The sequence below is a fragment of the Benincasa hispida genome, chromosome 11 (genome assembly GCF_009727055.1).
Source record: "Benincasa hispida cultivar B227 chromosome 11, ASM972705v1, whole genome shotgun sequence".
NCBI lineage: Eukaryota > Viridiplantae > Streptophyta > Magnoliopsida > Cucurbitales > Cucurbitaceae > Benincasa > Benincasa hispida.
In genome coordinates this window covers 35,507,735-35,579,823 of record NC_052359.1, presented here as the reverse complement: position 1 = coordinate 35,579,823, position 72,089 = coordinate 35,507,735, and the positions used below count along the sequence as shown (strand labels likewise).

At 32.6% G+C, this 72,089-nt stretch overlaps 3 protein-coding genes and 1 pseudogene across 5 annotated transcripts; 1 reads left to right on the top strand and 3 right to left on the bottom strand.

Moving 5' to 3' along the window:
* Positions 1–26,140: 26,140 nt before the first annotated feature.
* On the bottom strand, positions 26,141–27,650 carry LOC120090678. Its single transcript, XM_039048396.1, has 2 exons — positions 27,640–27,650; positions 26,141–26,588 (listed from the first exon to the last, which is right to left on the bottom strand). The coding sequence occupies exons 1-2, from the start codon at positions 27,648–27,650 to the stop codon at positions 26,141–26,143; spliced, it is 459 nt and encodes a 152-aa protein (XP_038904324.1).
* A 5,872-nt stretch (positions 27,651–33,522) lies between these two features.
* Positions 33,523–36,948, top strand: LOC120092211 (U1 small nuclear ribonucleoprotein A). The gene is made up of 5 exons (XM_039050450.1): positions 33,523–33,757; positions 33,848–34,020; positions 34,794–34,887; positions 35,434–35,519; positions 36,327–36,948. Exons 1-5 carry the CDS (start codon positions 33,670–33,672, stop codon positions 36,612–36,614), a joined length of 729 nt encoding a protein of 242 aa, XP_038906378.1. The 5' UTR covers positions 33,523–33,669; the 3' UTR covers positions 36,615–36,948.
* A 136-nt stretch (positions 36,949–37,084) lies between these two features.
* Positions 37,085–41,047, bottom strand: LOC120092212 (annotated as a pseudogene).
* Positions 41,048–52,937: 11,890 nt separating this feature from the next.
* LOC120091665 (magnesium/proton exchanger) lies at positions 52,938–61,384 on the bottom strand. 3 transcript variants are annotated; one of them, XM_039049767.1, is made up of 9 exons: positions 61,181–61,384; positions 58,307–58,767; positions 57,771–57,946; positions 57,488–57,606; positions 57,246–57,394; positions 55,464–55,594; positions 54,423–54,639; positions 54,119–54,248; positions 52,938–53,288 (listed from the first exon to the last, which is right to left on the bottom strand). In XM_039049767.1, the coding sequence occupies exons 2-9, from the start codon at positions 58,698–58,700 to the stop codon at positions 52,991–52,993; spliced, it is 1,614 nt and encodes a 537-aa protein (XP_038905695.1). In that variant the 5' UTR covers positions 58,701–58,767; positions 61,181–61,384; the 3' UTR covers positions 52,938–52,990. The 3 variants fall into 3 exon arrangements, with proteins under 3 accessions (XP_038905695.1, XP_038905696.1, XP_038905694.1); XM_039049768.1 differs by having other exon boundaries at positions 55,464–55,582; positions 58,307–58,709; XM_039049766.1 differs by having other exon boundaries at positions 58,307–58,709; positions 61,181–61,382.
* Between the last annotated feature and the right edge of the window lie 10,705 nt (positions 61,385–72,089).

Here is a 72,089-nt window from a genome sequence, read left to right as displayed (position 1 = left end):
GGGATTGATATAGATGAAACTAGTAATGTCAGCTCCCTATTTGAACTGTGGTCTATATTGAATGTCAAGGGATAAATAGAGGAGGCAAAAGTTGCTCACTCTAGCGAACTTTATCAAAGAGGTTTGACCTCGGAGGAAAAACTTGGAGTTCATAATAAGGGTGTTCAAGCTGATCCCACTGTTGTCTAGAATAGGAAGAGATCTAATGACAGTAAATCTGATTTACTTGTCCTAGAGTTGTGTGTAGTAGAGAATAATGATTCTGACTGGATAGTTGATTCAGGGGCTATTAATCGCGTATATTCTTCCTATTAGGGATTTAATTCCTGAAGAGAATTAGAAGTTGGGGAGATGAGTGTTCGAGTTGGTACTGATAAGGCCGTTTCAGCTGTTGTCGTAGGCAGGCGTAAGTTACTTTTGGACAAGAAATGATATATGTTATTAGATAACGTATATATAGTTCCTAATATGAAAAGGAATTTAATCTTTGTTTCTTGTTTTATTAAGAAAAATTATTCTCTCTTCTTCTTTGGAAGTAAAGTGTTTATTTTTAAAAACAAGATGGAGAAAATATTTTCTTCAAAAGAAAGTAACTTATATGTACTAAGGTCGTTAGTTATAAAGGCTGTTCTAAATATTGAAATGTTCAGAACGGCAAAAACTGCTAAGAGATCAAGGATTTCTCCTTAAGAAAATGCCCCCCTTTGGCATCTAAGGTTAAGTCACATTAATCTCAATATGATTGAAAGATTGGTGAAAAATGGACTTTTAAATAGTTTAGAAGAAAATTATTTACCTGTATGTGAGTCATGCCTTGAAGGCAAGATGACAAATCGACCTTTTACTTGGCCCCTAGTACACCTTAGCAAAATGGTGTATCGAAAAGGAGAAATAGAACCTTGCTGGACATAGTTCGATCTGTGATGAGTTATGCTCAACTTCCTGACTCGTTCTGGGGATTTATAGTAGAAACTGTTGTTTACATTTTGAACAACGTTCCATCAAAAAGTTTTTCTGAAATGCCTTTGGAGTTATGGAGAGGCTGTAAAGGTAGTTTATGCCACTTTAGAAGTTGGGGATGTCCAGCCCATGTGCTTATGACAAATCTCAGAAAGTTGGAACCTCATTTGAAAGTATGCCTATTTGTAGGCTACCCCAAGGAAACGAGAGGTGGGTACTTCTTTGATCCAAATGAAAATAAAGTGTTGGTATTGAAAATACTCATTCTTGGAGGAAGACCACATGACCAAAAACCATGAAGCAAAATAGTTTTAAGAAAAAATTCTGAAAATACTACTGAAACTTTAACAAAAGTTATTGAAGAGGCTAGTACATCAACAAGAGTTGTTGATGTCGGATCGTCTAGTCAAACTAATCCCTCTCAAACGTTGAGATTTCTTCGACATAGTGGGAGGATTGTGAACCCACCTGTTTGCTACGTCGGTTTAACAGATGCCTAAGACATCATTAATGATTATGTTAAGGATTCGTTGTCTTACAAGAAGGTAATGGATGATGTTGATAAAGATGAATGGATTAAAGCCATGAATCTAGAAATGGAGTCTATGTACTTCAAGTCTATCTACCAACCCGATAGGATAAAACCTATAGGTTGCAAGTGGATCTACAAGAAGAAAAAAGGTATAGACGAAAAGGTGCAAACCTTTGAGGCTAGATTAGTGGCAAAGGGTTATACCCAAGTTGAATGGGTGGACTATGAAGAAACCTTCTCTCCTATTACTATGATAAAATCTATCCAAGTTCTCTTTTCTATTGTCACATATTATGACTATGAGGTATGACAAATGGAAGTTAAGACTGCTTTTCTGAATGATAATCTTGAAGAGATAGTCTACATGACTCAACCAGAAGGATTCATAGTACAAGGTGAAGAGCAAAAAGTTTGCAAGCTCAATCAATCCATTTATGGATTGAAATTGGCATCTAGATCTTGGAACGTGAGGTTTGACGTTGCAGTCAAAACCTATGGCTTTAATCAAAATGTTCATGAACCTTGTGTTTACAAGAAGATCATTAACTGTTCAGTAGCTTTCTTGGTGTTGTATGTGGATGAGATCCTACTCACTGGGAATAATGTAGTTTTTTTACCAAAATTAAGAAATGTTTAGCTATTCAGTTCCAAATGAAAGGTTGAAGCTCAATATGTTCTAGGGATCCAAATTGTAAGGGATCGTAAGAACAAAATGTTAGCCTTGTCCCAAGTATTGTATATTAACAAAATTCTTGTCAAATATTCGATGTATAATTTCAAGAAAGGTTTACTACCTTTTAGGCATGGCATTATTTTTTTTAAGGAACAATGTCCTAAGACACCTCAAGAGGTGAGGAAATGGGACAATTTCCTTATGCATATACGGTAGGTAGCCTTATGTATGTCATGCTGTGTACTAGGCCCGATATATGCCATGCAGAAGGAGTGGTCAGTAGATATTAGTGGTCAAAGTCATTCTTAAGTATTTTAGGAGAATAAGAAACTATATGCTTGTGTATGGTGCTAAGGATTTGATCTTTATAGGATACACTGACTCTGATTTTCAGACTGATAAGGATTCCAGGAATTCCACATTAGAATTAGTGTTTACTCTTAATGGATGAGCTATAATGTGGCGGAGCATCAAGCAAGGATGCATTGCAGATTTCAGAATAGATGCAGAATATGTAGTTGCTTGTGAAACTATTAAGGAAGCTGTGTGGCTCAGAAATTTTTTGACAGATTTGGAATTTTTTCCAAACATGACTTTGTCCATCACACTTTATTGTGATAGCAGTGATGCAGTGGCAAACTCAAAGGAGCCTCGTAGTCACAAATGTGGAAAGCATATAGAGTGCCAGTATCATCTTATTAAAGAGATTGTGCAATGTGGAGATGTGATTGTAGATTACCTTGGAGCACAACGTTGTTGATCCATTTACAAAGGCTTTCATGCCTAAAGTTTTTTAAGGACACGTGGAGAGCATGTGTCTAGAGATATGAGTCACTTGATCTAGGGTAAGTGGGGGATGTTGTTGGATATATTGTATGCCCTAGTTTGTTGTATTGTGTTTGATATTATACATCCCATTTTTGGTATTTGATACTTTAAACTCCACTTATTCATTGTATTTTATTTGATACGGTACATCTCATTTGTTTTAGGACAAGTGAGATTATGTCGGAATTAATGTCTTAAATCGAGTGTATCTTGTAGTTTGTAAAGACAAATTACATATCTAATAAAATAAGAAGTTTTATTTATGTTTAGACTACATTAATTCAATTCAATAAACTAAGATTTAAGGTTATTTTATGAGATTTAAATATGTATGTAGAGACATATAGGTGGATCATGTTTAAGTAATAACCTAAATGGTTTGTAGTAGATGGATAAGGTTGGGTACCTTATCCTGATGGAATACAGTATGCTTTGTAGATGTTACAATTATTGTAAAGTGCTACAAATGATCTAATGTTGATCGTTCATGTGGAGACATGCAAACGGGGGTATTCTATACAAAGAGTTTGTATATAACTGGACTTCGAAATGAATAGTCTCTCTCTATAACACTATTGCTAGAAGAAACTTACATTTCACTAGGATGACCATAGGTGACTTGACCTTAATCCTGAATGATCTGTGAACTTCTGTTGTGAGGGCAATCCTTTGATTTGTATGGGTGAGAGTGACCTTCTTAGTCGACTCAACAAGTCTACAATTTTGGAGACTTGTCTGAGTAGGGAGCTGAGAACACTACACAAGATGAAATTCACTCTTTTTTTTACCTCGGGGAAAGTAGATAAATTGCTCCCTTAATAGTTGATTTCAGGTCTTGAACATTGAGGTCTCAACCTCTCACTAGACCAAGAGGTGTTAGTTTATAGTTGGACTAACACCTATAGTTATGAGCAATTTGTGAAGACATAGAAATAAATCTACTGCGAAGAGTGTAGCTATTAGTCTTTAGTGGAGTAATCGGTAGTTAATGAAAATTGATTAATTTAATTAAGGAATTTAATTAATTAGTCTTATATCATTGGAGTTTCTAATCTGTAGGTCCATAAGGTCCTCTTATTAGCTCAGTAAAAGATATATAAGAGAAATGGTTTGAATTGTTCAAATCAATTGCATATTAATGAGATTAATATAATATGGTTAATTATAGATGTGATCTATAATTAAGAGCGAAAAATATTTGAATAAGATTCAAATAATAAAGAGATGTATACATATAAATATGTGATAATTATATGTTGATTAATTCTTTATTAAACATGATTTAGTATAGTCGTTGGATAAGACAACTTTCTTGCACTACTATAAAATTGGGCTTTAATGTCGGTTTAAAACTGACATTATAGGGATACAATGTCGGTTGAAAAACAACATTGAAGATCATGTTATAAAAGGTCTTCAATGTCAATTATCTTTAATGTCAAATTTAAATCGACATTATAGATGACTAAGATTTCAATGTCAGTTATCTTTAATGTCGGTTGAATACTATCTTCAATATCGATTTTTAACCGACATTGAACATCATCTTCAATGTTGATTTTTCACCTACTTTTTATTAGTAATTATTCGATAGTAAATGTTTGTCATCGTTTTGTTACTGAAAAAATAAAAGCTATATACATATTTTTTTTGTTATGCATGTGCAAATCAATAATATCTCTTTTAAAAAAAACAATAATATTTCTCTTTTACTTATACGTATACAAAATAAATTTTAATTGCTTTTGTATATACAACTTAACTTTCAACAAACACAAAAATCAACTAATTCACAACAAAGAAAGTGACAAACTATTTAACTAAGTAATGTATCAACAAGTTACATTGATCAATATATACATAGAGTTCTAAAATCTAAAGAATGAGACTTAAACCTAATAAACAATATATCCTATAGACTTATAAACACAAATTAAACAAAGTTATCAAACCAAGCAACTCAACTCAACGATGTAAAGAAATTCAACTCAATGATATGGTTTTTATTAAATCTTGTGGCTCTCATGCCTGGATATGCATATGAATTGGCTTTAAGGGTTGTTGTAGAGAATGCATCAATGTTGAAATCAACCTACTATGAGCAATGTTCTCCCAAGAAATGAACTAACACAGTAGGAGGAACATTCTAGCAAGAAGGAGAAAAATAAAACATGAACAAACTAAGAGGTTTTATGATAAACAACTAGGAAATGAGCAATAAAATACCAATTAGAAACAACAAAACAAGAGGGAAAATGGGCAATAACATACGAATTAGAAACAACAAAGTAAAAGGTTGTGTTCATAAAATACAACCTGTTTATTTGCAAAAACTAAGGAAACTCCATCTCGCAACTCTTCGTACTGAAAAAATACAAAAGAAAAACTATTGAAACTGGCTAACAAACTTTACTCATAAACAACTTAAACGATTATTACCAATATCAATACTTTATTAAAAAAAAGTGTGAAAATGAAATATAAAGTGAGCAAGAAATATTGGTAGTCCTCTTTGACCAATGTTGATTTTTGGCAAACCTGTATAAGGAAGTTCTTTGGTCTCTAACAAGGATTGAAGCATGCCATCTTTACCAATGCCTCCATGCACTATAATGTTCACAATAAAAGTCATAAATGCACAGCAAACTTTTATGCTATGATTTTTTGACTTAACTGCATTGTTATTCAAATTCCAAGGTTCTTTTAAGAACATTTAACAAAATGCATCATAGTCGTGGAAAGTAAAAAGCAAATACTAATAGAGTTATATGTTACTAACTAGGCTATAACCGATCATTACTGGAAATGTCAAGTCAATAAGAGCAGTTTGATTGCTGTCAAATTTTGTGAAAAGTAGGTCACCAGGATGCGACTGCAATGAAAAGAAGAAAAACGTTGCAGCAAACTACGCTTATGTCATGAAACAAATGGAAACAAGCAGAAACAACAAGTTGATTGTGTCAAAGGTAGAGAATGCATCAAGTCAGAGACCAAAGTATGATGAAATAGTAAACATCATAAGGTAATCGTGAGCAATGTAAGTAACTAAACAAATTTGTCAAACATAAACAACTAAACAAAAACAACTAGTAGAACAAATCAACAAAAACAAACTCAAAATAGAGGTTTTGAATGAGCAAGAAGCACCATAAACAATAACTTATCCACCCAGCAATTAAGGTTGTCTAAAGGAAGAGAAGAATAATAACTCCTTAATTGCATTCTAACATAATTTATCAAACACACACAAACAACTAAATCATTTTGTCAAACACAAATAAGAAAACAAAAACAACAAATGATCAACAAAACAAACTCAACTAGTTCATATTTGGAACAAACAAGAAGCACTATAAACAATAACTTGCCGACATATATATATATATATATATATATATAAAAAACAGAGCAGCAGCAACAAAGGCAACATTCAATAGTATGAGACCACATTTTTCTTTTGTAATTCTCTAAGTTGTAGAGAAAGATAAATATTGACAATATATATGAAAAAGGGGAAAGAATGAGACCACATTTTTCAGCAGCAAAAACATACATAAAATTAAGTTTATTTCTACAAGGAAGCTGAGGAAGGACAATAAAAAAAAGAACATTGAAATACTGAACTAAGTTCAATATGAAATCAGAAGACAAAAGCACTAAAACTACTAGAAAAAGAAAATAATGCCCAAAATTTTTTATCAACTGTATAATCTCAAGCCAGTAAAGCATTTAATCGTCTAAGTAAAAGTAACATCTCCAAAACTTCTAAACAATTATACACTAAAGCAACAAAATACAACATTAATACAAAGTTCCACTAGTTTGAACTCCTTTTGTGGGCTAGAGTTCTTTTGAAGAAATAACTATTCTAGTTTACATCTTTCTATTTGAAGAAGTATTCATAATACTTCATGCAACAGCCTTGTTTTGTGACCATGTCTCTTTATGCAGCAACCTTGCCTTAGCTTAATGGAAATATTCGCTAGATTATTCCTACTTGGACAAATCAAAACAACAAACCAATCTCATAATTTCAATATATATTCACTAGCTTTTATATTGTATATGTATGTACCTTTACAAATACTTTGGGGTTGGCTTCGGCTAGATAATACTACTTTTAGTTTATAATATGATGATCATTGAACTTATGATCATAGGCACACATCTGAGACAACACCAATGACTAGAGATTCTAATTGGTGACGAAACGATAGTGATTGGATGTAGGATTGTATCAGCAACAGAAAAAGTACAAGGATCATCTAAGCATTCAAATTCACTAATTTTGACAAAATATTAAGCATGCTCTTGTAGAAAAACAAATGAGTTTCAAGACATGCCTCTTGTAGAACTTCTTCAAATCTCCTTCTTCAGTTGCTATCTTCTCCAAATCTTGTTGTAGACCACCTCAAGATCTTCCCCACTATTCTCTTGGTGCTCTAGATTGAGTTGTGAGACTCAAAACAAGCTTGAATCAAGGGATGAAGGAGAAATGCTCGAAGAACTCTCTCTTCAACCCGAATTTTCACTGAAATTCTCTATAGATTGCATGTCCGATTTTCACTCCAATCTCTTCATTATATTGCAGATCAACATGCAAAAAAGAGACTTGCATGAGTTGCAGCTCATGCTCGGAAAAGACAAGGTAAGATTGAATGCATTTTGTGTGAACTACTTGAAAGATGGATAATGAAAAAACCATTTTTTTCATTTGTGTGTTTTGTTTTTTCCTTTTCAATTTTATCTCAAAAATCAAATTTTGATTTTAAAATTCATTTTGATTTTAAAACTAAAGAATAAAATTAATTTCATAAATTAATTATTAAATAAAACTTAATTAATTTAATATCAAATATTAAATTAATTTTAACACATATCCATCTTTATATATTTAAATCATATTTAAATATATAAATTCTCCTATTCCGTTTAATTCTTAAATTAAACATATAATTATATCTCATATAATTACGAATTCCCTTAATTTTAATTTGAACATTTCAAATTAACTTATCACGCTATTCTAGAGCTAGTCTGTTACGAGCTAATAAGGAGACCTCACGAACCTACAGACCATGGGCTCCAACAATCCAAGATTAATTGGCTAAACTCATTAGACCAGATTAATCTCCATTCGTTAACTAATGGGTCACTCCACTGAAGCCCATAGTTGCACTCCCCTCACTATAGATATATTATGTCCACATGATTGGGTCAAATATCTATTTTACCCCGAGATTACGTCTTATTTCTCAAGTTCCTACTGATCCTCTAATAAACAATTGGTTTGTGATCCAATCACTGAACCAAACTCTCTTAGCCCAGTGAGAGGATGGGACCCCTTATTCAAGACCTGGATTCAGTAATTGAGAGAACAACCTTTCTCCTATCCCTAAATTGGATAGGCGTGAACTCCGTCTTGCACCCTATGTCCCCAGCTATCTATCTGGTCTTACTCCTGAAATAGGAGTCTTATTAAGCCGGCGCTATTGAGCCAACTCTCAACTATGAAAATCTAAGGGCAATCCTGAATAAACAGAAGTTCATAGTTAACTCAGGATTAAGATTGAGTTACCTAGGTCATCTAGGTGAAATAGTCAGTCTTAAACAGTAAACAACGTTATAAAGTAAGAGTGGCTTATTTCTTGATCTTGATCTTATGCAAACTCATTGCATAGGACGCTCCCACTCCTCATGTCATAATATGTACGAATTAGAATCACATCGTATGTAGCACTTTACAACTCTTTGTAACAACCACAGAGTAGGTCGCATCCAATAGTGTTACCAGAATAAGGTACCCAACCTCATTCATATACCATAATTATTTTGACTATTTACTCGAACCCGATCCACTCTTATATCTTCACATAAAGTTCAAGTACTCATACAATAGTCATGAGTCTTAGTTTATTGGATTTAGACTTTCATACAATTTATGAGATAATAACAAGTATATTGATTATGGAAAATGTTTATCATTTTACAAACTACAAGTTTTTAGGACATAAAATCCAACACTGGACGCGCGTGGCTAGGCGGCACACATGTAGGTAGGCAAGAAGCGAGATCGATGAAACCCAACAGCGGCGACCATAGGATCTACTTGCTCTTTGACTGACGAAACTCGATAGCGCTGTTAATAGGAGCGGCCTAACAGCGACCGCGTGTATGACTCCTACAATTGCGTGTGACATGGGTAATCGGAGCGCTGGGCTAAGAGAGAGAGAGATGGTTGTGTGGACTGATGGGGGACGAGGAGAGGCAGGTGATAACTTTTTTTATAACCCCAACTTTAAATACATATAAATATATATACATATAATAACCCTAAAATCAGAGAGATGGTTGTTTTCCTTTCTTTCATAAAAAGCCGAATCTTTACTATCGGTTTTAAATCGACAATATAGGTATGTCCACAATGTATGTTTGAAACGACATTAAAGATTCACTTTTTTTAAGAGATCGACATCGCACATATATTTTTTATTTTTTTTCAACCGACATCAAAGTTCAAAATTTTTTATAGTGTTGGTTTACCCTCAGATTTAACTTCTTCTTATAGGTCTAGAATTATCCATAATAATGTATAATTGCGTTCTTTTGATTTATAAACATTTGATTCGATGAGAAAGATATTCTTCACTAACCTCCAAAGTTAAAAGGGCAATTTATCCAATAATAATGATTTTGAGTTTTGTTGCTTTTCTTGTACTGTTGTATGTGCTTCTCTTCTTTGATTTAGGATTTTGGGCTTTTTTTGTTCTCAATAGAGGATTTGCTTTTTTTTTTTTTAATTTCTTTACTTGGTTTTCACCTATGGGCGAAGACTTTTTGTTCAATCACAATCCTGATTTTCGATCTACATAAGTTAGAATTTAATTTTTATGATTAATTTATAATAATTAAAATGTGACTCTTTATGAGATTTTATCAAACTATATGAATTATATTATAACTTTTAAAATTATAGTGACTAAATTCTAACTTTATACATATTACAGGAACATAAATATGCATGTTAACCAAATTTCAATGATTTTTTTTTTTTAGAAGCCAAATTTCAATGATCTTTAATTTGTAGTTTGGGAGGGAGAAAAGACTCCGTCAAAGTTAAAGAGGAGAATTGCATATCTCAAACTATTGGGCTCATACATACCAGGCAACCTTTAAGAGAGACTTTAACTAGTTAGTACGGTTCATTTAGCACACCAACATAATTTTATTTTCTTTTCTTAAAATATAATCTTTATTGTAGAATAAAATAAATAGGAAGTGACATGGAATAATGAGTGTGAGATTATGGAATAATGAAAGAGCTATTTATATGTAGGAATTAAGAGATGGGAAGTGACATGGAAACTGGAAATAGTCAAACCGGGTCGGATTTTTGAGGACGCTTCATAGAAGAAGCATTGATTGCACGTGTTTGTCTTTTAATTATATGAAGTTCCTTCTAGCTTCTCTTTATTTAATTTTGTAAATTGCCTTCTAGCTTCCTTTTATTTAATTTTGTAAATTTACTCCTCAAAGTTTAGTTTAGTAAATATTTAGGCCCTTTGATAACTATTTATGATATGTTTAGTAACTCATTTTATATTTTTTTTTAGATTCATTGATTTTAGCGAATATGTGTTTAGATAACTGTTTAGATTCTATTTGATTCTGTGATCCGAACAGTATAAATTTTAAAGATAATTTTTTTTTAATGTTTTTAGTGTATTCAGATTTTGAATTCAAAATTTTAAAATGCATAATCATATTACAAAGGATAAAAACAATAATAAAAATAGTATTTTATGTTATAAACTCAATTATTTTTGTTAAATTAAAATATATAATATATTATATGATATTACAAAATAATGATTATACAAAAACTTTTAACATAAAAAAGTTCATAAATTAGTAAGTAAATAGTTTATAGGGGTTTACATTTTATAGCAAAAAGTTCAAAAAATACAAAGCACTTTTAGAACTTTTGCTATAAAATGTAAATATTTTTGGGATTTTTCTATTGATAAGAATTTTTCTAGTTTATATTCAACCTAGTATTTAGTAACTAATTACATATATTTATTTTGAAAATTTGTTTAAATTGAAATTTAATTTTTCTAATTTGCAACTAAATACATATATAAAAACATGAAATACAACACTGTTTTCTTTGAATCCCTTGTTTTTAAAATTATGTTTTCAGATTGTCTACCAAATGGATCTTAGTTTTTAGTTTTGCTTTTGAAAAACAAAATGTTTACGAAACAGACTTTAATTTCTTTTTTCTTCAAATTATCAACAAAAAATAGGACTTTAATTTCATGTCACTTTTAGTTTTTATTCTTTTGAGATGTATAACTTTTTGTTAGGATAACTAATGGTCAATCATTTAGAACTATTTCTTAAAGTGCAACCATGTAGTATTTGGTGAAAGGTTAAAGATCAAATTTCCCTCTTAATATATTTGTTGAACTTAAAAACCAAAAAAAAAAAAAAAGAAACAATAAGTGGGGAATGAAAAATCTAAAAAGTCCTAAATTTGTGCAGATATTTTCTTCTTAAAAAACGCCATCCACGTGTTAAAGAAAGTGGAGAAAGAGTCAAAGGGGTCAAACTTTTCTTTAGGTAATTCGACCATTCAAATGCGAACAGCCACTCATTCCTTCGCTTTCGTCTAGCAGCCTCCTCCAAACTCAAAATCGAAATAGAAAATTGCTTCCACCTATGAATCAGTATCAGACACGTATTGAATACCGATACTTCACATATTTTTTAGATGCGTATTTAACACCCAATTTGACGTATCTATACTTTCAGATACTTTTCAGATACGTATTTGACACGCGATTTGATGTATTTATTTCTATGCGTACTTTAAAAAAAAAAAAACAAGTAACTCATCTAATCTTTCTCAATCTAAAATTAGTCAACCTATTTAAAAAACTCACTACTCGAGTCCAAAACTAAAAAAAAAAATCAAATAACGGACCAAACCCTAGACTAGAATCATCTAATCTCCATATTCACATTTGAATCCCCACAAAATCCACCAAAATATAAATCATTTGGATATCTTCAAATACTTCTCTCTCTAATCTTCTTCTTCTTTGCAATTTGAGTCACTTTTCTATTGCATTCTATTAACTATTGTACTTCAACATCTTAGATTTTTTTTTTTTGTATTGTATTTCAATGTTTGTATTCTATTTTGTACTATTGTTATTAACTTGTATGCTAAATTTATCTATATCCTAGATTTTTTTAAAGAAAAAAATGTACCTTCAACATATCAGTATCCTCGTTTTTTAGAAATATATATATATTGAAAAATATATAAAAAAAAATGATGCATCCTTAGACGTATCCGTATCTTAGTTTTTTAGAAATTGACGAATCGTTGTATTCGATCGTATCCGTATCGTGTAACCGTATCTATGTTTGTGCTTCATAGGCTCCCACAGAATACTTTCTACTCATTTTTTCAAATATCAGGTAATCTACCCAAATCTTATATTAAATTTTATATATTTTCAAATTTAAGTTTCTAAATCTTTAACCTAATTTCTAATTTCTAAATTAATTTACCAATTATCCAAATTAATTTTTTAGATGAATATCATGGAATTGATTTTGATTTTTAAATTTTAGGAAAGATTAAATTTTTTAAAAAAATTAGGTAGGATATGGAAAATATATAAAATCTTGGTCGGGTAGATTAAGTGAATTCTTGGTCGGGCAGATTTGGGTGATGCTCAATATGTTCTAGGAATACAGATCTTTCGAAATCGAAAGGATAGAACATTAGCACTATCTCAGGCATCTTATATTGACAAGATGTTGTCAAGATATAATATGCAAAATTCCAAAAATTTCAAAAAGGTATGTTACCTTTTAGACATGGAATTCATTTTTCGAAGGAACAGTGTCCTAAGACACAAGATGTTGAGGAAATGACAAGAATTCCATACGCATCTGCAGTTGGGATTTTGATGTACGCAATGTTATATACACACCCTGACATATACTTTGCAGTTAGAATTGTCAGCAGGTTCCAATCCAATTTGGGACACAGTCATTGGACTACTGTAAAAAACATCCTCAAGTATCTAAGGAGAACGAGGGACTATATGCTTGTGTATGGACCTAAGGATTTGATCCTTATAGGATACACTGATTCTGATTTCCAGACTGACGTAGATTCCAGGAAATCTACTTCATGATCAGTTTTCACTCTCAATGGAGGAGTTATAGTTTAGAGAAGCATTAAGTAAAGTTGTATCGTTGACTCCACAATGGAAACGGAATATGTGGCTACATGTGAAGCTGCTAAAGAAGCAGTATGGCTATGAAAATTCTTGGTTGATTTAGAAGTAGTTCCAAATATGCACCTGCCTATCACACTATATTGTGACAATAGTGGTGTTGTTGCCAACTCGAAAGAACCAAGGAGTCACAAACGTGGAAAACATATTGAAAGAAAGTACTATCTCATCAGAGAGATAGTACATCGAGGAGATGTGATTGTCACAAAGATTGCCTCTGAAGACAACCTTGCTGATCCATTTACAAAGGTTCTCTCGGCTAAAGTGTTCGAAAGCCACCTAGTTGAACTAGAACTCCGAGTAGTGCAATCTAGGGCAAGTGGGGGAATATCTATAGTATTAGAGATGCCCTAGTTTATTGTATTTTCCTTTTATGTGTCTCAACATTATATTTGTTCTCACTGGAGTTTTAGTTCAAGTAGGAGATTGTTGGGAATGTCCTAAAACTTGCAGTTCATGTTAAACATTTTATTTATCAATAATAATAAGTTATTGATTTTGCATTCTATTATGAAAATCCAATAAACATATCCATGGCTATAGTTTGAATACTTTAACTTTATGTGGTGACATAAACATGATCAAGTTAACAGTATATAGCCTAAATGATCTAATAAGATATGGATGAAATTGGGTATCTCATCTTGGTAACATTATTGGATGCGGCTCACTCTGTAGTTGTAAAGTGCTACAAATGATGTGATCCACATATCATTCATGTTGAGACATGTGAGTGGAGGCATCTTATGCAATGAGTTTGTATATAGACTAGACCACAAAAATAGTCACTTTTCTTTATAACGACTGTTTATTGTTAAAACTGACTATGTCATTTATAAAGTAACCTAGGTTAACTCAATCTTAATTCTGAGCTAGCTATGAACTTCTGTTTGTTTGGGATTATCCTTTTATCTGCATGAGTGAGAGTAGTCCAACAGCACTGCTCAATAAGCCTCCCTTTTTGAGATAAGACTAGATGAATAGCTGGGGATATAGCCCTGCAAGATGGAATTCACTCCTACTCGATTTAGGGTTAGCGGATAGGTTGTTCTCATAAGTATTGATTTCAGGTCTTGAACAATTGGGTCCCGCCTTCTCATGATAGAGAAAGGACTTGATTCATAAGTATTATGATTCAAAAATTTTCATTAGAGTGTCAGTGGGAACTTAAGAATAAGATGTATTCACAGAGGTAAAACGGTTATCTTGACCCACTTGATTACAAACAACCTGTGAAGGATCGACTTACTGATTATGGTTATATCAAGTGGATATAATATATCTACATTGAGAGGAGTTTAACTATGGGCTATAGTGGAGTGACCCATTAGTTAACGAATGAGGATTAACTCAGTATAATGAGTTTAGGCAATTAATCTCGAATCGTTGGAGCCCATGATTTATAGGTTCGCAAGGTCCCCCTACTAGCTCGTAATTGAATAAGCTTTAGAGTAACATGATAAGTTAATTTGAAACGTTCAAACTAGAATTAAACGGAATAGGAGAATTTATATTAAAATATGATTTAAACATATGAAGGTGGATTTTTGTAAAAATTAATTTAATATTTGATATTAAATTAATTAGAATTATTTAAATAATTATTTATTNTATTTAAATGATTATTTATTAATTTTATTAGAAAATTAATTTATGAAATTAATTTAAATAAAATTAATAATATTTTCAGTTTTAAAATCAAATGGATTTATTGAAATCATTTGGTTTTTTGGAAAAATTGAAAAATTACAAAAATATGCACAAAATGGAAAAATAGATTTTTCCATTACCATCTTCAACTAGCTCCCTCAAAGACCATTAACATTCTCTTCAATTACTCCAAGCATGAGTTGCATCTCATGCAGTCATCTTCTTTGCATGTTGATCTGCAATAAATAAAGAAGATTGGAGTGGATTTGAGGGATGCATTTGAAGAGATTTTAGAGAAAATTTCGTGTTGAAGAAAAAGTACTTCAAACAAACTGGTACAATGAGCTTCTCCCTAGTTTTTCGTTGGCTCAAGTTGTTCTTGAGTCTCACAACTCATTCTAAAGCTCCAAGAGAATAGTGGAGAAGATCTTGAGGTAGTTCACGATGAGTTTTGGAGAAGACAACTGGTGAGGATCAAGATCTTGAAGAGTTCTACAAAGGTATGACTACAAACCCTCTTATATTAGATGAGCATGCTTTAGTTTCTGCCAAAATTAATGAATTAGAATGCTTATTGATCCTTGTTCCTTCCACTGCATGTTGATATACTCTTACATCCAGAAGGTGACATGGCGGGAAATATGTAACCATTAGATATAGGGTCCCAACACCGGAATCCCTTATGTTCAATTCTATAACCAATAAAGCAAAACAAACGAGCTCGACGTTCAAGTTTGGAATATTCATGGGAATGAAGTAAAACAAAGCAGCCATAAACAAAAACTTTGAAAAGAGAATAAGAGGGTGGAGTGGCATATAATTGCTCAAAATGAGACACATTGTGGAGAACAGTAGAGGGAAAGTGGTTGATAATAAAGACAATGTGAGTGCAACTTCTCTCCAAAACTTTTCAGGACAAGATGCGGAGAGAAGTTGTGCACGGACAGAGTCGAGAATATGGCGATGCTTTCTTTCAACCTAACCATTTTGTTGAGAGGTATAAGGGCATGAGCATTGGAAAAGAAGGCCCTGTTGAGTTAGGAAGGAAAGCAGGTGAGAGTTCGTATACTCCATGACATTGTTGGTCCGAAGAATTTTGATGGTTTGAGAAAACTGAGTTTGAATCATTTTAGTAAATTCAATGTAAATTTGGGGTAAAGATAAATGATTATTAAGAAAATATATCCAAGTAAAACAAGAATAGTCATCAATGAACAAAAAAAAAATACCGATAACCATTTATTGTAAAGGTGGGAGTAGGGCCTCAAACATCGGAATGAACAAGGCCAAATGGTTTATCACAGAGAGATGCTGAAGTAGGAAATGACAAAGCAGGCTATTTTGCCCGTTTTCAATGTAAATAATCAAATGAACGAAATTTAGAGGCATTACTGAAGGTACCGAAATTAGGCTATAAAGTTTTTTAGATGACACATGACCAAAACGAAGGTGTCACTAATACGTATCGGTATCTGTGACAGCTGCAGACACAGACGGCAGAGCAAGAGGCTGAAGGGATGTGAGCTTAAATAATCTTCCCACCTTGCAACCCGTGCCAACCATCTGACCCGTCCGCAGATCTTGCACCTAACAACCATGAGAGGAAAAGAGAACAATTAGTCCCAAGTCACACAGTTGTCCAACAGAAAAGATTGAAAGTCAAGCGCAGGACATGATAAATAGTGGATAGACTAATACTCAGTATACTGACAGTCTCAACATGTGAAATAAGCATGTGGTTACCATCAGTAGAATATACCGGAGACAGGGATTGTACAGGGGTGGAGGAAGACAATAAAGCCATATTCGAGGTCATGTGATTGCAACAAGCTGAATCAAGAAGCCAAGATGTATCTGAAGTGACGGCAAGGGCAGGAGAGTTGGGAGAGAGTACCTGTTTCAACAAATCCTGAAGATCATTGATCTGAATAATTAGAGGATTGGGGGTACCACATCCAAGGCAGTGCCAGTTGTCATGACAAATAGAGAACCATGCTTAGGGGAATTCTTGGATTTATTGATGTATCCTGGAGGCTGAGGTGGTTTAGTAGGGCAGTTGTCCAGGATGTAACCCCTTCTGTGGCAGTATCTGCATTCAATGGTGAGGCAATTGGAAAACCTGTTACCATGTTGTTTGCAGTTCCTGCAAAAAATTGACTCAATTGGAAATCATGAATGGTTAGTTACGAAAGCATCGTCCAGGGAAGGAGAGGAGACAAATCCACGTCTTTCCTCAAAGAGAATTTTTTGAATCGCTTCATCAAGAGATGGTAGTGGACTACAGTGTAACAAGGTAGCACGAACAGACTCATACTCAGGACGAAGCCCCATAAGGACCTTGATAAGTCGTAGATGATTTGGACTGATCTTAGCCAGGTCTAGTCCAAATAGGTTAAAGAATAGTGAGATACTCATTCACGGATTGCCCGATTTGTTGACTTGTGCCAACTAGAGTAGTATGAAGTTGATAGTAGTGGGCAAGACCCACGGTTTGGAATCGTCTGGACAGAAAATCCCAAAATTCTTTAGTTATGTTGAACGCATCAAACTGAGTGTGAATGGCTGGGATGGAGGTATTACCCAACCAGGTGATTATCTAATAGTTCTTGTTGTCCCAGTCTTCTATTCTATCCACAAATCTACTGTCTTCTTCAGTGACTCCTTTGACAGGTTTAACGACATCACCTGTTACCACTCGCCACAATTTATGACCAATCAAGAAGCTCTTCATTTAATAGGCCCAAGTAATATAGTTGGTGCCATCAAGGATTGTGCTGATAGAACAAAATATGTCATTTTTCTCCATTTAAAATAAGGAGAGAAAAATAGCAGTATGAGTTTAAAAAAAAAAAAAAAACAAAATCAACTGGAAACAAGATCGACTCAAAATAAAATAAAAGGATCGGCTTGGATTCGGCTCAATACAATAGGATCGGCTCGAATTCAGCTCAAAACAATAGGATGGCTCAGATTTGTTTCAGCTCCCTCCTTGGCTCGACGGTTCGACCTGATCATGGCTCGACGTGCTGTTCTTTATGGGCTCGGGTGCGGGTCAAGACTCGGGTCGTGTTCTTCATGTGCTTCAGATGTAAAGCACGAACTCAGATGGAGGGGGCCTATTTCACTGACACAGGTTGATTCTTCTCCACGCCGGACAAGGGATCTAGGTTGTGGATCGGGGGGGCTTGTTTTCACGGGTCAATTCTTCTTCACGCTGGACAAGTGATCTAGGTGGACGACACTGGTGTGATCACCAGAAGGCACAAGAAGGAAGCAGCGACTAACAGGGATCTGGGTACTGGTCTTTTCTTTGGCAGCAATGAACGGACGAACGACGCAATGAGGAGATCTGGGTTGACAGCAGCAAGGACAGAGAACAACAAGAAGAAGAAACCAGCTAGTAAGGCTCTGATACCATGTAGAAAACAAGATCTAAATGAATGATTTTCTGTGTGTCTCTATTGATCAATTGTATAAGTATAAATAGCTTGGTATAATACTAAAATTAACTGACAAGAATTCCCTAACAAAGTTCAACTATCTAACAGAAGGAGACTTGACTTTGCAACATAAAAATCTTAACAAAAGAAGTTTAAAATTTAACATATATAACAGAGCAGCAACAAAGGCAGCATTCAATAGTATGAGACCACATTTTTCTTTTGCAATTCTCTAAGTTGTAGAGGAAGATAAGTATTGACAATATATACATAAAAGGGGAACGAATGAGACCACATTTTTCAGAAACAAAAGCATATATAAAATTAAGTTTATTTCTACGAGGAAGATGAGGAAGGACAATAACAAAGAAAATTGATATACTGAACTAAATTCAATATGAAACAGAAGACAAAAGCACTAAAAATACTAGAAAAAGAAAATGATGCCCAAAATTTTTTGTCAACTGAATAATCTCAAGCCAGTAGAACATTTAATCGTCCAAGTAAAGGTAACATCTCCAAAACTTCTAAGCAATTATACACCAAAGCAACAAAATACAACATTAATACAACGTTCCACTAGTTTGAACTCCTTTTGTGGGCTAGAGTTCTTTTGAAGAAATAACTATTCTAATTTACTTCATTCTATTTGAAGAAGTATTCATAACACTTCATGCAACAGCTTTGCCTTGTGACCATCTCTCTTTATGTAGCAGCCTTGCCTTAGCTTAATGGAAATACTCGTTAGGTTATTCCTACTTGGACCAATCAAAACAACAAACCAATCTCATAATTTCAATATATATTCACTTAGCTTTTATATTGTATATGTACGTACCTTTACAAATACTTTGGGGTTGGCTTAGGCTAGAGAATACTAATATTAATTTATAATACGATGATCATTTAGCTTCATATCATAGGCCCACATTTGAGACAACACCAACAGCTGGAGACTCTAACCGGCAGCAAAATGCTAGTGGCTGGACGCGCGTGGCTAGGCGGCACACGTGTAGGTAGGCAAGAAGCGAGATCGATGAAACCCAACAGCGGCGACCATAGGATCTACTTGCTCTTTGACTGACGAAACCCGACAACACTGTTAATAGGAGTGGCCTAACGGCGACCGCGTGTATGACTCCTACAATTGCGTGTGACATGGGTAATCGGAGCGCTGGGCTAAGAGACGAGAGAGATGGTTGTGTGGACTGATGGGGGACGAGGAGAGGCAGGTGAGAACTTTTTTTATAACCCCAACTTTAAACACATATAAATATATACATATAATAACCCTAAAATCAGAGAGATGGTTGTTTTCTTTTCTTTCATAAAAAGCCAAATCTTTACTATCGGTTTTAAATCGACATTATAGGTATGTCCACAATGTATGTTTGAAACGACATTAAAGATTCACTTTTTTTAAGAGATCGACATCGCACATATATTTTTATTTTTTTTCAACCGACATCAAAGCTCAAATTTTTTATAGTGTTGGTTTACCCTCAAATTTAACTTCTTCTTATAGGTCTAGAATTATCCATAATAATGTATAATTGCATTTTTTTAATTTATAAACATTTGGTTTGATGAGAGAGATATTCTTCACTAACCTCCAAAGTTAAAAGGGCAATTTATCCAACAATAATGATTTTGAGTTTTGTTGCTTTTCTTGTACTGTTGTATGTGCTTCTCTTCTTTGATTTAGGATTTTGGGCTTTTGTTTGTTCTCAATAGAGGATTTGCTCTATTTTTTTATTTTTTTTTTATTTCTTTACTTGGTTGTCACTTCTGGGCAAAGATCTTTTGTTCAATCATAATCTTGATTTCCTTTCCCTTCCCAAAATATAGATAGAAAGTTAGAATTTAATTTTTATGATTAATTTATAATAATTAAAATGAGAACTATATGAATTATATTCTAACTACAGATTATAGGAACATAAATATGCAACTTAACCAAATTTCAATGATTTTTTTTTCTTTTTTTTTGAGAAACCAAATCTCAATGATATTTAATTTGTAGTTTGGGAGAGAGAAAAGACTTCGTCAAAGTTAAAGAGGAGAATTGCATATCCCAAACTATTGGGTTCATACATACTGGGCAACTCTTGAGAGAGACTTTAACTAGCTAGTACGGTTCATTTAGCACACCAACATATATTTTCTTTTCTTAAAATATAATCTTTATTGAATAAAATAAATAATAATAATAATAATAACAGCCCTATAGGCATGGCAAAAAATACGTAAATCCTCTCATGCAAAAGCTCTATTGAACATCACTCTTAATAGCTTTACATTTGATGACGGGATTAAATTACTTTGTTGTTGAGTTCAGTAGCATTGCTCGGAGGTCGGCAGCGTCGATCTCAGCGGCACAATTCTCCGGTCGATAATAACCGGTGACAGGGTCTGGAACCCACGACACCTTTTCTATACTTCTTATGGATTCTTCCTGCTTCATTATACCGCTAATTCTGGCTACAACTCCTTTAGGCATCATCGCATATCCACGTCTGTCCGATCACACGACACATTGATTAAATTAAAATTTTAGAGCAAATTTTAAGAAATGAATATAATTCAATTAGAAGAGAGTGAAAGAAAAAGAGAGAAATTTAAAAAAAACCTGAAGAAAGTGGACACGATCTGAATGCTGGAGAAAGCTGGAGCCATAATACGTGTGTATATAATAAATGAATCGAATGTTTTCCGTTTGTTTCTCGGGAAAATTTTCGATTTTGAGGAAAGAAAAAGGGGTGTGGCGTTTGTTTCTCTGAGCTTGTGGATGTTGAAGAATTTGGTGTGAGATTATGGAATAATGAAAGAGCTATTTATATGTAGGAATTAAGAGATGGGAAGTGACATGGAAACTGGAAATAGTCAAACCGGGTCGGATTTTTGAGGACGCTTCATAGAAGAAGCATTGATTGCACGTGTTTGTCTTTTAATTATATGAAGTTCCTTCTAGCTTCTCTTTATTTAATTTTGTAAATTGCCTTCTAGCTTCCTTTTATTTAATTTTGTAAATTTACTCCTCAAAGTTTAGTTTAGTAAATACTTAGACTCCTTTAGTAACTATTTATGCCATTTGGCAGGTAACTTAGATTCTATTTTATATTTTTTATATTTATTGATTTTAGTGAATATGTGTTTAAATGATCGTTTGGATTTTATTTGATTCTGTGATCTAAACCATCAAATTCTAAAAATAATTCTTTTTTAATGTTTTCAGTGTATTTAGATTTTGAATTCAAAATTCTGAAATGCATAATCATATTACAAAAGATAAAAACAATAACAAAAATAGTATTTCATATTATAAACTCAATTATTTTTGTTAAATTAAAATATATATTATATTATATGATATTACAAAATAATAATTATACAAAAACTTTTAACATAAAAAAGTTCATAAATTAGTTAGTAAATAGTTTATATTCAACTTAGTCTTCTACATATATTTAACTTAAAAAATTATTTAAATTGGATTTTTTTTAATCTGCAACTAAACACATAGATGACAACATGAAATACAATTCTGTTTTCTTTGAATTCCTTGTTTTTAAAATTATGTTTTCAGATTATCTACTAAACGGGATCTTAGTTTTTTGTTTTTGTTTTTAAAAAAATGAAATGTTTATTAAACAAGATTTTAATTTCTTTTTTCTTCGAATTATCAACAAAAAAAAAAATAGGACTTTAATTTCATGTCACTTTTTGTTTTTGTTCTTTTGAGATATATAACTTTATGTTAGGATAACTAATGGTCAATCATTCAGAACTATTTCTTAAACTGCAACTCTGTAGTATTTGGTGAAAGGTTAAAAGATCAAATTTTCCTCTTTATATAAATGAAAAAAAAAAAAACAATAAGTGGGGAATGAAAAATCTAAAAAGTCCTAAATTTATGCAGATATTTTCTTCTTAAAAAACGCCGTCCACGTGTTAAAGAAAGTGGAGAAAGAGTCAAAGGGGTCAAACTTTTCTTTATGTAATTCGACAATTCAAATGCGAACAGCCACTCATTCCTTCGCTTTCGTCTAGCAGCCTCCTCCAAACTCAAAATCGAAATGGAAAATCGCTCCCGTGAAGTACTTTCTTATAGAAATATATGTATATATATATGTATGTATTTATATACTCTCCTCCAATTTAATCGATTTAATCTTTGTATTTTTTATTTTTTAACCATTTATTTTTTTTTTATCATCAGTACATACCAATTCAGCCTCTATATTTTAAAATCCATAGAAATCTTGAAATTGTTTAATCTAAAAAATTACGAAGTATGTGTTGCGAATATGATATGAAAAATTATCATTAATAGTATGTCGAAGTTTTTATCTTATAGAACTAGTATTATTTTTTAAAATTCATTTAAATAGTTTTTTTCGGTGACGAAATCGCCATTGAGATTAATTAAACAATTAACTTTTTCTTACCTATCGATTATTTGGACTTTTTTGGATCTTTTTCGGTACATCTCAGAACATTAAACACGGAGAATCTACTCATTTTTCTAAATATGATGTGATTCTAATTATTTTTTTCCAAATATTATGTAATCTATCTAAATCTTATATATTCTCAAATTTTCTCCAAAACTTATTTTCTAAATCTTTAGACCAATTTCTAATTTCCAAATTAATTTTTAGATGGATATCATGTGATTGATTTTGATTTTAATTAAATTTGGGAAAGATTAAACTTTTTGAAAAAATTAGGTAAGATATGGAAAATATATAAAATCTCGGTCATGCAAATTAATACCATATTTTATATATTTTCCTATCTTACCTAAGTTTTTTTTTAACAAAATTTAATCTTTCCCAAAAGTTTAAAATCAAAATGCATTCATCCATTTAAAAAAAAAATCTAATTGGTAAATTTATTTGGAAATTTGAAAATTTTTATACCGTGGAAATAGAAATTGGCCTAAAATTTTGAAAACTTACATAATAATTAGAAATTGGCCTAAAATTTTGAAAACTTACATAATAATTGAATATAATATTTGGTAAAAAAAAAAAAAGAATTGGGAGAAATTTTAAAAATATATAAGATTTGGTATACAATTTGGGTAGATTATATAATATTTGGAAAAAGTAGTAGAATCTTGCTATTTAATCTAATAGGCCCAAAAAAGACAAAACAATTGAAAACAGAATTTTTTAACTCGGTGGTCGATCTTGCTCAAGATGGACGAAGAAAAACTATTTGAACGAGTTTTTGAAAAATGTGCTACTTTACTATATAAATCTTCAACGTGCTATAAAAAGGGTGCTAGTTTAATCGGATAAAAACTTCAACGTGCTATTTTTGACAATTTTCCAGTGTAGTTATTAAAAATTTCTTTCTATCCATTTTAAAATCTAAAATTTACTAAAGTTATAATATTTTTCAACATAATTTAAGATTTTAATTTTTCTAACTAAATTATGTAAAATTGGATTGATTGTAAAATAGAATATATTCTCTTCTGAGGTTTTAAAATATCAACAACTAAGATTAAGTTTTTTTTTTTTAAAACAATATATTTATGCCATTTTATTATGATTAAGTTCAAAATGAATTTTGAAATCATATGGACCGGTGGAATCAGTTGGGGTAGCAACCTTACTTCATGGAGTCACTCTGTCAGCTCCAAGATTAAGTTAGAATTTTGATATTAAATAAATCGTCCAAGTGTACATAATCATTTAATCAGAAAGTAATTTTATGAATATGTCTTCGGTAATAATAATATTATATTATTATAATATCATTGTTTGAAAAGCCTAATTATTGGTTTGCTCTACAAGTTTGGTTCTAAAAAAAATTTCACAAGTGGTTAGAAGTCTAGAAACTCTCACAGCCCATTTCTTTGCAAAAAAAAATCAAGAAAAATAAGGTATATATATTTATATTGGCTTTTATAAATGTGTTTGAATTGTTATTTACATGTTATTGAACTCAATAGTTTCTATTTGCGTAGTTATTTACGTAACCTCAATGAAAATTCATTCATTTCGGCCAGATTTATATATTTGCCTCGAGTTTTTTATTAGGGTTTGAACTCTCGAGTGAGATATTGATATTTTTTCATCGAGATTACGTATTCTCCCCAAGATTTTGTATGATTTTAGTAATTTTTTTTGTACATCTGTATGAATTTTTTTCAAGATGCCTCGTATAGTTGTTTGTTTCAGGAGCGAATGGGAGGAGAATGAGAAAGAATATGTAGGGCAGTTGAAAGGTTTGATTGTAGACGTTAGAATAAAGTATGGGGAATTTGTACGGGAAGTATATAAAATTAGTGGGATAAGTTCAATTGAGTTTGATTTGGTAATAAAATATTTGTTCAATGTTAGACAAAATGTATCTGCCTTTGTGATCAATAATCAAGAAGATCTTCATTTTTCTTACTCGATGACGATTTGTCTCAAATGGCTCTTTTGGTGTCGAAGTTACCCGTAGCAGTCCATAAATCTAAGTATGATACTGTCATTTCTAGTTCAAATGGCCCAAAATGTTCCCTCATTTCCATCTCACCGATTTTATTTTGGAATATAATATGAGTTCGAATGAGGTGCGATCATTAAGTCCATTGAAAATAATTTGGTGATGATACAGATGAATTGTTGAATAGGGAATATGTGGGTATATCTGAGACGACTATTAATGTGAATTTGTATACGATATGAACATGTCAATGGATTCTGATGCGAATATTAGTGTGGAGGATGTGGATATATCTAAGGTAGCTGTTAATGCTAATCATGTGGATCATGTGGACAATGATCAGAATCCAATGACCACAGAGGTAGATTTGATGTTAAATGTAGAATCACAGGTTGACAGAGGATCGTTGGGTGATAGTAACTTGATAACTAATGGTGGTGTACGAATTTAGTAGCAAATGATGAACTGGGTGTTAGCCGTAACAAGAGTGAGTGCTGAAAAATTAGTGACAAACACCATCGTCATTTCATCCGAGTCAACTATTGAAGATGTCCAAGTTGTTAATGGATCGTCACTCATCACGGATCCATCAACTTGTTCTTGACCCTCATCCTCAACTAGACCACAAACTACATTCTCTGGTAGAGGAGGAAAAGGCTTTACATATCCATCTACAGTCGGGAGTTCCACGATATGACTCAAGTAGGCTTATTCCTCATCGTTTAGAATAATATTATTTATACGAGCCTGGATGTAAACGAGAAAAAAAAATAGAACCTTAAACCCTAAATCCTAAATCTTAAACCCAAAACCCAAAACCCAAAACCCTATCCATAAACCCTAAACCCTAAACCCCATACCATAATATAAAATTTAATGAAGAACGATTTACCACTTAAGACCCAAAAATCTGTGTCTAAATCATCTTTAATCTAGGTGAGTATATGCAACTCCATCATATGATGTGTGGGATTGCATCAGCAAAAACCCTATTCGCCACTCATCTACTAAGGAAGGAAACTAATGTGTGGGATTGCATCAGCAAAAACCTTATTTGACACCCGTCTACTAAGGGAGGAAACTATCTCGTATGCCCAAACCTACCAACTTAAAAAATAAACAAGTAATCGTCAGTGCATGATAAAGTCAAATAACCAATACCAATTATGATAAAATGAAATTAATGAACTTGGAAAGCGAATGGAAATCTATATAAGCTGTATGACTCGAGGGACTTACTATTCACAGGCTTTTTATTGTAGAATGCAACTTTTCCTTTAAATGCACCCTATAAGCTACTCAATGTTTTTGTAAATATCATGTTGCCCTGATCATAGCTACAAAAATCCTCCCATACATCAATCATCCCCAACATGGTCAAGTCCATATGTTGGCTCCTTTTCATTCTCATCATCTCCAACTCGATGAAATAGGATACGACCAGCTTCACTACATCCTCATCACTCTTGAACTCAAAGTCCGAAAAATCCTTGTCCAATTCAACCCCATTCATGTTAATCCTATTGCCAAAGTATAACTTCCCAAGCTTAAGAGCAATATCCTCATCAAACTCAACCACATGTCTGGGCCTATATCTCAAGTTTGTCACTATATCAAACTCTTCCCGCCCGAAAGACACCTTCTTTCCCAATAACTTAAAGCTAATGACATCTTCCTTATCCTCCTCTACCTCCTTCAAAAGAATATAATGACACAGGAGCCCATTAAAAACCAACCTAAGATCCAAAAAATGACAAAAAAAAAAAAAAAAGAGAATAGTTTGCCTAAACATATATAATTGCCTATGTGTTAACTTGTTCTTAATATTCTAGACAATTTTCGCCAGATGAGAACGACAAGTTAAATTTTTCTGAAAATAATCAGAAGTGCGGATTTTAGGTACCAACGCAATATGTCAAACAAAACACAGACCAGAAATTGAACTCAACAATCAATTAGACAAAACAACAACTAAACATAAGCATTATCTTTGGAATTTGCTAAAATTTCGGGGTAAGTGTCTACTTATGAAAATCTTAAGCTATTTACACTGGCGTGCCACAATATTAGAGTTTAACGGCATTTTGTATACAATCTTGGGGCGTATATCGGACTACATATATCCCGAGATTGTATGTAGAAGGACATTAAAAACTCAACAGTCATCTAAATCTTGGGACACATTCAATGATTCTCGGGCACACTTCATCAAATTTCAGTCGAGATTCAAATGAATTTATCATTAAATACAGATGAGATACACAAAAAAGGCATAGATATTGAAAGAATAAAAATATACAACCTAGATTTCTCAGATATCTCAAATACACTAAACCTTAACAAATGCTAATTTAAGATGAAACCACAAACTAAAGGAAAGAAATAGTTGAATAGCTCTATAATAACGAAGTTTAAGGAGTCAAATAGTTGTGGAGATGAGCGAAATTTCAAAGCAATGAGGGAGGTGAAGAAGTGAGGAGCCGGAATGCTTTTGTGTATAGATAAAGATTTTTCAATTTGGGATATTTTTGTCCTTTCACAAGATTGGATCATTTGAATTCTTAACATTTCAAATTCAATCTTAGGGCTGATCTCACTGGAGAAGGCCCGAGATAAATTCTTTTGATGAGTCTTCAAAAAATGTGTTATATTTGTAATGTGAAAACTATAAAAAAAAATTATTTTGGACAAGTTTCTTTCCAAGAGCTTCTAATATGGTTGCCCATATTCCTGCCTATCATACACGACATTTTGTTGGAAACAAAATTTGGCTAGAAGGTTAGCTACCATGGGTCCATGGGGTCACTGGTAGGGTGCACGATTTTTTTTTAATCTATTGATTAGCTTTGTCTTCTAATTCCTTTCTACTAATAATAATTTCAAAAGAAAAAAAAAACTTGAATGCAATTGGAAAACATCTATCCTCTGTGCATCTCAAGCTGCACCAAATGAGATATTATATATATATATATATATTATTAGGGTGCCATTTCATTAACCCACTCTTTGCCCTAAATTACAACTCCAAGTTCTTTTTTTTCCTATTATTTTTTAAAGAAAAAGTTACTACAAGCTAACTTTTTGGGCAAAGTTTAATTTTTATTGTAAAATCCATGGTTAAGATTTAATAAAATTATTGCAACAGGATTATAGTTCAACCAACATTAGGTATTTACCTTTAGTCAAAAGGTTAGAGGTTTGAATTTCCCACTCTACATTAAGCATTTATCCTATGTCCAATTTCATGCTTTTTGTTAATATATGTAGGTTGATTCTCGAAAGAGACTAAATTGCTAAGATCTTGGTTGATAATTATTTCATTTATTGTTTTCTATTTTTAAAAATTATCCTTGATTTCATTTTTTTTTTTTTTTTAACCTTTCCAACTTCATTAAAATACATTCAACTATATGGAAAATTTTAAAATGAGATCAAGTTTTCTTAAAGCTATTTTTTTTTTAATTTTAAAAAATTGACTTGATTTTTGAAACATGTTAAAAAAGTATGTAATAAAAAAAAGTTTAGATAAAAGTAGTGATTATATATTTAATTTTTAAAAACACAAAATCCAAATTAAAACAAGCTAGTCATCAAATAAAACCTCCATAGTTTAAAGTACAAGATTTATAGTGTCACATATACTAAATTTTAAAGATCAATTGTTACCAATTACAAATTAAAGTGTTCACACTAAATTATTACAATCTAACATTGCAACTAGTTATTCTAGATGTCACAATATCGTTATTTTTCTTTAAACATTTGAATACACATAATTAATAGTGTGTTTGAAATATATTTTTAAGGGTTTTATTTAAAAAAGAAATAATTTTTGAAGAAATTGGAATATTTGACAACAACTTAAAATAGTGTATTTTAATCTATTTTTATTAAAAAAAATTAATTAATTAATAAAAAAATAAATTTTTTGAAAAACATTTTTTTTTCGAAATCAATTGAAACGGATCCTAAATTATAAATTTTAGTTTCTCCCTTTTACCTCCAAAATATAAGACTATCAACTAAAATGTTTATAGCTTCTTTCAATAATTTCTAAAAAATGTTAACTAAGCAACAAGAATTAAATACTTCCTTTTGACGAAGTTTGAGTAAATTTTAAAAAATCAATCATAAGTTTCAAATGATGCATGAGTTTTCTTTAAATTGTAATGAACGTTTATAATAAAACTTTTCCATTATAGGAATTGTTAATATCCGCCACACATATTGGAATTTTACGTCAGCATTAGTGAATTACATGATTTACATCTTCAAAATTTTAAATTTAATATATAAAAGAGAAATTGCAATAGTAGGCTAAAATTACAGCACGTTTCGAAAAATGTCTAATTTTATATACTGAAAAATAGGTAACGATAAAGGAAATGGGACAAAAAATTAGTGTCTATTTTCCAGGTTCACCCTGCACATGGCAATTTGCATATCAACCCCTATATTTTTTAGATTTGGAACCAATATGTACTTGAATATTCAATTGAAGATATTTTTTTTTGAATATATTTAAAAATTAAAGATCATATCATATTAATGGATTAAAATAAGATTATTAAGTTGTATTTATAAGGAAAAATTGTACAAACTACCCTTGAATTATGGGGTTTGTTCCAATCACACTCATAAACTTTTAAATTAATCAATTAATCTCATGTAGTTTATTAAATGTTGCAAGCATGTTGTTGTGTTAGTTGATCTTCAATTAGAAAAAAGCAGACATGACCATTAACTCAATCTTCCTTTCTCTCCTAAAAAAACCTTCTCACCTATTTCGTATAGGAGGATAACCGATGACCAAAAGTGTGGAAGATTGAGTGAATGGACAATGGTGAGGAATGGATTTTGACCAAGCAGAATAATATCAAGAATCAAGATAATAGAAGATAATAGAAGATAATATAAAATAATATGAGATTTGATCCTAGCCCGATTACTCATATCCTAACCCTAGTATGGTTAAGATAAAACCCTAGATCAAATCTCCTATAAATAGACCATCATGGATTCATTTAAGGTAACTAAAAACTTACTATTGGTGTCACGTGAGAGTCGAGTGCGCTTTTTTTGTCCTAAATTTTTCATCAATCGATATGTTTGCCCTTTTTTAAATTAAGATTAACTAACAAAAGAACATGATTGTAATACTTAATAAATTAGAGGAAGTAAATTGATCAATTTAAAAGTATATAGATGTGATGGTAACAAATCCCGAGGTGATTTGTGCAATTTATCTAATTTACCATTATATTTAGATTACTTAAGTTTTTTTATTGATTCTGTGGGAGGACGAATAGAGTAGAGAGGAGAGAATAAATTTTTCCATATTATTATCTTCTTGACACCAACAAAATCCAAATTGGAGTTTGACTATAGTGGTTTTCGATTTCCTAATAGCCAATTTTATAGCATTTTCTTGCCTTCCATTTGAATATATCGGTTTAAGTCACTTTTGTGACTAAACGACAACATATGGTGAGCGAGTGACCGAGAAACTCACGAGCAGCAAACTAATTTGGGCTGCAACAACTTGTGGATGACTACAGGTGCCGAGTGCGCGTGAGATCGAAAATTGGACGCGGTTTTGGATGGTGCAGGATCTAAGCAGTGGGAGGCAACAAGATGAACCCAATCTAGGTAGTCATGACAGCAGGTCTGACAGTGGCGATCAAATCTAGACATATGACTGATTGACGGGGGCTAGACAACAACAAAATAAGATGTACTTAGACAAGCCAGGAAGTCACACTGATGTTGGGGTTATGCTATAAATCTCGTAGGGTCTTATAATTTGTAAACCTTGTATTATGAATAAACTTGTATGTGATTGATATTTTATTCACTTTGTCTATGAAATATGTGATATTTTAGTTGCATTAACACAAACTAATAAACTAACATCCCATGTATGTGGAGACATACATGTGGATCATGTTTAAGTGATAACCTAAATGGTCTATAGTATATGGATAAGGCTGGATAGTTTATCCTGATAACACTACGAGTATGACCCGCTTTGTAGATCTTATAAATGTTGTAAAGTTAGATCCTGATCATTCATATATTAAACATGCGAGTGGGGATATTCTATACAAAGGAGTTTGTATAAGATCGGACCACGAAATGCTTAGTCTCATTATATAACGTCGTTCATAATAGAGACTTTCATTTCACTAGGATGACCATAAGTAACATGACCTTAATCGTGAGTGAGTTGTGAACTCCTGCCTATGAGGACAGTCCTTTGATTTGTATGGATGAAGTGACCAGATCGCCGATTCGTCTGATTGGAGGGTTGGGAACTCAACTACACAAGATGGAATTCACTCCTTCATCGAAGTATGGGTAAGTAGATAAATTGCTCCCTTAAGGGCTAATTCCGAGTCTTGAATAATGTGGTGCCACATCCTCTCTTGGCCTGAGAGGAGTTTAGTCAGGGTAGGATTAAGATTTATTGTTCATTAGAGGGATCAGTGGTACCTATGAAAGTCGTATGTACGGCTTGGAGGGAGATCTTTCATATCTTTCGAGATCCACCCTACAATATGGGGTCAAAAAACCAAAAAACCAAAATAAATGATTTTAGCCCTTATAAAAAGAAAACTTATTTTTGAACCCCTTTCACGCTCATGTCACGTCAAGGTACTGCAGAGGTAAAATGATAATTTGGCCCAACTGTACTTACGAGTGATTTGTGAAGGGTCATTGTACGGTTGATTGGTTATATCCAATAAATACTGAAATATATCTGTAGCGCGAAGAGTGTAGCTGTCGGACTTTAGTAAAATGTCGGACAGTTAACGGATAGTGGATAATGTAACTAAAGGGTTTAATTAATTATTCACGTACCGTTGGAGCTTCAAGCTACATGTCTATAACGTCTCTTTAGTAGCTCAAAAGGATTTAGTTGAGAATTAATTTTTGGGTTCACTTGAATTGTTCAAATGAATAAGAGGGAATTTAATTATATTTGATATAATTAAATTGATTCAATTATATATTATATAATTGTTATAATGTATTTGATACATTATAGTTTAATTGGAGGAAATAAATATTTGAATGAGATTCAAATAGTTGTTAATTTTAATATAAATATGAGGGACGAGACTTTCTATCGCTTGCGCTTGCTTTTCACTCGAAAATGCCATAATAATATGGAAAAAGAACTATAATTTATATTGTATATGGTGCAATATTAAAACTATAGGTTATAAATATAATATGATAAGTTGGTTATCATATTTATTTATATTATTTATTATTTTGAATAATAATCCATTTTTTCTCTCCAACCACCTTAATGGGTGGTTAAGTGGTTTTCGTGGCAAATAAAATAAATAAAATAAGATTTTATTTTTCCAAAACAAGAATATAGATGACAAGTTATAGAGCCTATACGATAGGAGCTTCTAACTACACGATTGGAAGACTTTGCTATACGATACAGAGTTTCTTCAATCATTTTCCTCCTCCAAACTCTAAATCCTTCCTAACCAAAATAGTCAGAGCTCACAACTCTTGGGTTCTCACTCGGAGTATACCAAAGGTTTCAAGTGGTGGTGTTTTCCTTTTTGGTTTGTGAGATTCTTGAAGAAAGTCTTCAAAGTTGCTGTGTTCGAGTTCGTGATAGTTTGAGGGGTTTACGAGAAGTGTTCTTCAAAGATATAATCTCTCAAACCCTATTTCTTTTTTAAAAAGCATGATGTAATTTTACTTAGAATGCATAAATTGTATGTTTGCTGTAAATTTGTGTTTTCAATCTAAATGAAATTTGGACGATTTGCTTCCACTTAAAGATTTCTTTAAAATCAAGTTCCTTCAGGTCGGATCTGAATGGTGGTGGGGACTTTAAGAAGAAGACAATTTACAAATTACAAGTTGTTGAATTTGGCAATGTCTCAAAGATAATGTCCACACATGGTAACGAACAAAATTGATGCACCTATAAAATACACTGTCAACACTGGGTAACAACACACAAGCAATGCATACCAATAAGATAAAAAGAAATATGTACTGCATTTGTAGGGGAAGATGAATGAGTTTGAGGTTATTATGTGGGATATAGTTTAATTAAGTGGGGGTTGGGAACTCGTTGGATGATCGAGTTTAATATCTAGCTTATTTTCTAGAGGCTAGATATTACCATTTGAATGTAATAATGTACCGAGCTTGTATTAGTGTGGATTTTAATTATTGATATAGTTTATATTACCATTTGAATGTGGGATATAGTTTAATTAAGTGGGGGTTGGGAACTTGTGGGATGATCGAGTTTAATGTCTAGTTTATTTTCTAGAGGCTAGATATTACCATTTAAATGTGATAATGTACCGACCTTGTATTAGTGTGGATTTTAATTATTGATATTTCTATATTTTTACAAATAAATTATGATTTTTCCTTGATTTCATTTTAATTTATTTTAGTTTTTAGGTTAACGTACACAGTTACATACTTTATATTTGTATCTACAGTCTGAATTTTAGTTTTTTGTATTTTTCTATTTTTGAAAATAAACATATTTTTAATTTAGATATTTGTCCATGTATTTGGTGTAGGCCCAAAAAAGAAGCCCAATAAGGGAAATTCGGAACAGTTCAAGCCCACAATCACCAGCAGGCTACTGCTTCTTCATCTTCATCCGAAGTTAGGGCTTTCATTTTCAGTCACTGCCGGACCGGCCAGACCTCTTCGAGCGGAGTGGCATTGCATGTATCAGACAGAGACGTCGTTGCTTCATTTCAACGTTATTCGCTTTTCCATTTGAGCATTTCTAGTTGGCGGACGGAGGCGAAAGAAATGGCGGAGGTCAACAGCACTGGCAACGAAGTTCCTCCGAACATGACCATATACATTAACAATCTCAACGAGAAAATCAAGCTGGAAGGTATTCTTGAGGGAGGGGGGATGGAGAAACTTCTTTAATGCTCTGAATTATGTTATGATTATTTTTATTGTTTACTCCTTGGTGGAGCAGAACTGAAGAAGTCGCTGAACGCGGTGTTCTCGCAGTTCGGGAAGATTCTGGAAGTGTTAGCTTTCAAGACCTTGAAGCACAAGGGACAAGCTTGGGTTGTGTTCGAAGAAGTATCTTCTGCAACTAATGCGCTTAGACAGATGCAGGGTTTTCCTTTCTATGATAAGCCTATGGTAATGCGCTTGCTTCCGTTTCCAATTTCGAGAGTTTTAATGTTCTTTTGTTAAATTCGAGGTGAAGATGAAGGCTGGACTTAAATCTTGTTGTGAAAAGATGGTTATTATTCGTATGAGCACTTAAACTAAATAAAGCCACAGTGGCGAATAAGAAAGTGCTGATATATTCTTCTGAGCAACGAAATAAGAATTGTGTTTGAATTATACTGCATCGACAGTTGAGATTTACTTACACATGGCTGTTAAATAATCTGGTTTAGCTGATTATTGCCTAACTGATAGTCTGGTCTACATCTACAATGAATTTTCGTAGCTGATATCATTCCAGAGAGGTTAAAGAACCACTATTGTTTGAATGATCACGCATGGAATAGAATATGCCTTGAACAGTTGATCTTGAAATGTTTACTTCTTAAATATATCACCTTGCAGGCGTTTGAATTTACTTCACCTATTCTTTATAACATTAGTTCTTACTATTTTAACGCACATCAAATGGTTGTCAAACATGTCTTTTGTAAATCTTTTGAAAGTTCTATATCTGTTAAGCATTTCTTGTTTGTAGATCTGGTGGCTAATATCCATATTTTCTTTGCATGTATGAAAATGTTCCGTAGGCTATATCTATTTTGCCATGGTATAAAGTGCAGGCAACTTTATATATCATTTATTGCTCTGTTCTATTATTCTTCTATTGTTAACTGGACAAAGTTTTTTGTGGGAGTATGGTGTAATATGAAGCTAAGGAATGTTGCTTTGCAATCATGTAGAGAATACAATATGCAAAGACAAAATCAGATATAATTGCAAAGTCTGACGGTACATTTGTTCCTCGGGAGAAACGAAAGAGGCATGAGGAAAAGGGTATAATTTGTCTTCATTTTCTATTTGACAGTTTAAATTTGAATATGTTTGAACAGTTTGGTAAATGAAGATTTGCTTCAGCATTTGATCCAATATTTGAGTGTTCTAGATTTTTACTTTATTTTGTTTTATGTATTGTCAATGTGAAACGATTCTTTACAAGCTTTTAAGTCTTACTTTATTTCTTTTACTTACTGCAGAAGTGTAATGTTCAATTACTGCAAAAGAAATTATTAAAAACCAGCGTTCTTGTGGAAGAAATTGATAGAAATGCTATTAGACTATTATAATGGTGTACTAATCATTAAATAGGAGAGTATCTTATGGAATTTGGTTATAAATAGAGGTTAGGAAAATGAGGAAGGCAAGTAATATTATAGTGAGTGATTTAGGATAGAATTATCAAGAGAGAGTGGGTCCAAGTACCTCGAAGACTTGGTTTATGTTTATCTTGTAATTCCTTTCTCTCGATATGGAGGAAAATTTTGTCTCATTGTTTATGTAGCAGTATTTGATCAAAATCTATCCATGCTCTTGATGTGGCAGGGAGGAAGAAGAAAGAGCAGCATGATGCTAATCAAGCTGGGATGGGTCTGAATCCTGCTTTCGCTGGAGCATATGGTGCAACAGTGGTAAGTATCTCTATTTAATTCCTAAACGTTAGTCTTTGGCATATTCTATAAATTTGCATTCCTTTGCATGGTGGTTTTCCAAAGTAGTTCCATCTCTAACTTCAGATTTGAGCCTTAGATACCATAGTTTGATTCTCCAACGAAGTCAGTTAAGATGTTATATGTTCATCTGTTAGAAAATGTATTCCAAGTGTTTTATTGACATGATTGTAAATGTAAACTATAAGATCATAAAGAACAAGAATAGTACAATGTAATAAGTGACAGAACTTCACTTCTTGAGACTAATTTTGCTTATTAAAAATGATGCTCTCTCGTCCTGTCTGATTTCTCAGTTTTTTCACTAATCTGTATGGTACTCTATGAAATAGGAAGCACTTCGTTCTCTAACTCCCTCTCAGGTAGTGAGTCCATAGTCAATTTTAGTTATTCATTTGGATTTTATCTGCCCTTTTAATTTCTTGCTCAGAGAGAGAAACGTACATATAGAAAACAAAAAAAGAAAAAACATATATTGGGGTTTATTTGCATTCATCACTTTGGTCATTTCATATATCATGCTTGTTAAAGAACCCTTTGCCATGATGCAAATTTGCACCGCTCTAATTTCTGGGATTTGGTGAGTGGTGTCTGCATGAGTGGATGTACTCTAGTATGTCTTTTATCCATTGATAGAGCGTTTTAAGTCGGCACATCTTTGTTGACTTTCATCATCTGAATATTTTGGTACTGAATTATTTTTATTTATTGGAAAGTATATATTGCTAACGGACACTCATTCTTTTCCCTCTTCTGAAAATGGTGCAGCACTCTCAAGTACCTTATTCAGGCGGTGTTATGGTACCAGAAGCACCTGCCCCGCCCAATAGCATTTTGTTTGTACAAAATCTTCCCCACGAGACGACTCCAATGATGCTACAGATGCTTTTCTGTCAATATCCTGGTTTCAAGGAGGTTCGTATGGTTGAAGCAAAGCCAGGTATTGCATTTGTAGAATATGGTGATGAGGTACAATCAACAGTTGCCATGCAAGCACTACAAGGTTTCAAGATGAACCCACAAAATTCGATGTTGATAACCTATGCAAAGAAATAGGATAGTGAATCTTGGTCTTCACTATATGGAAAGCCACCTGCTATTATTCGATGCTTAGTACAGGAGATTGTTTGTAGAATACTGCCATCTCGTGCTTGCTGGAAATTCTACTCCACCGTGACCTAATTGATACAATCAGATCTATCTTAAGCAGAAATGGAAGAGATCTCAGATCCCGGTTGCCATGTTTATCCTTGAACTCATAGTAAAGTTTGATTTTCATCATCACATTTTGTTCTCATTTTCATAGTAGTATTTCCTTCTACTTGTGCTGTAAAATAGACTAAAGCTTTTATAACTACGAGATTGAAGAGCTGATGATGTTGAGACCTAATTTGCTAGACTTTATTTTACCGAACAGCAAGTTCTACAGGATACAACACAGTGCAATGCAAGCAAAATGAGATACTGCTGAAGTGTTGAGGGAGATATTCCAGTAAGTACAGCTTAATTCTTGAACTGAATTTTGGCTATTATGTCAGATTACTTATACGGCAAAGCAAATTCGAGTCTGATTGATATATTCATTATATCTGACCAAGAGCTAGCTGGGAGAAAAATGTTTGTATGAACAAATTAGTTAGTTTTGGATGTCATGGTGAACAAAAGTTGAAAACATGTACAGGAGGTTGCTGTTGGGGATTCCTTTGGTATATTTTGTTATAAATTAAGTCTGAATAAAAACAAATGCGATGATAAATTCGGTATATTGCTATAAAGAAATTCCTATTATTAGTATTCAAAAGAAAAGTGCCGAAAGGCATTGCTTGTAACAATGAAACTGTTCAACTATGAACCATACTCGAAGGATTTTGCTTTCCCTTACCTTTATTATTCAAAGTCTCTGAAAAAAGAAAGGACAAGTTGGATACAACTCAAACTACGAGAAATTCAAAGTCCCAATAAACAGAAAGTAACAGCAATGGAGAGTGGGATTGAAGTTCAGAATTTCTTGATAAAGTCGTGGATGTGAGTATTGATTTCATGTGGCCTTTCTTGGTTGATGAAGTGGGCAGTATCTTCCATTACTACTACCTCCACAAACGGCACGTCTGTCTTGAATCTGCCATTGTGGATATATTCCTTGGCTCCTAGGAAATTGGTAAACTAGATCCAAATCCCCGACGATGAACTTCACCGGCACTCGGACCTGTACTTCCGTCCACAATGCAGTTAGCTCCCAAGTTCTGCAACAGACATCAAAGTTCCACACCTTTTGATGCATACATCCAAACAACCATTTATGAAAAGTATGGAACAATTATATTGAAGTTGTAATAGAAAATATGAATGGCTACATTAGATGTAACTACGACATACAAGTCGAGAGCTCGATAGTAGTTCAATCCTCAAGTGAAGCCTGTGTGCTTAAATTTGGCAAAATAGTTGATATCTTCCTGTGTCAGCCAAGAAGGAAGGTTTTGTGGAGATGGGATAGAACGAATTCCAAACTCTTTAGGCAATATTGGAGGATTTGGACTTCTACAACAGAGAAGTCTCTTTAATAAGTCAGTTGTGTCAATGGAGGCAAATTCCTCTTCAGCCTCTCCTGGTGCCGGTTACAAATAATTAATCTATGCCTTTAGTTTTGTTTTAGATACCATGAGTAGGGGTGAACATGTAATCTATATTTAGATTGTGCAAATATATGAGTTATATAAATGTAGGTTTGTAAATATATATTTGGTCTATGAGTATAAAAATATATATAGTATATATATAACAGTATATAATATACGGTTTGATTATTAACAGCTAGAATTCAAGTTATTTAACATTAATTAATAGTTAATTATTTATCCCCTATCTATTGTAGTAAAAAAGCAAACGTTAATTAGTAGTTAAATTATTTAACGAATAAGAATCTCAAATTGATGATTGTTCATCTTCCACCATTGAAATATGTCAAAATCACCTTCATTCTTAACATTGGCTTCCAACTTAAATGACAATTCGTCAACAATTACCATTTTAACCAACGTTTCTCGATAACTCTCTAAATTATATGACTCACATACAAGTTGAACTTGAATGACAATTCGTCAACAATTACCATTTCAACCAACGCTTCCCGACAACTCTCTAAATTATATGACTCACATACAAGTTGAAGTATTATCCCCAACATTGTCTTTGTCTTTAGTTTTGAAAGCTAATGTTATTTGGGTTGGATCTCTCTTTTCTGGTAAGGGTATTTTTTACAATTTTCCAAATGATTCTTCATAGTCCTATTATGTTTAGAATGATATGCATAGACACTCCATAGTATTTACATGAGGGCCTTTAGGATCACCTTTTAGCCACTGAAAATGATCCAAAACCATGGATTTTTTCACAACATTCCTTCTTTTTGGTAGATTTGGAACATCTGATGTCTCATTTGCTGAATCAACATCAACGATATTTGTATTGGCATCCGTTTCTACAGCTCGTTCATTTTCTGAAGTATCAGTTGCAATTTCATCAAACTCCATATCCATTGAATCTATGTAGCTGAACCACACCATGTCAGTATCACATAATTCATAATTTTTACATAATAATTTTAGACCCAACGGAAAATTGATTTATTCTTTAGTCTTACAAAAACTCAAAGTAATAAAATTAATTTACTATTTAGTATTTCAGTCTTACAAAAACTCAAGTCTCAAAGTAACAAAAACTCAAATTATATCAGCCTTACCGAGGGTAGGCTGACTGTTGACAGCTGAAGAGTGAACAGGGGATGGTGAATGATGAATGATGAACGATGGGACGGTGAATGATGAGATGGTGAACGATGGAGCCGGGCTGCACCTGCAACGCTGGCTGGGTTGCACCTGCAATGTCGGACAGACGATTGAAGATCGATGGATGGACGATGGACGAACGACTGTCGATGGGCTGGGCTGCAACAATCGATGGACGTCGAACGGACACGGACGACTGAACTCTGAAGAGTGAAGAGAAGGACGGACACGTACAGCTGCAACGAAATCACGATGAAGATGAACCCTAGCACTCGTAAACAATTTATACCATGCCTCATTAGTTTTTTTTTAATACTAAATCGGTCGGGTCGGGTCGAGACTCGACCGAACACCTGAACCGACCAACTTTCACGTCGGTTCAAAAAAACATAAACCGACATTGACCGAAGTTCATTGATTTCCGACTGTCTAACTTGATTTCGGCCGATTTGAGTCAGTCGGGTCAATTTTTTCGGTCTATCATGCTCACCCCTAACCATGATTGCATGAATTGCAACCAATTCATTTGAGTTTCTGCTGTTTACATGAAAGTCAAATTTTCTAGTTCAATGAAAGACTTTGAGAATCAATCAAATGAGACCATCTAAATAATTAAGTGATGCAGCAGGAAATGTATATGTTCTATTTTAAAATGATGATAAAAAAGTTTCCCGATTACAATTTAATACTGGCTATTTGTAACCTTATAAGAAAATCAAACAATTAATTAATTAATTCTAGAATACTAATTAAATACTAATTAATTTAAATTAATAACTAAATTATTATAAATATGATAATTATGTAGATGTCCATGCATAACCCCCATAGGTAAAAATTCATCAATTAATCTCTCCAATTAATTCTCATAATTATCTTATCCCCTTTATGTTTCATTCTTATAACCAACATTCTCACAACCCTATAAATAGAGGTTGTCGAGATTATTTGAAAACATACCTCAATTGAGCATAATATATATGTTCTCTACTTTCTTCTCTCCATTTCTCTCTTATGTTCTTATGTTTGTTTTTATCTCCTTTCTATTTTAGAACATAAATTAAATACTAATTCGAATATTCTAATTATTCTATAATTCTCCTCATCAATAAGTTAACGAATTAAAGAGAGAAATCTCACAAGGAGGACAAATGGGCTTTATTAGTCTTAAGTTTGTATAGATTAAGGAATGTTTGAAGCATAATCCATTGCAAATTAGGGAGAAATTAACCATCAAATACTTAATTTTTTTTATTTAAAAAAATGGATTTCAAATGTTTCTCTTTCAAATCAACTTATTTCATAACCGCTATTTTAAGTAGTTGTCTAACATACAAGTTTTTTTTCCTAACATGACCTTTTTTTCCCCAAAAATTAAATACAAACACACCCTTAGAGTTGAAGTTGTAATAGAATCAATAGATATAAAGACAAAAAGAAGAGAGAGTGTGAAGAAACAGAAGTTTGAAATCAAAGGAGACAAAAAGAAGAGAGATTGGGAAGAAACAGAAGTTTGAAATCAAAGGGTTGAAATAGATAACCTAAAACCTGCAAATGTAGAAATCATCACCTAATACAATTTTAAAACCTTGAACAAAAGAAATGGCAGGATTTCTAGGGAGGAAATGAACGTTGAGATTCACCAATGCCTTGATTCTATTAGGCCTGAACATTTAAGGAAGACAAAATAAGGATATGGTTGAAGAGAAGAATTGCTCACGAAATTCTATGATATTATACCTTTAACCAAGCTTAATTTATACAAGAGTGAGCCCTAGATTAAGGAGGGCAAGGAATAAAGAATAAAAGAATATTGAGGATTATAGATGGCACAAAGGTAGAGGTGGTCCTTTATCAATCAGAATCTTTTCCTAACCAATTTTGTTAGGCAATTACTTTACCCATTCAGCAGCTGATTGTACCTACCTTTGATGACACGATGGCTTTGTTGTTGCTGATATGAACTCGGCCAATTGCTGATATAAATTACATTGGCCAATTACTGGAGTAGTAGTACTCCGCAAAGAACTCGACCTCTGAGGTATAGACGATGGGCTGCTCTGATGTGCTCTCCAGTTTCTGCATGACCTTGTTTAGCTGGGCAACATGGGTGATCAATGCTTGCAGCCGAACTTGAAAATCTTGCTGAAAATTCTTTGTATCCTGCTGAAACCGAGAAGTACTATTGGCAAGTTTAGAAACTAAAAACTCCAAAGTCATACCTGGGCATGAATTTCCAGGAAGTGGTTCCTGCTCCTCTACCGTGTCGACATGGACTACCTCATGCCTCTGGGTCTCAGGAAAATCAAGGAATTAGTCTGGCAACGGCTCGTCCGGCCTTCCAGCTGAAGTTTAAATCGAGCAACAAGGTCACTCAGACTTTGCAAGTAAGTCCTAGCCTCTGCCTTGGGGCAAAGATTCTCCTACTGGATGCGCTTGAACTCTTGTTGCCTACAGAGGTTGTCTTGTTCAGACTTAAAAGATCTATCAGCAAGCTCCATAACCAAAGCCTTTAAAGCATACCTGGCCTTGAAGACTGAGCACGAGTCAACTGGTATGGTACTTTGAAATCTTGGCCGCCAAACCTTTGTTGCCATTCTGAGTATCCATGGTCAAAATACTCCCTCGCCAAGAATGGTGAGGCTCGTAGTCCCAAGGACCATAATACCTTTCCTCGGCGAATCCACATGGTGCTGGCATCCACTGCAACCTTGGGCATGCTTGCGTGGAATACCCTTCGAGTAGGCAACTCCCACACACCTGTACTTGCTGTGATCTCCTTCTCACCAAATGGCCAACAAAGGAAGTCAACTCGGCAAGCTCGTGGCGAAGGCCACTTACCTCGTCATCAAAATTTCCTACTTGACTTTTGGACGTCAAAGGCTGATTCAAAAATCCTATCATGCTCAATCGACAAAAACAGAAAATAAATCAAAGCAAAAGAAACTTTAATTAAAAACTAACTAAGAAGAACTAACTGGCTTCCCCGGCAACGGCGCCAATTTGACGGATGCGTCTTTATGGTGTCGCTTCCAAAAGACTGCCACACAAATAATATTTGTAAATCACCGAACTAACTACTTATACTAACTAGTAGTACAAGCGGCAAGTCCGAGGTCGAACATCAGGGAAGCGCGTAAGATTAGTTCCTCGAAGCATTAGGTGGATGTGTAAAAACTATTCTGTCTTTTCCGTCACTTTGACAGTCTGAATCTAAGGTTTTAATTGATTCATAGGGTCTTAACTTCGTCTTAGGTCGATGGATCTTCTCCATTGAAAGATCCCCTATATGGATAATACACATTCCGTTTTCAGTTAAAGAGATAAATTTGGGGGGGTGGGATTGGTAGGTTGGATAAAGGAAAGTGTATAAAAGAAATAAAGTACAAGAAAATAAAAGATAGCAATGCAATTAAAGAAACGATCTAGCTTAAGAAAATCGGAATTGGCCAATGTAATTTTTGTTCATCGAGTTCTTTAAATGCAATTTAGTTTCTTGAATATGCCTAGCCCAATTTATTGGAATCCAATCATTGATCCTAATTACCTAATTAATCAACATGCATAGAAAATGAATCCGCTCCATACAAATTAACTAATCCCATTAAGTTCTAGGGATAATGCTAGGATGCGGCGACTTCCAACGTCTAGTCAAATATTCAATATGGTTTTTCTCTAGGTTGATAGGAGCAGTCCTTTTTGCCTAACTAACCTATTGCTTCCAATGAGATTAACTTATAAATATTTGTCAGATATTACAAGGCAATCACAAAGCATTAGAATCACACGAAAAATTATTGGGCGTCAATCAATAATTAAAATCAAATTAAAACCCATAAACAAGAACAAAAAAGATTGCATTCCAACAAAACTCCCCAAAAACTATATTGTTCCAAATTTCCCTAAACTATAAAATAGTTAGAACTTACCTTCCCATTGAGATGAAGAAGACAAATCCCGACATTGTTCCATTAGTTACATGAGATGAGAAGAAAAAGGGAGAAAAATACAAGTGGAAAGGTAAGAAAAGGGTAAAAATCGGCTAGAGGCCGATTGGAGGTTGTTCCCTTGCCCTAAAACGCGAAAGACATATTTATAGAAAATACTGTAGCATTGTGACGCTATATATAGCATTGCGATGCTGCTTTGCTCCGCAACACATGTCTGCTTCAATTCGTAGCGTTGCAACGCCACTTGTAGTGTCGCGACGTGATAACTGGCAGAAATGCCAATTATTATAAGCCTTTTATTTAGAATTATGAGGGTTAACAAGTAGAAAACGCGATAATAATACTTAGAATTTGTGAAAATTTGAGTTTTGCGTCGATTAGCACCTAAATCCTCACTGACCCCAATATTACGTGTTACTCTGTGCCAAAGTGTCTATTTTTGTAGCTATCGCAGGAATCAAATGCATGCGTTGGAAATAAGCAATCGCAAAGACAAACGCACGTTGAAGCCAGGCGACTGCAAAGACAAACGCATGCGCTGAACGTCGAGCTATCGCATAGACGGATGCATGCAGTGATCGAATGTGTCCATCGCATGGAAGTTGCGGTGATCAAGTAAATGTGATAATCACTTGGAGATTGCGACCACGGAGTGACAACCATAATAGAAGAGCGATCGCAAGATGGGTAGAACGCGTTGATACTTCAGCTGAATCAAGCTCAGACGCATACCTTGGGAGTATCAACAAGATAAGACGATGTGACAATGCCCATACCGCAACAAAAGCAGTAGTGAGCCATAATGCAATCATGATAGCTGTCGGCATTTAAACTCTATAAATAGCCCCTTGAACCTTCATTTTAAGACATCCGAACTTCTGCCTCAAGGCAGAGGTTTGCGATCACAGATGAGAACTTAAGCAAGATTTTCAGTGGGAATTCTTCACCTCCACAAACCAGACCGAGTGACGACCGGAGCTTTCGCTAGAGCTAGAGCTCGAGAGAGACATCTCCACCATTCATCCATGGCACCACCGACAGCCTTAACGCAGAGTCCTTCATTTTTCTTCTAATCTCTATATTGTATTACATTTTAGCTTAAGATATTAAGACATTTTGTAATCAATGCATATCTTGATTCCTTCATTGCCGTCTTCTTTATCATCTTTATCTCTATCATTGTTTATCTTCAACGTTTATTTATCAAAGGCGATCACATACTTAATCGTGAAGCCTAGAGATAGAACACATGTAGCAACCCACCGAGAGGTGTGCGTTGTGTGAGTATAGTGAGTTGATCCTCTTTGCTTGGTGAAAGGCTGTAGCAACGCTTGTCTATGGGTTGTTGCAATGCTTGTCTATAAGTTAAATAGCCGCGTCTAACTGCCTGAGAAGGTAAAAGATGGAACGCACTAAAGCAAAGTATGCATTTTTCCTAGAGATAGGCACAATCTTATGCTCGACGCAACCATGCACTATTAGAGATATAGTCATGCGACTGACCACCGAGAGGGTGCGATATGTTAGTGTGACGAGCTGGGATTACTCGAGTGATTTAAGATAATAAAAATTACTATGCGTTAATGGTTGTTATGTATCTACCTATTCTCATCGCAAGTCTTCTATTGCTCAATCTGTTCAGTTAGGCGTAGGAGTAGAGTATAAATCCATTAAACTTCTTCTTTTTATTTTTATTCATCGCCTCAAACACATTGTTTCACAAGCATTATTGAGTGACAAGTCCCTGTGTTCGACCTCGGATTACCCGAGAAACTTGTGTTTACGTTATACTTGGTGCAAGCGTAAGAAAACTTGTGATAGGAACGCTTGGTTATTGCATACTAGATTAACGCATTTTCATTCCAACGCATGACCTCTAACGCATGGGCATAGCTTAAGCCATGTCTAATGCATGATTGCGTGCGTAACCCCATCTCGCATTTTCCTCCAACACGACGCTACCCTATTCTTCACCGAATGGGTAGCTATTTCCTTATAGTGTCGCGCAACGCTCGTTTGAGCGTTGACACTCCGTCTAGGGGTGTTTTCATTCATTCACGTCCCTTTGAAGTCCGGTTGCTCAAATTAGCTCCTAATTGTTCCAAATTAACCCCAAATAGCTTGTAACGACGAATTCTACCTCCAAGATGCTCAATGTCTACAAAATCATCAAATAAACACATTAAATATAGTAACGACCTAGAATTAAGAAGAGAAAAATAGCACAATTTTGGTGCTAACAATGAATAAGATTCATAGTTATTAATTTTAATATAAATATGATTTATATTAAGTGCCATAAAATAGAGAAAAATAATTATGGTTTACATATTGTATGTGATGCAATATTAAAACTATAGGTTATAAATATAAATATAATAGTGTATGTCATATAGTTTTAAAACCCACCATAGGTTATGCATTTCTTCATGCATCATTTTATATTATAAATGTTATAATATATTAATATGCATGATTAAATTACATTAAGCATGTTCATGCATCATATAATATAAGAGTTATAATATATGCATACATTAAAACATATCCATGCATCATTTATATTATAAATGTTATAATATAAGGTTGTATGTTAGCATGGAATATATACTTAGTTCATTACTTTATTATATAAAAATTATATATACTAGTAATGAATAAACATTGCATGAAGTATGACACCTTAGGTTTATTTATAAAAGTTATAAATACCTTATGTATGTCTAGCTAGCAATGTGGAAAGGTTTTAATTGTTTCATTTTTTGTAAAAGTTATAATTAATTTAAGTTGCTTTTACTCTCAAACTAAGTTCTCAATGTTTTTATTAGTATTTCTATTCATATTAGATTAAATAGATGACATTTTTTTTATGTTTTACGAACATTTGTAAAAGATATCAAAGATATTCGTAGATATTTAATATTGATATCAAGCCCTTCAGTTTACGAATATATTGATATATCGATGGATATTTCATCCTTGGTAAAGTTATAGAGGCATAAAATGTGGATCTCTGTTGGAGGTTTACGAGATCTAAAGTGGAAATGGCTCTAAAAGGGATGCACCGATCAAAAGTTTCTTGCCCTGGTGGTATGCACTCTTTTCTATTAGAAGTATCGATGGAGCTATGCTTGCATATTCTCAATTATGAAGGGAGGGTTCTTGAGAAGATCAATGCCACCTATATTTCTCTTAGACCTAAATGTAAAGACCCCAAATATATGTCAAAATTTAGATCCATCAGCCTGTGGAATGTGATCTGTTAAAGTTTTGTTATTGGCTATATATTTTAAGGCATATGGTTTTTCTTGGGAAGTGTTGGTGTTATCTCAAATGGTGTCACACAATTGTTACACAGGATGTTAACTCTATGGAATATTTCTTTCCTTATTTGAATTATTTTACATTGTTTGTTCTCTGGGTGACTTTCATTTTATGATAATTTGTCGAGTTTGTTTGGGGATATTTTCCATCTTTCCTTTGTGCTATTTAAGTCCAGGAAGTATCCTTGCTAGGGTTGCCACATGTGTTATTATGAGTTTACTTAGTAGAGATAGACATCCTTCTATATTGGTTGTGTTTAAAGAAGAAAGAACTAATCTTTGCTTGTGATGGCTTTTCTTTAGATGTTTTTGCTGTGAAAGTTTCGATTTTACAGAGCGTTATTTGATCTTAGGGGGAGCCTAAGGAAAAGCTGATCGATGAGGGATTCTCAACCTTGGAAGAATTCTAAGACATCATTCATTGGGAAGGAATTCTCTAACTTAGGGGGAGCCTAAGTTCTTCGTGTGAATGAGAGTTTACAAGAAGGAGAAAAGATATCTTCATAGTGAGAGGAAGTCTCACATATTTAGGAGGAGCCTAAGTGTATGCATCACTAATATTCATTTACTTAGATGGAGCCTAAGTTTTGTTGAGAAGGAATCTCACATCTAGAGGAAGCCTAGATGATCAAGTAAGTTGAGTTCTACATGTGTCATTGAAAATGTCTTTATTTTACAGATAAGTTTGTAAATGTTTGACTATTACATATTAATGACTTATCTAGGACACTCTGTGATAGAATAAACTAATATGCAGCGGAAGTAATCAGAATCAATAAGCACTTTAATTACACTTAATTTGAGTTCAAAAGCATGCTAAAAATAAATTTTACAGAGAAAAGGTTTCATGAGATACAACCTTTGATGAAACTCTTTGATTCTAGCTTCTCTCCAAGAAATTGATCTCCAAATCTCCAGTAGACCAACACAATGATCTTCTCTACTATTCTCTAACTCAGATTGGAGGTGGAGTCTCTAAACTGAAGCGAATTGGATTGAGGAGGAAAAGGGTTTAGAGGGAAAAAAAAAACAAGAAAATCAGTTTTCAAACTTGCATAAATCCTCTTCACTTCGAAAATCTGAAGCTTTTAACCATGAAAATCATGCAACTAGTTGAGCTTCAGATCAATGACACCTTAAAGACCATATTCAAAGTGGGCTAGGTGTTTAATTAAGATTAAACCACTTGAATTGAAGATAAAAAATTGGAAAATTCCACTCAAAGTGGCTTTTCTAATTTTGTTTTTCAATTTACTTAATTTTAATTTAATTTTCTTCAAAATTAAATTCAAATATAAAATCAAATTTGAATTTGATTTTTTTTTAAAACTGAAAACTGATTTAAATAATTAATTAAATAATTTAACATCAAATATTAAATTAATCAAACATCTAATTTTAGATATGAATCTTATTCATGTAATTGAATATTTAAATCAATATTTAAATATTTTTAAATCTCCAATTATGTTTAATTTCGATAAATTAAATGTTTAATTATATCGAATATATTTAAACAAACCATAAATTGAATTTGAACGATTCAAATTCAAAACCCTAATTTTGAATTTGAACATTTCAAATTCGCTCAATTCACTAATCTAAGATATAATTTTACGAGTTAGTAGAGGGACTTTATGGACCTACAGATCATGAGCTCCAATAATTTGAGATTGATTGGCGAAACTCTTTAAACTGAATTGATCAATATTCGTTAACTACCTAGATATACCACTATAGCTCGATAGTTGCACTCTTCTCACTATAGATATATTTTTGTCCATTTTAACCATAATCAGTAAGTCGATCCTTCACAGGTTGTTCGTATTTACAACTAGGACAAAACTACCGTTTTACCTTTGTAAATACATCTTGCTCTTTAAGCTCCCACCGATCCTCTATTGAACAATTTGGTTTATAGTCCAACTAATAAACCAAGACCTTCTCGATCATGAGAGGGTGGGGCACTATTGTTCAAGACTAGGAAGATAACAACTTATCTGCTAATCCTAAGTCGAGTAGGAATGAATTCCATCTTGCTAAATTATGTTCCCAGCTATCTATCCGGTCTTATCCCAAAATGGAAGACTTATTGAGCAGTGTTGTTGGACTACTCTCACCAATGCAGATCAAAGGATAATCCCGAATAAATAGGAGCTCAAAGTTAGCCCATGATTAAGATCGAGATACCCTAGGTCATTGAATTTGAAATAGTCAGTTTTAACAGTAAACGGTCGTTATAAAGAAAAGTGACTATTTCGAGGTCTGGTCTTATGCAAACTTATTGCATAGAATGACCCCACTCGCTGTCTCCACATGAATGATTTTGGGATCACATCGTTTGTATCAGTATACAAAGTGGGCCACATTCAATAGTGTCACCCGGATGAGGTACCCAATCTCACCCAATACTTATAGACCATTTTGGCTATATACTTAAACTTTATCTACTTTTATGTCTTCACATAAAGTTAAAGTATTCAAATTATAGCCAATGATTCCTTTATTGGATTTTTGTAACATAATGCAATATCGATAACAATTTATTCAATAAAATACTCAATAATAATTTTATTGATAAATAGAATATGTTAACATTTACGAACTGTGAGTTTTAGAACATTCTCAACACTCTGCTCCCTAGGCGTAGAGAATTATCACTAAACTGGGTTATCAATCTCTATGCATCCATTCTTGATTTACTTTTTGTTATTCTGTTGATGTCTCTAATTTCATCATGACATCTTGTGTGACATCCGTGATCTGTGTGACAGATCATCCTTAATTTTCCATGATCTATAAAATTACTGCAAATATACTTGCAAATCATCTTAAACTGTTGCTTTATTTAATCAACTTCCCTTCTCATTCAACTTTTGTTTCTAGAAGGCACATTACAGACAATGTGTTAATTGGTTTCAAATATTTTCATGATATTAGCTTCAAAAGGAAAGGAAAGCATAATTGAATTGCTCTTAAATCAAACATTAGTTAAGCTTATGATTAGGTTGAGTGGAGGTATCTCAAGGAGGTTATGTCTAGGCTAAGTTGGGGCTCAACCAAAGCCGAACTTTCTGGTCATGAAGTGTGTGGAGTCAGCAAGCTTTGAAGTTCTCCTTAATGGTATCCCTAGAAAGAAATTCCAAACGTCCAAAGATCTCAAGCAAGGAGATCCTCTCTCCCTTTACTTATTTCTTATGTGTGTACAAGGACTCTCGACGCACCTAGATAGGAAAATCTTAAACTAAAAAATCTATGGATTTCAATTAACACTAGTATAAAATTGGGCTATAATGTTAGTCGAAAACTGACATTATAGAGGTATGATGTTAGACGGGCGACCAACATCAAAGAAGATATTAATAAAAGTGTTAAATATCGGTCACCTTTAATGTTGGTTTTCAACCAACATTATAGATGACCAACATCAAGCGCCTTTAATTTACACCTCCATCTAATTTTAAATAAATAAATAGAGACTTTTTTAACAAAGAAATTGTTATCATAATTTTTTTTAAAAAAATAGAAAAATATTTTAGTTTAAATTAAAGTTTAAAATTAAGTGGATAACCAAATCATCCAAATCAAATATATATTCTTTTTAACTAAGAGATCATGTCATTAAAATAAATAATAATAATAATATTTGATTTAAATTGAAGTATGAAATTAAAAAGATAATCAAAATCATCCAAATTCAAATTAAAAAAAAAAACTAAAAGATGAATAACATGAAATTTTAAAAAGAATAGACATTTTAATTCAAAATTAAGAGATAATCAAATCATCCAAATCAATATATATATATATACAAACTAAGAGCAAACTATTATAATTCAAATATATATATTTGTTTGGTCTAAATTAAAAATTGAAATCAAAAGGAAATCAAATCATCTAGATAAAAATAAAAAATAATTCTTTTCTAAAATAAATGAGGTTATTATTTATTTATCATGAAATTTTAAAAGATTTAAATGAGGTTATTATTTATATTCATAGATTTAAATAGTTCTAAAATAAATCCTCCTCAAGTCACTCATAATTGAACTTAGTTTCAAATAATCCTAAAATTTAATTCATTAATAGATCTTTTCAACATTAAAAACAATAAATTTAAAATCCAATCGTACATAAGTTTCAATGATTCTAAAAACTCTAAAGTCAGAGTAATCGACATAATTAAGATAAAAATTACAATTTTATTTTTAAAAAAAACAGTAAATCAACCAATAGATCTCCTCAATGCAGTAAAAAAATTACATATTTCTTAAATTATTCAAATATTTAATTTATTTCACCTTTAATAATCTATACTAACTAAAAAGCTATGAGGAGAAACCTTTCGATTTCCCTATTTGCCCTTTTAGTAGATGGTCATAAAGATCTTTCGATTTTCTGCTCCTTTAGTAGATGATTGTAGGGATATCTTAAGTAATTCATATTTAAAATTATTCAGTAAATTTTTTTCTCTATTTTTGAGTATCGCAATTCATAACAAAAGAAACTTCACTTTTTCCGAATTTAAATGCACACATAATTGGTTGGTTTAAAAAACAAATCTCAATTTAAACAAAATTGTATCTTAGATTCTTTTTGAAAAAAAAAAAAATCAATTTTGATTTATTTTTTAGATTTGAATTTAGATCAAATCAAATTTCTTTTATAAATTCATTCCAAGTTTTTATTGATTCTCTCTTTCTTACTAGTTTTTCTCTTTTTCTATTTCCTTATGTGTAAGTCTTAACTCTAACTATTCTTGCATAATTGGTTAATGTGTTTTTTCTCTTTTATAATCTATTTATTTTTATATGCTAAAACAATTGAATATTAAATACTTTTAGCTTTGTCATTGAAAAGAAATCTTAATCCTCCACTCATGCTTGATCGTGAAGTTAAATTTGATTAATTGTATAATTGAATTTCTTTGAAGGTGTATATTTTGGTTATCCATTATTCATTCCTCATTTTTATATTTGATAGTTGTTCTTCCTTGTGAAATGTATTTAAACTTCAAATAGTTTGTGTGTTAAATTTATTGGAAAACAAAATAAAATAATGTGTCATACATGTCTCTCCATACTCCAATTTAATTTGTAAAATAGTGAAGAAAATTATTCAATATTAGTTATAACCATTAAATATGGATTTAATAATTTGTGTGCTATAAATTTAAGTTTTTTTCTTAATTATATTTTAAGTTGTGCAGCAATTTATTGATTTTAAATTTAGACTAAACTGAATAACAAATATAGTTATATATGATTTAGAAGTAGCTTAAATTTTGTTCCTATTATTCTAGAAATTTAAAGAATAGTTATAATCAATAATATGAATCTTCCAAACCAAAAGAATTAAAGTGTTAACTAAATCATCCAGTTAAAAAAACAATATTTATTTGAAATAAAGCTTAAAATCAGGAAGCATTGCAAATCTAAAAGAGAATAAGTTTTTAGGGTTTATATATACCTAAAAAATAAACAATCTTTTGGTTTACATTAGAATTTGAAAACTTTGAAATTAGAGCATAATCAAATCTTGTTTCAATCGAGAAATGATTAATATGGAATTTTTTTTAAAAAAAAAAACAATATTTTCATTTAAATAAAAATTTAAAATTAAAAGATAATCACGTCATCTAAATCAAATTTAAGATTTTTTTTTACTATGAGAAGATTATCACAAAATAAAAACATTAATAATACTTTGGTTAAAATTAAAATTTAAAATAATTGAAGTAAAAAGTAAGTACTTAATGAAATCATCCCAATAAAAAAATTGTATTTTTGTAATCCAGGAAAGATTATCATAAAATTTAAAAAGTAAATAATGATATTTTAATTTATATCAAAGTTTGAAATTAAAAAGATCAATAGATCAAACCAATCAAAATAAATTTCTAAAAATCATCTGAGATAAAAATAAAATTAAAAAAATTAAGTTTAAAATTGAGAAGATGATCAAATCATCTAAAACAAAAAAAAAATGCTTTAAAAATGTTTATCACAAAATTTTAAAATATATATTTTTAGATTTAAATTAAAATTTGAAATTAAGAGATAATCAAAATCATTCAAATAAAAAAAAAATCTTTGTAACTAAGAGAATTATTACGAAATTTTAAAAGAAAAAAATTAACCAATAAATCTTGGACGGAGTAAACAATTACATATTTTTGTTAAATTATCCAAATATTTATTTTTGTTATATATATATATATAAATCATCCAACGTAGTATTCAGCTAGTATAGATAATTAACATAAAAATTGCAATGCACATAGCATTCAACTAGTTAAAATAAAAACGAGCAAAATCCAAATATCAAATAATATATTTCTATAGACCAAAATGGGGGAAGTACTAAGATCAGAATCAGATGATATCTGAGACCTTGAGAGAAGACATGACCACAAAGATGAGCCAAAGCAACATGAAAAAGATGCAAGTAATCCATGCCCAAAACCTTGGCCCTCCAAGTTCTGCGCCTAATGTTAGACGCCTAAACACAAGCACAGCAATGCAAGCCACAGAAGTAGAAAAAAACACCAACAAACTGAAGCTCAGACCTGCCGCATCCTTTATCTTCAGTGGTTCTCTATACGCTATGAAATTGTATGTAGTGCTCATCAGCCATGGAACTCCGATTCCCACGTATATGTTCACTGAATTGCTGCAAAATTTTTCGAACAATACATTTAATTAAAAGACAGTTTCAAATATAATAATTAGGTCCAAAGTATTTGCAAATATAGCATAATACAAAAGAATAGCTCTCAGAGTCCTAACAGTGATAACCATATCCTAATAATAGGAGCCTATCACAGATCTTTCTATATTTACAATTCTTTTACGGTATTGTTATACACTTAATTATTATCCTTAAAAGGTACTGCCCATTGCAATTACCCCTTAATTTTTAACTTTTTATCCATCACATATTGCTTTCAATGTTTGTTCATTGTTTCTTCCATAGGTTGGCCTTTTTCCATTCTCAAGATACAAGAGTTTTCACCAACATAACATATTATGAGTAATGATGAGAAGAAGAAACCACTGGCATTCATTCAAGATAGAGATTTAAGAAAAAAAGGAAATGGAAAAGTTTCGGTCAGGTTACTCTACTTTTAAGGGCTATTTCTTTTATATCTATATTCTTTAAAACGATCCGGAATAAGCCTTCAGATTTTTTGTTTTTGTTTAATTAAGCTCTCTATCGTTAGCTACATCACTTATCGCTTACATCCCAACGGCCTGAAATAACCCCATCACATAATATTTAAAAAACATAGAGTGGCACCTGGACATTAAACTGCCGAAATTAGCAGCCAAGACTTATTAAAAACATTTTAAAGGGAATGATCCAAATAGACATCAGCAAGACATTTAAAATTCAGCCCTAGAAATTTTTAAGGTATCGAGACTAAATAATCCCTAGATTTGTAAAACATTTACATATGTGAAAGAATATGGGTAAAGTAATGTAGTTCAGAGAGAGCTTACCTGCAAGTAATGTTTGCAATGGCAGAGTCTGCCGTTGTCTGGCGCTCAGCAGCAATCTTACTAGCCACTAAATCTGGCCAAGAAGTTCCACTCGCCAATGCTGTAAATGCTATGACATAAGGATTTATTCCTGCGTAACACAAGGAAAATAAAAATTTTAAAGGAAAAGAAAATCAGAGAACACCTGCGAGAAAAATAAAATGACATAAAGGAGAGGTCATTCTTTCCTAAGCTACTGAGGCATAATAGCCTTCACCGAAAATAGAGGAAAATTGATATTTTCAAATTGGGAAGTAAGGAGAACCTGAGACACAGCTTATTAGATCTGTGAGCTTGGTGACGATATAAGCTATCCCACTGATGAAAACAAGGGAGCAAATAAAGGCAAGCCATCCATGAGCAATGTAATAAGGAGGTACAAAAGCAAACAAAAGTCTCCATGGAGCAAGAAGCAACTGCCAGCATAATCTTGCAAGTCGTAAATAGACGTTATTTCGCCTCTTTGATTCCAAAGTTTCCAACTGCCAAAAGGAATCAACAAATAAAAACTAAAATTGGTTAAACTTTTCCAGCAAATGTAGGGAGAAGAACAATTGCCTGTTGGCATTAACATAGGCAGGTAACAATTAGTGTTTTGTTAGATGAAATAATATAAAATTTTCTTTCATTCTAAAATTTAAGCTTTTTGGTCAATCAATGATTTTATATGGTATCAAAGCAGGTGATCCAGGAGATTTACAATCTTATTTCCTTCCCAATTAATATTAATTTTCACTTGTTGGTCTCCTACATATTTCAAGCCCACAAGTGTGAGAGAGTGTCAAATGACATATAACATTAAATTTTCCTTCACCAATAAGCTCAAGTTTTTGGATCAATCAGTGATTTAACATATTTGGTTTGATTATTTTGATTTATGTCACACGATAATTACCATCCTACAAAATTTGGCATAAGAAAACTCATAGAATAGATGCTAACTACAATTTAAACTTGCCACTTTAAAGACGGATACTTTTCTTCTTTGACTAGACTACAAGGTTAACCATATTGGTTTTCTGGTAATCAGTTATGAAACGTACCTACTTCACTTTAGTTTAGCTTATAAGAACCAAAATGATGTCATACATCTGGGATTAAAAGTCGTTTTATTAAATGTCATTTTGATATCTACTAACTATTACATTAAAGCTTCTCATGTTGTTGACTTGAGAGCAGAATAAAAGTAAGGGATTCCCAGCACGTCACAATTTGAAAGAGAAAATGATATTGAACAACTAAGCTTCATAATTCCTCGGTAGGAACGGAAAATGATCGATTCCCATAAAAGCATAAAAGACATTACCGAAAGTGCATCCACAAACTGTTGTTTCCAAATCTTAAGCACATGACGGTGGTCTGCCTTTCCATCCATCTCCTCCGGAATATTACTACAGGAGGATTCAGCAACATCATGCCCAGGAACTTCATGATACACTAAAATTTAGAGACATCAATATGTAGATAAAATGATTCTTTTCAATATGTATGTGTGTGTGTGTATATATATATATATGCAGGGAAAATAAAAGGTTGCAATAAACTTGAACAGTGCACTTTATCCACGTGAAACTATAAATTCATAAAAGAAAGAGAGGTTCACCATCAAATAAAGGGTAAAAAATGGAATGGTACACTCAAGATGCTTATGAACATCTATAAAAAAGATTGCCATAAACTATCAAAACTTGAAACCTTAATGTTCGATACCACCTATCAAGAAAACTTAAAAGAAACACAAAGAACACAAATATAGTAATATATTGCAATATTAGTAGCCTTTCAAGAGGGCTCTCCCTCTTCCAAGGTCCCACGATGGAAACTCTCACAAAAATGATCCACACCCCAAGGTGCCCAATCCCTCTTATCTATAACCAAGACACCTCTGGTTAGTTATCCATAATACTCCTTACTAATATCCTAATAATCTTATGATTCTTACCCATATACCCTAACTATTACTCTCATATTACCCCACCCAACACTGGACAATAAAAAAAGTCCCCTTTTAAGGTCTCTAACACCCTCTATTTATAACCAAGGCACCCTTGACTAGTTACCATTATGCTGTATCATACTAATCTTATCATTATGCTCCTAATTAGTACTCTTACATTAACTTTACGTAACAAAAGAGTGACAAAAATTCCAATATGCAAATGAGAAAACTGAGAAACATTCCTTGAATTGAAAGTTTTATCATCTTCCTGGTTCCTAATATGAATAAATTAATCTCCCATCGATTCCTTTTTTTTTTTTTTTTTGGGATGAAAAACACTGCTTTTATTGCGAAAAAATGAAAGAATACACTGACATATAAAAAACCAAGCCCACAAAAAGGAAGGTTGCACTATAAGAAGGGACTCCAAATATACAAATTAGTGCCTATCGAATAGTTACAAAAGGTCTTCGAAGTCAAAGCCCACAAAGAGATGTGAAAACAAAATAAGGACCAAATTTTCCTTAGGATCCCTCTCCACTCCCCCAAACACCCTACTATTCCGCTCACCCCACAAAACCCACAGGATCGTGCACACCCCCGCCATCCATAGAAAACAGTCTTGCTCTCCAAAAGGCGGATTGAGGAGGAACTCCTTGATCATAACACTAGCATCTCTATGATGAGCATACATCATACCAAAAGATTCCATTCGTGAGCATTTTGCATATGGTAGAACAAGGAAAATCATCCGCATAACCATAGAGCACTAACATACAGATTCATCTCTGTAATGTCATCTTCACATTAGTTCTTGATGGAGGCTTTCTTGCAACATCCATGGCTTCCATCCTTCAATTTTCTACTGTAATAATGAAACAATCAATTATAATTTAGGGTTTAGTGTATTTTCACTTTTCACTCACGTTTAGGTTATTCTATCAATCCGCACCAGCAAAACTTCAATAAGCCTCGTGTCCACATTCAATCAAAATCTCAGTTATTGAGTCACAAATTTCAGGCCACTGGAACCTAGTGACAATCGCATCCTTAGCATCATAAAATTTTTCTAGGACAGGATTCTAAAGTGCATCACTTCAGCCTACTTTCGAAGCAACATATTAAAAAATAAATCAATTTTACCATTACCTCTCTCATCTTTATCATGGATAGAGAAAATGTCAACAATGCTTCTCTGCTCATTCTCATGGGCTTGAAATTCCTCTCTACAGGGATTATCCTGTCTGCATATAGCAATCTCAGGTGGCACCCATTCCTCTGGCCTCTCAGTTCTTGCCCTGGCAAGTCAGAATGGAAATTAGAAGCATATTTCCAAAAGAACCTGCCTTGTTTCCACCATAACAAGAAAAGATAAAAGAAAGAGAGCATACAGAGGAAGGGACAAATAGGGCCATCGCTTATCTTGAGCATAAGCATGTGTAAGCAGTAATCCATACTGTAGCACAGTCAACAAAGCTTCCCAAAGAGTTATTACATTTGGTGTCCACACCTAAGAGTTCAATATATATCAGCTATGATACTTTGGCATAACGCAGTTAGAGTTTTTTGAACAGAAAAAATTGAGATTAGAGAGAATGAAATGCATGTGATGACTTATAAAAGGACAAGAAAGGAATTAGAACATCCTACCAAAGAGAAAATGCCAAGTGTTACCTCCAAAATAATGTATAGCCAAATATAAGCCCAGAAAGACCAAGCAAGCTCAACTAGCCAAACTCCTATATCAGATATTTTTTTCAACTCCCCTGCCTTAGGCACTACAACACAAACAGCATGAATGGGAAAAAGGTCGAAAGCAGCAGAACCAACCAGTGTTCCAGGTCCCAGACCTAAATTTCATTTCGTCAAACAATAAACACAAAATCAGACTTCTAGGAAGGGAGCAAAAGTGAATACTTTCTAATTTAGTCATAATCCAAAGCCTTTTAACCTTCCCGGCAACAATAAAAATAACAATAACAATAATTAATAAAACTCATCAATTGTACTACAAAGTTAATTACATGTGTCAGGCAGAAGACATGCATTAGCTTATGGGTCTGAACTGGCTAACCAGATAACATTGATGAATGAAGCAAAATTTAAGTAAACTTCTAATTTCAAACTAAAAAAAGAAAAGTTCACCAGGTTCATTCATTTGAAAGACCTAGTTCAGAACTTATGCAAGGAAAGGAAGTAAGTGAATAAACCTCCAGCATACAGGTTGCCAATATTTCGAATGGCATCAATAGTAGCTAATGATATTTGAGGAAAGCTAGTGCCAAACGCCAGTAAGCTGATATCTGCAATTGTAAAATTCCAGACCTTCTCATATCGAATAATCTCAGTATTGGTGTGTGGATCTATCTCTACCACCTTTCTTGAGTGCTTCACAACATTCTCCATGGACCGGAAAAATCGAGCAGTAATAGCAGACAATCCAATGAAACAATATGCAAGGCCCATAAAATATAGGAATATCCGAAATGCATCCCCAAGGGAAGTTTCATTACGAAAAATGAAGTAGCTTTCACATTTTCCGGTCCCACTAATATTAGAAATTGCTTGGCCGCTTTCTACATTTTCTCTAGGAAATGATGCCATTTTAATCAACTGCCAGTCACATGTCCAATAAAGGGGGATCAATTTTTCTTGGAAAACATCAATGAGTCTGATTAAATTATTAAAACAAAAAAAAAAAAAAAAATGAACAACACCACCCATTAATGTAAAATGACAACAAATTGTACCATTAGAATAAAATCTGCAAGTAAAGAGTCTGATCAACAAATTAGTTTTCTTGCAAGACATCAAATAGGACAGGAATTACTATAACATAAAGAACTTTTCATGGACAGTGACCATCATTTCATACATTACATTACACAAGAATACAAAATCCTTTTTTAAATTAGAAACCGAGAGAATACAACATTATTAATCAAAAACCATTTACTAAGTCTAGGCCTACCTCATGATTGTTTGTTTTAATTAAATCAGGTGTTAGTATCATGGCATCCAAACCTTTAAAACCCATTCTGTCTTAAACTTTGTATTCACAATCTTTCAAATTTTATTTGTTTACTTGAAGAAACATCTCAAGCTTAAACTACTACAAATTAGTGCCAAACGACCATCAGAAATCCAAACCCTACATTGAAAGGTGCACTGGGCTGCCAGCCCACTCAAGCTCTCTTGTAACGCTGTGCCCTATGTCAGGCAAGCTCATCTTGAAACACAGCTCTAACTTCTACTGCAGTAGACGATTCATCTAGAAATACTGTTCCATTTTAGAAAAAAAAAAAAAAAACTCTATCCTCCTAGATCTGTCTCGTCAAATGCTGGTAATTTAACCCTCTGATGATAGCTTTGCTCATCTTCGCCCCCTCCGAATCATTTCACTCATTTCCACGATATCACTCTCCTAGATCAGAGCAGCCAGCTGATTACCTTTCATTGAATTACCTTGATTCGGAGGTCCCCCCATGTAAGCACAGCCTCTTGTTTCTATAATAGTAGCTTAACTCCCTCCATTAACATTGTAAAATCCTTTCAATCACTGGTATCTTCTAAACTTCCACTGCCATAGGCCCCAATCTACTCTACTGATTCCATAAGGTTGTCCATCTTTTTCTCTCTTCACATGCTCTAAAAGGTGCTGAGATACCAATTGATAAGAACATTCATAGCATGCCTACAGTATATAAGTAGAAAGATGACTTCAAGAGGCTGTAATCTCTCCCTAGAATACACAACTTCATTGCCTTTCATTAATGTGCCTACGTACTTTAATACTGACGGTAATACAGATGTCCATTGTATCATGCTTAAGCCCCAAAAGAAACCTAGACCTGTGATTTATAGACTCCTTAATTAACTCATGCCATTCATCAACCAATTCACATAACTTAGCTCAGGCAACTTTCACCTAGCATATACGAATGGGATTCAGGACTTATCCTTCCCAGTTCCTATAATATCCACATGCCTGGAAAAATAATTTGAACACCTGGTTGCAAAAGTGTTGGATGCTAAAAAACCATTCCCAAGTAATTGCCCATTTTCCAATTAATGCATAAAGTAGGCATTGAGCCTTTTTAAGCAGATTCACAAGCTTCCATTTTTGACAAGTGTCACATATCAGCCAGGGATGAATTACACAATGAGCTTTGTGGGTCAACCATGTTTTTGAAGTAATCTCTCAAGTCTTAAATATAAGATACGTGTGAAAATAAATTCGTCAGGCTCAAGCATGCACTAGTTACATTCTAACTAGTTACATTCTAATTACTGTTTTTTTCCCCTTTTTATAACCTGGGAGACATTCTAATTACAGTTGAACCACAAATTGCACTATCTTAACCAGTTTTTCCTAGTTCCGTACGACGATGACATTGTAATCAATAGGCAGAAACAGGAGAGCTAGCGAAGGCATCATCTTTGTCTACAAGTAGAGAGAAATTTACAGGTCAGTAGAAACGTTGTCTCTTTAAAAATATATATATAACTTTACTGATGTTCCTTGTAGGAGGAAAATTGATCAGAAGACAACGCGAGTTATTTTCCCCTTAAATAGAATGTGCTCCTCATCTTTCTTATCTTTTCTTTTTTAAGTCCAAATAATCTATGTCGTACAGATAATTCAAAATTTATACATGGGCGTTCTTATGCATAGAACCCCAGTATTTAAAATTGGAAAGTAGTACTTTTAATCATAGATGGAACCAACGAGTAGTGAGATGTTCTGTCTGCATCTGGAGCAACATAACTTGTAGTCAAGCCCATCAAAATTCAGAACTGAATCAATTGTCTTTGGCAACTAAATGAAAGGTCAAGAAGACGAAATATCCAAAACTAACATATATCAAAGAATCAAACACGTTACTGAAGATTAAAATAATAATAAATAAATAAATACTGCAGAAACTCAGCACCAAAACCCATCACAGTATGATCATTCAATAGAATAGGAACGTAATGCAAACGTACAATGAGAAAACAAGAACAACAATCGAAACGTCCGATAACACGATCTAACTACAAAAGGGAAATTAAAAAAAATAAAAAATAAGAAGCTAAGCTACCTCCGGAAGATGTTGATAGCAGGTGAGAGTTGAAGAGTCTCTAGACTAATGTGACCGCCACAGCACTCGCCGAAACATCACCGTCCCGGTGATTTTTCCGGCACCGGAGTATGGCCGTCCACCGTCCGTAGAGATGGAAAATTTATGAAGTCCGAAGGCAGTCCAAGGTGCGGAAGCGGTAGGAAACTGGAGAGGACTGGGAGTATTTATACCGTCCAGGCGATTGGAAGATTTCTCAAATAAATTTTGTTTTTTTCTTTAGTACAAAATAAATTTCGCTTTTATTGCTTCTTACCTTTCTCCTCAACTGAAAAGTGAAATCAACTTTTACTATAAAAGGTATTATATATTATTGTGTATATAAAGTACATGCCATTTGAAGACCTACATTACACAATTATCTTATCAATTAAAAATATGACTATTAATTGTATAAATTTAAGGGGAAAATATCATTTTCGACACTACGTTTTTATCTAGTTTTCTGGTCGGTTTAAAATGCTTGAATTTGATTTTTAATGTCTTAATTTTATCCTTAAAATTTGAATTTTTTTCCAATTTTTCAAAATTTACATTTTTAACTTTATTTTTCTTTAAATATACTTATTTTTTTAAAAAAAGGTATTGTAATTAAAGTGTGAGGTGGGAAAATCAAACCTCAAACCTTGAGGTCGATAGTATGAACACTATACCAGTTGAACTACGCTGTTATTGGCAATATACTTACTTTTAGTTACTTGTCAATATCTATTTATTAATTTAAAATAATTATGACCTAAAATTTTTAATTTAATCTTAGTAGTAACGAACATTAATGAAACTGAATAAATACAAATATTTGATATTAAGATTTAAAGAAGAAAAGTGAGTATTTAATGAAAAATTGAGATTGAAATTGTAAATAATAAATTTAGCACCTGATTGAAACAAAACTCAAATCTCAATGATAAAATTATAACATTTTGAATCCTAGGAACTAAATTAAAATTAAAGTGTAAGAACTAAAATGTATAACATTTTGAAACCAATGAACTAAATAGAAACTAAATACAAAATCTAGGGACCAAAAATGTATTTTTTACTCATAAATTTAAACTCCCAACTTTCGTCTACATCTAGAAAACAACTTGTAATTGTTTCAATTAAACTTCAAACTTGTTATATATGAATCGATTTAAATTTTTATTAAGATTATTGTTCAAAATCTTCAATGCATCAATTCTTAATTGTGTGTAGAATTCTTCAAATATTAAATAGATAATTAAAATTTATGCATGAAAGATTGTCAAATGAAATCCTAACTAAGAGCCTAAATTAATTCACTTATGAAAATGTAGGAGTTTAATCAATAAAGTTGTAAGTCTTACACCATGTTTTTTATCCTAAGCAAACGTCAATGATACAAATTGATACACGTGTAAAAGTTGAACGTCTAAAGTGATTCAACTATTAGTTCAAGGTTTTAATTGATGCAACAAATAAGCGCAATATAGATGTGATTTTACAATTTTACTCCCTAGGTTATTCTTTTAAACAATAAGAAAAAATAAAAAGTAAATAAGACTACGGAAATATTTTTCCACTATTTGGATACCCACACTTAGGGGTGTTCAAAAAATGACTCAAAAAACTCGATCAATCGAACTTAATCCGTGTTTGGATTGGTTGTTTGTACATTTGGGTTAGGTTGTGTTCAAATAAATGAAAACTTTATGTGTTGGGTTGGTTCATAGATTCACCAAACAAAATAACTCGAGCCAATCCGAACTAATCCAAACTTATTATTAATCTTAAATGTTTTTTTTTTTTTTTACTTTCCAATACATATATACATATATTTATTTCAACTTTACTTAATTTCATGATTTTCTATAGATTATTTATTATCCACCAATTCTTTAAAATAATTTTTAACGTTATGGAAACAAATCATAATATAATTAAAACTGTTTGCTAATCTCATTTTAATATGGGGAAATAATTAAACAAATTCTTTTACATGTTAACATATTACCTATTTTTAGAACAAAAATTTAAATAAGATCCGAATAACACATATCAGCCCAATATAAATATTTCATGAGTGGATTGAGTTAGGTTCATTATTTAATAAGAGCTATTTGAGTTGAAGAAATTTACAACGCTTGGATTTAGTCTAAAAAGTGCTTAAACTCAACCCACAAACCTATCATGCTCGACTGTTTTAAGCAGATAGTTTATTCATGAGTAGGAGTTGTGTCACTCAGAGAAGTCAATCCTTTTGATTAGGACAGAATGAATACAATTAAAACTGGTAGATAGCCTTGACTTGAAGAGTTAGTCCTTTCCCCGAGTAACTCACTAGGGGGACAAGAGTTAAAATGAAACCACGAAAGAGCAATCCAGCGACTGACTAAATGCGAGCCATAACATCAGGGGCGAATCGACTAGTTTCGTGCTAATACTAGATTACCACTTCATAGGCAACCAAATTATCTTTGGATTATGATAATTTAAAAATAGTCAGAGATTCAAAGATTTGGACATATATACTAAAATCTCCCATCATCTTTATTCTCGTTGAAAATATGGATTTTTAGAATTCCCTTGTATCAGGCATTATACAAACACTCTTTACCATTAGTAAATTATTAGTCACCCTATCACTTTCTTTTTCTCCTCCTCACTTTCTCAAAGTTTCCTTTCACGATGAGCTTTTAAACAATCTCTCTCTAGTCCTAAATAGCTTCTTTGTCCAATATAAATCTAGGGTTTTCTTTTGACTCTTTGATACGAAGAAAAAAAAAATTCTCCTCCTTCAATAAATTCACTTTCAAAATCTATGTTTGCTTCACCATTTTCAACTCTTTGTTAGACATCATCTTTTTTTTAATATTCCAAAATCATAATTTTTCACTTTTCCTCTTTATTAATTACTTAATTAATATTAATTAAAAAAATTAATGTAATTATTTATTTTAATAAATTAATAATAATTTATTATTGCAAAATTATTTTAAATGAAAAAATAGTTGAAAATATTTATAAATAATAGCAAAATATCATAAAGTATCCGTGATAAAGCATGACAGACTACTATTTGTGTCTATGGATAGTAGGGTTGATAACCAGACCGGGACTGGGGCGGGGTTCCCCATCCCCATCTCCGGTGGGGGAATTTACCCCATCCTTGTCGGGGAAACGGATCTCCACGAAGACTCATTCCTCGATTCCCCTAATTGTTTCCTTATTGGAACTTTTGGATAGTTTAGTTGGCCTTATGTTTCTTAAAAATTTCTATATATAGAGAGAAAAATATATTTAAAAATCTAATCAAGGCAAGGTCGGAGTTGGGGACAGGGCGAGGATACCCTCTCATATCCCGTCCCCAGTTTAGGGATCCTAAAGAGATTCTCGATTTGACTCCATCCCCGATCAAAATGGGATTTACAGAAAATTTTGCCAACTCTAATGGATCGACATAAATAGTAGTCTATAGTAGATAGATTGTGAATTTTTGCTATATTTGTAAATATTTTTGTTTATTTTTTAATATTTGAAAATAATTTTTTATTAGGAGAAAGTGAATTTGTTATAAAACTAAATTTCAAAGTTGTATTAATTTTACTAAATAAACTAATTTTCCTGTTATAAAACCAAATTTCGAAGGTGTGTTAATTTGTTATGAAAACTAATTTTCCGATGCTAAAAGAATCTTAACTCATTTGTATGTTTGGTTAAATAAATTATTGTTTAATTTGTTTAAAATCACTTTTCAATCTCTTTGTACGTTTAAAGCACGTACATACTAACTTTTAATTTTCTTATAAATATGTTATTCTCTCTAACTAACTATTTTAAATTAAAGTCTTATCCCTTCATTTTTTTTTTTCACATCTCTTTCATCTATATGAATAACATTTTGAATGATTCAACATTTTTATAAGAACTCTTTTCTAAACTTGTACAAATAATTTATATTAAATAAAATATTTTACAATTTAAATCATGTAAGTTTTTAAACAACTGAACTTATTAAAATACTTGAATTAAAATAATATATCTTCATTTCAATTTTATATAACAATGATTTTTTATACTTTTATAACATAATTTAAAGAAATATAAACTATAATTCGTAATATAAACTATAGAAACGACTATAAATAATTAATTTATGAAATTCATATATTAATTATCAATTTATATATATCGTATATGTTTAATGTAATCACATAACATCTAGTTTAAATTTATCAAACGTTGTAACGCATTTTTTATTTTTAAATTTGAAATTTACCAAACACTAATCTACCTCACATGACTGCTGATTTTTCTATATAAACACAGTTATTAACAATTATTTTAAAAGTTATAGCATCCCAAAACGAAATCTGTATTATTGTCATTCCTACATTATTATCATAAAGAATTAATTAAGAAGTAAAGAAGAAATAGCTAATATAAATTTCATTAACAAAGAAGGAAAGAATTCACATTACTTAAATTCAAGCATAAGTACCTTGCACCTTGAACATAGGCTTCAAAAACCCAAGCTTTCAAACCTTTCATCACAAACACAAACATTATTCTCAAGCTTCATAACTCGCTCAAGCAAGCCCCCAGGCAGTTGATTCCTGAAATGTCCCCTTTTAAGGTTTGAGTTTTGCTCTAATTTAGTTCCTAAATTTTCATATTTACTAAATACTCACTTTTCAATCTTTAGTGTTAAAACATTAATTAATTTAAAATAACTATAATTAATTAAGTTTACCTACATTTGCATCACCATTAATCTTAATTGTAAAATTTTACTTCATCATCATCTTATATTAATTAATAGACAATAGATATAAATCTTCAAATTCAGTGACCAAATTGAAACATAATTCAAACTCAAAAAATACCGATGGTCTCGGTCTCATGTTGGATGGTTCATAGTTAACTCAGATGCTGCGTGGACAGTTCCTTCTGCTCCATTAGAAGAAGAAAAGAATAGGGGTTGAATGTTGCTGATTGCTGGCTTGAAGAAATCTGGTCTCTTTCTAGGTCTTTTGAGGATATTGCTTTTTTTTTCATGTGAAACGGTCTTGCAATTCATTGGCTGATTTTCTTTTGCCAAAATGGCAAAAACTAATTATCTAATTGGGTCTAGGGCTCATGGATTCCCTATTCTGATCTGTCAAGCTGTTGAGAAAGATTATGTATCTAACCTTTGCCTTTGAGGCCTAATAATATTTTGCGATCTTTGTCTTCAGTTTGGTAATCATTTTGTTTTTTATTTTTATTTTTTAAAATTAAGCTTATGCACACTACTCTCACCTTCGAATTTTGTTCTTTGTTATCTACTTTTTACTAATAATTTAAAAAATCAAGCCAAAATTTGAAAAATAAAAAAAATAGCTTTTAAAATGTTGTTTTTGTTTTTGAAATTTGGCTAGGAATTTAACCGAGAAAGATGCAAAAATCATGGTAACAAATAGGGAGAAAATAGGCTTAATTTAAAAAAAAATAGTTATCAAACGGGACCCTTAAAGATTTAATTATTAGACACTTTTAAAAGTTCAAAAGCATATTAGACACAAAGTTGGAAGTTCAAGAAACTAGTAAATACGTTTTAAAAATTTAATAACTTATTTGACGCAAAGTTGAATTTTGAAGATAAAATTTGTAGTTTAACTAATAAATGAATAAACATTAATTGAAAATTTTTGGACAGTATTTGAAAATAATGTTGAAGAACTGTTCATCATTTCAGTTTGAAACATACAGGTACATATCTTAGTTGTATAAATGCATTATTGTTCACAGGAGAATGGCTTGAACCTCACTTATTTTGTTTATTTCTCTCTTTGTTTGTTTTGAATATTTTTATTATTATTCAAATTCTAACTTTTTAAGATGGTATAAGTTTTATCTTATTGAACAATGTTCAAGTTGACCTTTAAACTTCATAATCAATAACGGTAGTTTTATTAGACATTCTTAGTTAATTTTTCAATAAATTTTTATCTATGAATTTCGTTTTAGAGGGGTTTGGAATGTGAGTTAGGCTTAAAAAGAAGAATGCATATGGAATGAAACTCATATTTGGGACAAGAGTTTGTTAGGAGGGCTCTACCTCACTCCAATTCATAAACTAGAATATCAATTATGTAAGTGTAAGTACCTTTTTTTTGGCCTAACACTCGATAACAAATTTCTGGCTCATTGAGTAGTTTTAGTTATGTTTGGTCAAATTCAACACACACTAGATAATTCATTCATAGCTTTTAATCTCCAAATTTCCTTTTAGAGGTGTATGTGATATGAGAATTAGGCTCAAGAAGAACCCCACTCCCTTTTAAATGAAACTCATTTTTGGGTCAAGTGTTTGTTGGGTGGGTTCCACCTCACTCAATATTCATAATCTTTAATCTCCACACACACACATATATATTTGAAAGTTTTGTGAATATTTGAAACATAAAAATGGATTTAATTGTTTAGATTAAATTTATTGTTCAGAAACTTTTAAATTGGAGTGAAGTTTTAAACTAAAATGATGTTTCATGTATAAATTTAACATGTATGAAAGTTAGATTTGTAATTTCTTTAATTTGAATGATTTATATTTGATTTTTGTTGAGTGTTTCATTTTTGTATTTATTTGATTTTATTTTGTATTTTGTTAGTCTATAAATAGCAACTTGGTTCTTCATTTGTAGCACCCCATTCCAAAGTGAAGAGATCTCTCATTCCTTTCTTTCTTTTGTTCTTGAGTTGAGTTGAAAGCAAGTATCCAAGAGTTTTTCCGGATCTGAGTAGTCGAGGTTACAATTCTATCGAAGTTAGTCATTATATCCTACTGAAACGATTGTTGTAGTATGCTTTCAGCCTATGCAGCACGAATAATTTTCTTCAGGACAATGCTTATCAGAAGCGTGTCTGGACTATGTTTTGAGTCTCCAAAGCTTTTGAGGTTCTTTCAAGTCTTTGGTTATTTCCATATTTAAACTTTGTTACATTATCTGACGTATGTTTGAGTTTAAATATTATACATTGAGTGTACTGTTTCTAAATGAGGTGTAATCAGTTTATTACTATATTCAGTTCATATATATTCATTTCCCCCGACACTCTGAAGACAATTAAGTAACTGGACTGATGGCTGCAAACTCCTCCTCCAATGTTTTTGCTTCTACCATGATGTGATCGCCTATTGTCAAACCCCATGCTAAAAAATCAGAGAAGTTCAAAGGAGACAATTTCAAGAGATGGCAACAGAAAATGATCTTCTACCTCATCACATTGAATCTTGCTCATATTTTGAAGGAAGATTGCCCAATTACCCCACCAGAAGCTATGACTTCTGAAACAGAAGCTGTGACGCAAGCATTGATGCATTCAGACTATTTGTGTCCTAGTTGAAGGGATTGAAATTCCCCACAGTATAAGCAATTGGACACATCGATCTCTAAATTTCATTTTTACAAAATGCACAGAATTCATAATGACGAAAACTGTGGAAAAACATAAACTTAAGCATGTTTTCTACATGTTTAAAATAAAAAGGAAGAGATTATGAAATCACTCAATTTTGAAGATCAATTCTTCACGTTCCTCTCCAAATCAAGTCATCTTCTCCTGATCTCACGAACTTAAGGAATAGGAACAAACATCACCAAGGGATCTTCCCCATTATTCTCAGGGATGAGAACCGTGCAGGTGTGGGCTTGCACTCAATCTTGGCATGAGGGAAGGAGAAGAGAATTGAGAGTTTTTTCTTCTCTGTGAAATTCACAGAGAGAAGAAGAACCAAAGAGAGACTTAGAGAGAGAACTTTCTTTCTCTTCTAATTTGTTATGTGTGAGAGGTAGAGATTAAGGGGTGGGGGAGTTATAACTCCCTCCCCTTTATTTTAAGAAATTCAAATTAAAAAAATTGAATTTAATATATATATATATATATATAGATAGATAGATAGATATTAACCACTTAATATATATTTAAACCTGTCTCTTATACACATCTAGATGTGTATAAGAGACAGATATGTATATATTAAAATGAGTTATTAAATAAAAATATATAAATATATATAGATAGATAGATAGATAGATAGATAGATATTAACCACTTAATATATATTTAAACTATATGTTATATCACATATAACAATAACCTATAGTTAATATTATATCTTATATAACATAAACTATAGTCTATTATCTCTCAAATAACCTAAAATATTAATATAAATCAAATTCATATTAATTTTAACCTATAGTTTTTATATAAATCACATTCATATAAATATTAATTGAATCATATTCAAATTATCATTTTACCCCTGTAGTTACATCTAACTTCTTAATTACCACTGATCCCTCTAATGAACAATTAGTCATAATCTAACTATGACCAAACTTTTCTCAGGCCAGGAGCAGGTAAAGTGCTTCATTGTTCAAGCCCCAGAATCAACCCTTAAGGGGGCAATTTATCTTCTTACCTAACTATAGAGAATGAGTGAATTCCTTCTTATGTAGCTGTGTTCTCAATACCCCAATCAGATGAATCCTTAAAATAGCAGGCTTATTGAGTCAATGAATCTGGCCACTCTCACCCATACAAATCAAATGATCACTCTCATAGGCAGAAGTTCACAACTCACTCAGGATTAAGGTCAAGTTACTATGGTCATCTTGGTGAAATGTAAGTTTCTTTTAGCAACAATGTTTTAAAGAGAGACTTAACATTTTGTGGTCTGGTTTTTATACAAACTCTTTCGTATAAGATACTCCTGCTCACATGTCTCCACAAGAATGATCAGGATTAGATCATTTGTAATACTTTACAATAATTGTAATAACTACAAGCAGGCTGTATCAGTAGTGTTACCAGGATAAGACACCCAACCTTATCCATATACTGCAGACCAATTAGGTTTTCACTTAAACATGATCTACTTGTATGTCTCCACATACATGTTTAATTTGAAAGATCTCTTACCGAAGAGTTCCATGCGCACGTTCGGATCACTCCGATCTCACAGTGACCGAACTACAACAATATACATTCAAATGTACAGTTATGCAAACAAACAATAATTATCGGCATGCTATGAACAACAAAATAACAAGGGAATGAGTTGCCATATTAGTTGAAGATAGTCTTCAAACTTTGGAACTCAACGCAGTGGAAACCTCCACGCGATCTACCAACGCCAAGCATAATCGTCAACTACAACAGCACGAACAACCGCACGAACACGAATGTCGCGGGGACAACACCACCAGAAAGATCCTCAAGTATTCTCGGAGTGAGAGCCCAAAACATGGTCTTTGGTGAATTTGGTAGAGGAAGGAGGAAGACCAGATCGTGTAGGCGATAAGCAAGTGGGAGGGAAAAAAGCGCTATCATATAGCACGATGCTTATCGTTTAGGAGAAGCTACACGATCGTGTAGGTTTTACTGAACGATCATTTAGGAAATGGTATACGATCATTTAGCAAACTCGACACATACTACGATCGTTTAAGGAAGTTATCCGATCATGTAGGAACTAGTATGCGATCATTTAGGCACGAGGTGGACGATCGTTTAGGCAGAGAGTGTCTATCTATAGGCTCTCGAAATGCTTAAGCGATCGTTTATGATTCACCAGCACGCTCTCTCTATTTCTTTTTGGACGGACGATTGAACGAACAATTCAAAATGAAACAATTTCATTTTTATTTCATTAGTTACAATAACCAACGTTGTCCCACTAATCCATGCCCAAACATGATTTTTAGGTTAATTATCATATAATTAACCAACTAAAATATTAATAAATATAATCATATTATTATTTTAACCTATAGTTTGATATCACATATCTACTATAGTATTTTCTTCTCTACTTGATATAAATCATATTTATATCTAATTTCCTCCAAAATAATGTATCTCATACATTTAGCCAATTATATGATATACAATTAACCAGTCTAATTATATCATATATAATCAAACTTCCTCTTGTCAATTAAAACATTTCAAATTAACCCAAACGCTGGTTCTCGACTTTTATCCAAGCTACCCAGAGGACCTAATGGACTTGTGGCTTGAACTTCAATGGTCTATGAATAGATGACTAAATTCTTTAGCCACGAGACCCACCATCCGTTAACTGTCAGGCATTCCACTAAAGATCAACAGCTGAACTCTTTTTACCACAGATATATTTCTATGTCCATCAAATATAACCAATCAAGAGTACGATGACCCTTCCCAGATGCTCGTAAGTATAGTTGGACCAAATTACCGTTTCCCCCCTTACATCTCACTTCTTAAGTACCACTGATTCCTCTAATGAACAATACAACATAGTCCAACTATGTGTGAACACCTCCCGAGCCAGGTGGCGCCATATTGTTCAAGGCCCGGAATCAGCCCTTAAGGGAACTATCTATCTACTTACCCCTACCTCGGGGAAGGAGTGAATTCCATCTTGTGTAGCTGAGTTCCTAGCTCCCACATCAGACGAATATCTAAAATGGTAGGTTTGAATCGGCGATCTGGCCACTCGCACCCATACAAATCAAAGGACCGCCCTCCATGGAAGGAGTTCCCAACTCACTCAGGATTGAGGTCATGTTACCTATGGTCATCCTAGTGAAGTGAAATCTTTATCATGAATGGTGTTATATAACGAGACGTTAACATTTCGTGTTCAGGCTTATACAAACTCTTTGTATAGGACGCCCCCACTTGCATGTTCCTAACACGAATGATCAAGATCATACCATCTATGATAAGTCACAACACTTGTAACCATTCCACAAAACGGGCCACATCCGTAGCGTTATCAGGATAAGGTTTCCCTCATATATCCGTATACTACAGTCCATTTTGGTTATCACTCAAGACATGATCCACTTGTATGTCACCACATACATGTCTGAGT

Excerpts from the sequence above, each read along its gene's own strand:
- LOC120092211 (XM_039050450.1), top strand. The coding sequence starts at position 33,670 with ATGGCGGAGGTCAACAGCACTGGCAACGAAGTTCCTCCGAACATGACC. Across the intron at positions 33,758-33,847 it reads CGAGAAAATCAAGCTGGAAG|AACTGAAGAAGTCGCTGAAC; the intron begins GTATTCTTGAGG and ends TTGGTGGAGCAG. Across the intron at positions 35,520-36,326 it reads GAGCATATGGTGCAACAGTG|CACTCTCAAGTACCTTATTC; the intron begins GTAAGTATCTCT and ends AAAATGGTGCAG.
- LOC120091665 (XM_039049767.1), bottom strand. The coding sequence starts at position 58,700 with ATGGCATCATTTCCTAGAGAAAATGTAGAAAGCGGCCAAGCAATTTCT. Across the intron at positions 57,947-58,306 it reads TGGCAACCTGTATGCTGGAG|GTCTGGGACCTGGAACACTG; the intron begins GTTTATTCACTT and ends AATGAAATTTAG. Across the intron at positions 57,395-57,487 it reads CCCTATTTGTCCCTTCCTCT|GGCAAGAACTGAGAGGCCAG; the intron begins GTATGCTCTCTT and ends CTGACTTGCCAG.